Raw genomic sequence first — 72,089 nt, 5'->3', positions numbered from 1 at the left:
TGCTTTTTTATGAAGCAAGATTCTGGCAAGTTTTGTCAAAACAAAAAAAAATAGTCTCTGGTCCGTGAATTTCTACAGGAAAAAGAATTTGTTTTTCTGAGATCTATCACTTGGATTTTAAATCTAATACCTTCTAGTATGACTGTGAATTTTTATAGAAATATATCTATTAGGTTTGATGGTCTGACAGACCCATGAACAACACATAAATTGACTTTATACAATTCTTGATTTTGGATAATATCTTGACTTTGTGAACTTATTTTGCTAAAATCATATGTTTGCTTATGATATGAGATGTTAACCATGTGTATGTTGATATATGATGTTTCATGATTATATTGTATACAAGATGTTGATTATTTATGCATGATGGCATATGAGACTGCATGTTAAAACATGTGAGTTAAGCATGATGATTGGGCCATATAGTGTGCATAGGCATACATGTAGGAATTACACATATATGACTTGAATGACATATGTAAGAAATATGTATGCTTGAGGTTTAGATATTTTATATTATGAAATACACATATTTTGAATTATGAGATATAATTGATTCAATTAATCGAACATACATGCTTCGAGGTTCAATTTATGAATGTATTGATTTTAAATAATATAAAATATAATGTTACATGTAGTTGTATTGCGATGTTAATGCATGTGATGATGTGATTCTATGTGATATTGAAATGACACATGAACTGAGGTTATGAATGCATGCCATAAAAGTTTAAGCTCAATGATAGAATTATTGGGTCACAGAACTCTGTTGATATGCTAACATGTGATTAAATATTGAATTGCCATATGATTGTAACCTATGATGTGATGTATGTTGAATGTATACCTGCTTATGCCTGAATTAGTGGGCATTGACCCTTTGGGCGGTTAATTGTGTTTATAAATGTATAGCAATAGATCTATTAAGGAACTGTTTCAAAGAAAATATTTGTGAGGGTATGCATGACCAAGATCGGGTGATCCAGCTAGGGTGGTAAATCTCTCTGAGGAGGTACATTGTCCAAGATCAGGTAACCCACGAAGACGGTAAATTCTTATGAGAAATTGCATTATCTAAGACCAGGTAATCTAATTAGGGTTGAAACTACGTGTGAGGTTATACATTCTCAAGACTAGGTGATCCGAAGTGAAACTTGTTTACAAGATATGGTGAATTTCTAAGGATGAACTGTGAAAGTAAATTCTAATATAATAAATTAAGGATGTATGTTTGTGATTACCCATGTTCATTATGATATAATGTTTAGTATGAGATACTGCAGAATAGGAATAGATTCCTTAGATCACTATTAAGTCTCTTTCGGTTAAAGACCGCTTCAGTGTATGTTTGGTTTGACTCTTCGAATCAATAGGTTAATCAAAATACATAGCATAATAAACCACCATCTGATTGCTGAGTTAGGATTAGGTCCTAGGTGTGTACCCTTCAAGAAAGGAAAGAGAAACAATGCATTAGATTAGGTTCACAAGTGGTTAAATGATTCATTGAATGTTGACATATATGGATCTATTTGATTGTGGCCTTGATTACTAATGATATGATGCACGTACATTACTTAATGATAAGAATGAATTTTTATATAATCTTGCATAATTAAATTATCATTGTTGTAATTGTTAACTTTGTTGTGTTTATATGCTATGACATGCTATGATTTTGTTTGAATTGAGAAAGATGCATGCTTTATGTATTTGTGTTTTTTTCATGTCTATGTGTATAAGGTGTTTCAATACTGTGGTTGTGGCTAATGCTCCTACTTTTAATATTTTAGGTAGCGAATAAGCTAGAGGGCGATGACAGGAAGTTCCGAGTGGCGCCAAGAGGGTAACACTCCTTTAGGTTGTTTGATGAACTAAATCAGTTTATTTACTTTATTAAATTTTTTTAGTCCTGTAAACTCTGATAATTCGTGAGACTAGTGTTTGATTTATCTAATGTGAACGATGGTTTGATTAAGTTGTTCTAGTCTTACGAATGTGTGTTAAAAAAATGTAACTCACTCAAGGCTTGGAACCGTATTTTAAAAAGAGTTTTCACTATATTTTTAAAATTCATATAAAGAAATTTTAAAAAAATCATAAAAGTTTTTGTTTAAAAAATTAGGGCCTTACAATCACAACATTACTCATTAATTATTGTTATCACCCAAAGCTTGTCCTGGTCACCTCTAGGCCACTATTTAGTACAGATGTGTCAATTATTGCAATTATTTGAGTTAATTTTAAATATATTTACACCTACTAATGTAGACAAGACAGAGACAAGTGGCTTACCTTCATGTCACGTGTTTCCGTCTAATTAACCAAGTCTAGTGAAAGTGCTTGGAATTAAAAAACTATTGTTAATGAGTTTGGTGATATCGGCAACAGTGGTAAATAAAATTGTTGTAGGCAGCTAGTGGAAAAGAAAGGGACATGCATATCAATTACATCAAAACATCACAAGATTTGGTGTGTATGTGAGAGAGATTGTGAGGTTGGCATGCGTACATATTTGTGTGTAAAAGATACAAAACCATGCTATGAAAAAATCTGGAAGAAAGAAACCAATAGCTATACAAATTAACATTTTTTTTTAAATAATCATTTCATTGTCATAAGAATAGTTACATCGCATACATAGGGGATGAGGTGTAATACAAAAACAGAGAATAAAAGCACTCCAAGAAGTCCTCTCATCACCACGTACAACTGAGGGGGATCAATCATGTTCAAATCTGAATCAGACCATTTCAATTTGCATCTTTGTCTTAGCTCTCATGGTATCATGCCAAGGATGAGCATTCATTGAATGTTCCATGTTCCTCTCCAACCAGATACAAATTTACATTGATTTTCAACATGCATAAATAGCGTGAGGGAAAATTCATTATGAAAGTGACACTCATAAAGATTAACAACTACAAGCCTAAACATGGAAACTACCTATAATTCATAGCAAGAAATATCTAATGCAAACAATGGTACATGTCACGTGCAAAATACTCCAATAATGGCCTGTTATGAGGGCATGCACATCTTAACATATGTCCCAAAAACATATTGGTATATGTCACATGCAAAATCCTCCAAAGAGGGCCCAGTAAAAGATGCGCATAATCTAACAGCAAAGTTGAAAGAAAACCAATCAACCTTGGGTAGCTGATTTTCTAGCAAATTGTGATTAGCCAGTATAGTAAATCATAAGCACAGATGATTAATCACAAATAAATATTAAAATATCTTGCAGAATTCAATAGGCCAAATGAAAATTTATATAAAAGTTGAATGAAGAAGAGATGATCTTAATTGATTTTGAATGATAATTATGACAGTGATGCCTAATGGGAAAACTGGTCACAGACGCGTTCCCAACCATTAATGTACGCAACTAGCATCCACCCCTTAAACTATGCTTACAACTAAATGAATGGAATCCTAACAAGTGTTGTACGACCAGTCCTAAGAAGTTAAATTTTTAAATGAATGCAACATGTCATAAACAATTATATTCTAATGCATGCAACAATAATTACCACAACAACAAGGATATGCTAATGACACAAAAACAAATCTTATGGGCTGAATTTCAAAAACCTATTTAGGCACTCAATCGATCTGAAATTAATCTCCCAACACATGAAAATATGATATTAAATTAATCTAAGAGTGCACAAAAAGAATCAAATTCATTCAACGTATTCAAGCTCATTGAGGTGTTTCACCAAACACTTGGTGAGCACCTCAAAGCAGAATTTTGACAAGTTTTTTTTCTAAATATTTTCAACATAAAAAAATCATGAAAATACAATAAATCTTTGTCCTAACAAACCTTCTTTCAATTAATCATCATATTCAATAAAGAACAAGCTTAAGTACATGAAAACCAACAAATACACATGCTATCTAAGTGACAAGTCCATTCAAACAATGCATTCAATGAATAATTAGATTTTCAAGCAACACAGTTCAAATTTAATTCTTGCTACTCAATCACAAAAACGGTATTGATTTAATGGAAAATAAGGTTCAAAACATAATGCAAATTAGTTTTGAAAATAGTAATTGAAACAACAAACCAAATAAAATGGGAAAGAGGGTGCGGCCAATGGGTGATCCATGCTCAAGGTCTAGACATTCGTTTCATAATCACCAGGAAAAGATTAGGAGAAATTGTGCCCCCTTGCCAAATACCTCTAGTGCTAGAAAAATTTTCCCATGAACTCCATTAACTATTACTCAAAAGGAAAGAAAAGAGACACAAATCATGATCCTATGAACCCGTAGTGGATGAAAGCCCAACTGAAGTAAATAACTCTCCAGAAAAAAACAATTCACCATGTCATTAGCTTTAGACAGGTCCAACTTAATACAAATAGCAAGAGTATGTGTTCTCATTATAGAGTCAACAACCTCATGAGCTGATGTGGACCAAGTCCCAGGTGAGCCTGATCTAGCTCCTAAAGATGTGTTTGTGTGTTACCCAAAGTGGGCTGTTTTTCAAAGGAACATATGCATCAGTAACAACACAAACAACAAAATCTATCGTTTCTGAGCAAAATCCTCCATGAGCGTAGCAATATACATGCTGGACGTGGGTTTTACCGTGGCGGTGTCCGATTCCATCTCTGGGGCAGACGTTTCCAGAGAAGGGGTTCCGTGACATGCAAACCCTGTCCCTAAGCAGCTTACAAAGTCGATTTCTGCCATTAGCGCCATAAAATGATATTTTGAGTAAATGATAGGAATGTCTTCCTGTTGGAAAGGGTTATCCCTTATAATTCTGGATCACCCTTTGACAACGTACCATCTGTTGTAACAGGCGCTCCCTTTGACGATGAAGTCTTTGACGTCATCAGCTGTCGCAGGAGCACCCTTTATTGTCGTCGTCTGCCGCCAGAGCACCCCTTTGTCATCATCTATTTTTATCGGAGCACCTTTTTTTATCGTTTGTTGTCGTCGGAGCGGTTTTGGAACACCGTTACCACCATCGACTGCATCTACCTTCTAGGTGTTTCTTAAAGAGGATAGATTCTATATTCGTAAGTTATGCATTTAGAAGGAGACAAAAGAGACTTATGAGAGAAGAGAGTAAGAGTAGTCAAAGAGACGAGTGATGGATTTTCAAATAAGACATGAATGGAGAAGAGGGAAAAAATAATGAGTGACATGAGATGAAAGACATAAAGAAAAGTCATGATTGTCTTTGAATTAATGTTTATAACTTATAAATTGTTGAAAGACATAGTTTTAAAGAAACTTGACATGAGAGAGTCCATTGTTTTTGGAGAATAAAAAATAAGTTGTAAAATCTTGTCATAGGGCCAAATCCACGGTTTTGAGATGACAAAAGGTGGATTCAAATTTTCGTAAAAGAGAGAAAGATGGGACTAATGAAAAAAAAGGACAACTAATACTTAATTGATTTAATTAAAGGAGATAGGCTCAATTTTCGTAAGAGAGATTTTGAGAAAAAGACAAAAGAGAGTTATGAGATGAGTGACATGAAAGAAAGTTATTATGACTTATTTAATGAAAAAACAGTTTTTATGGATAGGCGTGAAAGGAGATAGGTCATAGGGTAATCAAGTGATGTGTACTTTGAAAGATATGACATTTTGAAAGAAATGAGTGACATAAAATATTTGTTTTGTATTTTAATACTTATGGTTTTTATAAGTGTACATGAATATGAGAAGGACTCACTTTGGTTTTGAAAAGAGAAAAAAAGTGATGAGACACAAAAAAAAATAAGAATAAAAGTGTAAACACTTGAGTATGAATAAAAATGCAATCTGTAAATGAGTGAGGAAAGACAAAAGATGACTTGACATAAAGTGTTTTTGACATCCTTATATGTTAAGATAAATTTTGTAAAGGAAAGATTGTAGTAAAATTATAGTTTAATATTTGAAAAGGTGAACTCATGTAGGATGATTTTACTATATCCTAATTAGTCATATGAATTAAATTTATAAATCACTTAATTTACATATTTCTAATTCTCTTCTAATTCTTATAAAGTCTTCATTTTTTAAAGGTTTAGTGAAAATATCTGCTAATTGTTTATTAGTGGCTATGAATTCTAGTTTTATTATGTTGTTTAAGACTTGTTCTCTTAAAAAGTGGTGTCTAATTTGAATGTGTTTAGTTCGTGAGTGTAAAATAGGATTTTTTGACAAATTTATAGCACTTGTATTATCACATAAAATAGTTGTATTTTCAAATTTTAAACCAAAATCTTTTAACGTTTGTTTCATTCAGATGACTTGTGTACATGCTAAGCTGACAACTATATATTCATATTCAGTAGTTGACAAAGATACGCAATTTTGTTTCTTACTGAACCATGAAACTAGTGAGTGCCCTAGCATATGACATGTTCCACTTGTGTTTTTTCTATCAGATTTACTTGCAGCGAAGTCAGCATCACTGTATGAGATTAAGTCAAATATAGATGATTTTGAATAAAATAACTCAAAATCAACTGTTCTTTTTAGATATCTCATTATTCTTTTTACAGCTTTAAGATGTGATTCCTTTGGATTTGATTGATATCTAGCACACAAGCAAACACTGAACATGATATCTGGACGGTAGTTGTGCTCATAGGGGTATTCTTTGAAGCAGTTGAGTTCATGTTGAACTTCTTCAGAAATTCATGAGCATATTTAGACTGATTGATGAAGACTCCATCCTTGGTTTGCTTAATATGCAGTCCAAGAAAGTAAGTGAGTTCTCCCATCATACTCATTTCGAATTCTTTCTGCATGGACTTAAAAAAATCTTCACAAAGGTTGTTGTTAGTAGATCCAAAGATAATATCGTTCACATATATTTGAACGATTAGGGTATGATTATCCACTAATTTTAGAAATAAGGTTGAATCTGCTTTGCCAACAAAAAATCTGGTTTTTACCAAAAAGGTTTTAAGTCTGTTATACCCAAGCACGAGGTGCTTGTTTTAAACCATATAAAGCACGTTTTAGTTTAAAGACATGATCCGGAAATTGTTCATTTTCAAAACCTGGAGGTTGTTTTACATAAACTTCTTCATTTATAAAACCATTTAGAAAAGCACTTTTAACATCCATTTGGTATAGTTTGAAATCCATATAGCTTACATAGGCTAAAAACATTCTTATAGATTCAAGTCTAGCAACAGGAGCAAATGTTTCATCAAAATCAATACCTTCCTCCTGATTGTATCCTTGAGCCACTAGCCTTGCCTTGTTTCTTATAACATTACATGTTTCATCCAGCTTATTTCTGAAGATCCATCTTGTCCCAATGATTTGATAATCTTTTGCTCTTGGTACAAGATCTCACACATCATTTCTTTGGAACTGATTCAGTTCCTCAGTTATGGCTAACATTCAGAACTCGTCAATAATGGCTTCATCAATCTTCTTAGGTTCAAGTTGAGAAATGAATGTCATATTTGCAATACGTTTCAGTTGAGCTCTAGTTTGAACCCCCTTAGACAGGTCTCCCAAAATCTGCTTTTGAGGATGATTTCTGATTTCAGCAAATGTTCTTTGATGATCATCTTCTTTGGATTCAGCTTTGTTATCTAAAAGAAAATTTGTACTTTTAAGATCATCATCATTAGTTTTATTAAGAACAGATTGACCAATAGATTCATTAAAACTGACATGCATAGATTCTTCAATAGTACTAGTAATCTTATTGAAAACTCTGTATGCTTTACTATGAATTGAATATCCTAGAAAAATGCCTTCAACAGATTTAGCATCAAATTTATCAAGGCTATCTTTTGTGTTCAGGATAAAGCATTTGCACCCAAAGACTTTAAAGTAGTCTACTCTTGGAATTCTGTCATAGAATAATTCATAGGGAGTTTTATTCAACAGGGGTCTAATAAGTACTCTGTTTGAAATATAGCATGCAGTGTTAACAGCTTCAGCCCAAAAATATTTAGCAAGATTGTTATGTTGAAGCATAGTTTTGGCAGATTCTTGAAGGGTTCTATTTTTTCTTTCTACTACACCATTTTGAGGTGCAGCTCTAGGAAAGGCAAAGTTATGTGAAATACCATGCAAGTTACAGAAATTTATAAAAAGATCATTATCAAATGCTCCTCCATGGTCACTACGAATTTTGATAATCGTAGAAGATTTTTCATTTTGTAACTTTTTGCATAAAATTTCAAATCCACAAAACGTATCACTTTTATTTTTCAAAAATATTACCCAAGTAAATCGTGAGTAATCATCTACAATGACAAAAGCATATTTATTATGATTAAGACTAGCTACCCTAGAAGGACCAAAAAGATCCAAGTGGAGAAGCTCTAAAGGTCTTTTACTTACACAATATTTTTTGATTTGAAAGATGATTTTGACAATTTTCCTAATTGACACGCATCACAAAAATAGTCCTTTTTAAATGAAATTTTAGGTAACCCACGTACCAAGTTGTTCTTAGCTAATTTAGACATGTATTTAGAGTTGACATGACCCATCCTCATATGCCATAGATTTTGAGAGTCATTATTGGCTATAAGACAGTGTTCAGTAATGTTCTCTAGGTGTAATTCATATATATTATTTTTTCTTATACCTTTCAAAATAATATTTTCGTTGGAGTCTGCTATGAGGCATGCATTGTGTTTAAAGCTAACGTTGTAACCTATGTCACACATTTGACTTATACTTAAGAGGTTATATTTTAAACCTTTAATAAAGAGAACATCTTTGATAAGAGGTTTGTCGATATTACCAATATTGTCAATACCAATTATCAAACCTTTGTTGTTATCTCCAAATGTGACAGTTCCTCCTTCTTTATGATGAAGAATAGCAAAAAGATCTGGATGTTCTGTCATATGTTTTGAACATCCACTGTCTAGTATCCATCTATTCTTCTTTTTTAGAGTCTGCAAAAGATCAAGTAAAACTTCTTTTTGGTACCCGATCGGGTCCCTTTTTGTTAGACTTTGGAACCCATCTCCATTTTGATTTGGGTTTGTCTACAGATTTAGAGGAGTACATGGTATTAAAATTGAAGTTGTAATACTCCTGTTTAGGCTCAGTAGAACCTTTAACAAATGTAGTCCTTTGGTTTATACACGAAGGTTTGCTTAGATGAGAGTAGCCAATACCATTCTTGTAAAAAGAGAGTTTTTGAGAAGATAGGAGTTTGTCCAGGTTCTTTTTCCCTTTGGTAAACTTGAAAATCGTTTTCATAAGGTTTTCAGTTTTGCTTTTTAATTCTGAAATTTCTACTTGAAGATTTTTAGTCTTGGAACTAGTAGAACTGATTTCAGAAGTAAGACGAAGGATTTCTTTTTTCAACTCAGAATTTTTAATACTGAGTTTTTCATTATTTTGGGAAAGCTCTAAATTTTTGGATTTAAAAATTATGTTTTTAAGAATAATTTTCCTAGATTCTTCAAAAAGATCTTGAAATGCATTTTGAAGTTCTTCAAAAGAAAAATCAAATGATTCACTTACAGAGCTTTCTTCTGCCATGAAGCACATGTTAGTCGTTTCAGCTTCATCGTCACTTGACTCTTCACTGGTGGATGGTTCTGAATCATCCCATTGAGCATGTAGAGCCTTCTCTTGAAGAACCTTTTCTTTGGTTCCTCGGTTTTGGATTTTCTTTTTAGAAGAGAACAGTCACATCTCATGTGACCTGGCTTATTACATTGATAGCACATGGTATCTTCCTTAGAATCTTTCTTTTCCTTGTGCTTATTTGATAGTCTGTTCTTTCTCATGAAGCACTAAAATTTTCGAGTGAGCAATGCAATTTCAGATTCCTTTTTTGAGTCCTCATTCTCAGAAATGGCTGGGAAGGCTAGATTTTTCTTTGAAAGTTGTTCTTCTTCCCTTTTTTCCGTCATATGAACTTCATAGGCCATAAGATTGCCTATTAAGTCATCCAAAGTAAGCTTGGATAAATCTTGAGCTTCTTCAATAGCTGCTGTCTTTTTCTCCCAATCAGTTGTGAGAAATCTCAAGATCTTCTTCACTTTATCTGTCTGGGAATAGGTTTTTCCCAGAGATTTAAGATCGTTGGTGATGTTGGTGAATCTTGTAAACATCTCTGTGATGGATTCATCTTTATTCATTTTGAATAGCTCATATTTTCGAACCAGAGATGAAATCTTAGCTTCTTTTACTTTGTTGGTTCCTTCATGGATAACCTCTAGAGAGTGCCAAATATCATGAGCAGATTCACAGACTAATATTCTGTTGAATTCATTTTGATCAATGGTACAATACAAAGCATTCATGGCCTTTGCATTTAGATTTGCCATCTTCTTTTCTTCATCAGACCATAAGCTATAGTCTGAAGATGGAGATGTGTATGGACATTCAACAATTTTTCATACAACAAAGTCTATAGATTTGAGAAATATATTCATCCTGCATTTCCAATATCCATAGTTGGAGCCATTGAAGAAAGGAGGGCGAGATGCGTGTTGTCCTTCGATGTCACGAGTATAAGAAGTTGATGCCATTAGTGCTGGAAGACTTGTTAGGTCGAAACTAGCAAAACCTGCTTTGATACCAAATGAAACTCCACTAGATGGGGGGTGAATAGTGAAATACGATATAGATCGATAATATAAAAATTAAAGCCAATAAGGTACAACACAGAAAACACAGGATTTATACTGGTTCGATCGAGTTACTGACCTATATCCAGTCCCCAAGTAAAATACCTGAGCATTTTCACTATAACAACCGTGTTACGGGATAAATAGTACACCACCCTCTTTCACAGAGGTCTACTTCTCTCAACAGAGAAGGGATACAACAGAAAAGCAGAAAGTTACAATACTTTCCTATAGAACCTTCAGAATGATATGAATGCACGAATAAAGATTCTCAGAATGTTCTTTTCTTTTCACACACAATTGTTTTTTTTGTCAAAGAGTTTTTTCTTGACTTTTTCTCTTTCTTTTTCTCTTTCTTTTTCTAAGCTCTCTTTTTCGAATATTGAATAGAAGTTTTTCTCTTTGTAAGCTAACATCTGTCTTAAAAGACTATTTTGTTTGTATATATATAGTCTTAAGAAAATAGTCGTTGCCTTTTTGAAATGATTGTCCTTTTGGGATATGAGGTGTGAGGTCATTTCAAAAATAACTTTGTGAAAAAGGATATGTGTACTATATTGCTTTTTAAAAAAGTCGCATTTCCATAAGTGTAGCATTTGGGGTACATTATTTGTTGTTGTATTTTAAATGAGATATAATTTGTAATAGGTCTTTTCTCATAATAAATGATATGTAGTACATTGAACGTTGGAGTGTAATTTATCATGTAATTTTGTCTTTACTCAATTTAATGATTTGTAGTATATTAATATTTTTCTTACAAATCGTCACTTCTTTAGTTAAATGCATGTAAGTAAAATAAATGCTTTGTTAAGTACTTTATTTATAAATGGTCATTTCTCAAATGCTTTTTGAGATGGCATTTAATGTTTACAGAAAGAATGATGACTTTAAGTAAGTCGACATTCTTGAGTGTATAAAAAGATCTTTTCCAAACTTAATTGTCTTTGTTTAAAAAAATAATATTTGTTTTCTCAAATTGTCGATTGTGTATTATGAGTTAATTTATTTTGTCTTTTTCTTTCATACTTGAAATCATTAGCTTTTATATAAATGCATGTTAGAAGGTACAATTAATGCTTTTGAAATCATGAGCTATTACATCTTGTCAAAATGCATTTTTCATAAATGCTTGTAAGAAAGTACAATTATTTGTTTCAAAAAGGTATTTTTGAAATATCGTATCCTTTTATGAAGACTTAGCTTTTTGTAAATAGATGGCTTGTATGATATTTAAAGCATGTAATATGAAATATGCAATATACATGCTTTTGAAGGTTCTGTTACATATGACTCTAAAGAAGAAAAAAAAATCTTCATCTTGAAGTAGCCGATCTTCTAGGATAATATTTATGAATGTATGGCCCATCAAGCTTTTTCTTCAGAGAGTATGATTGCATCAACTAGTTGTACTTGATCAGGTTGTCTCCATTTTTCTTAGGGGAAATAACCTTGCATCAAATACTCGTTAAATGCATGACAAATCATATTCAGTCATAATATAACATTTTCATGAAGGCATATCATCATATCATATTAAAGCATGTATGACAGCATATCATATTATGTATCATCAAAACATAGTTTCTCAACAACAATTACGATGTACTAGTATTAATACGTGAGGGCTTAAATGTTTGTTACATTGTTATTTGAAACACATGTTTATATGGTTTTCAAAAATATTGATACGATAAGCATTGATAAATTTTCTAAAAAAATAGTATTTCCTAAAAAATTTGATACATAGTATATATTTTCATCAAGATACCCACACATTAAATATTTAAATATATAAGTAATAAATTGTAGTTATATAATTAATTTTTTAAACCATAATATTTAAAAGTCATAATAAAAATAATGTTGTTACAAATTGAAATTGTATTTGTATGAGAACAAGTTAATATATAGAAACGAGCTTGATATTTATTATATACTTAAAAACAAGTTTCTAAGACAGACAATTTGCATTTCTCCAGTAATGGGGACAAGTTTTTAAAATATTTGATGCTTCTATCTAGGGATGGCAGTGGAACAGGGGAGGCGGGGGACAAGTTCTCCACCCCTGCCCTGTCTCAAAATCCTGCCCTCCATCCCGTCATGGATTTTGATTTTAACCTTCATCCCCGCCTTCATTCTCGTTTCATGTCCTCCATCCTCGATCCAAACGGGGCGAGGTGGGGCAGGGCTCCATTTTCGCTTGATTCATTGCCATCCTAAAGATGGATTGGGGATGGGATAGGGCGGGGTGGGGTAGGGCAAGGAGAGGATTGAGATGGGAACAGGGCAGGGGTAGGGAAAGCGTAAGTCCATACCTGCCTCCATCCCTGCATGATTTTTTATTTTAACCTCCATCCCCATTTCATGTCCTCCATCCCCGGTCCAAACGAGGCGAGGCAAGGCAGGGCCTAGTTTCCCCTCGGTCCACTCCCATCCCTACTTCTATATATAGTTTTCAAAATGAGTTTTGTATCCATATCTGATATTGTAAAATCCACATAAAAAATGGACCTGGGTCGGATCCGGACCCAACCCGGGCCCATTAGGGTTAAAACACGGAGGAGCGAGGCTTTCTTTTAAACCCTCTCCCCCCCCCCCCCCCCCCCTTATAAAAAAAAGGTAAACCCTTTGAGGGTTTCCCAAATCGCACCTCCCCCGCGAGCCCCTTAAGAGCAACGCAGAGGGGAGGGAGGACTCACATCACCCACGCCTTCTTTATCCTCTCTTTCCGATGTCAATCTCTCATTCCTCGCTTCCTGTGTGCGATGACACTGGCCCTCTCCCAGGTAAGCATTGTCCCTCTCTCCTTCTTCCTCTATTCTTCTTCTTCTACTTCTTCTCTTTCCTTTGCATTCGTCGGGAGGTCGGCGGCCCCCTGGCACACTCTCCCTCTCTCTCATTTTGGTTCATCGGGAGGTCGGCAAGAGGTTGACGGACCCCTGCCATGCTTTGCCCTCTCTCTTAGTCTGTTGGGAGGCCGGTGGCACATTGTCGTGGCCTCCCCCTCTTCTTCTTTGGATGTCAGAGAATCGGCAGAAGGCCGGCAACCCCTTGTCGCGCTCTCCCCCTTCTCCCCCTCTCTTCTACATTTGTCGGGAGGCCAAAAGGAGGCCGCCAACCCCTTGCCATGCCTCCCCTCTCTAAATGCATTTGTCGGGAGGCCGTTGGCCTCCTGTCGCTCCCTCCCCACTCTCTTTCTGTGTTAGCTGAAAGGTTGGCGTCCTCTGACGTGCCTTCCCTTGCTCCCTCTGTCGGAGGGCTGGCGGCCCCTGTCGTGCCTTCCCTTTCTCTCCGTTCCCCCTCCCTTTCTGTTGCCGGTAGGCAGGGGCTCACCCCCTGTCACCTCATGGATTTTCGATAGGCAGAGGCTCGCCCCCTATCGCCTCTGGGATCCCGATAGGCAGAGGTGATGCCCCTGCCGCCCTTTTGTTTGTGGCAAGCAAGGCCTCGCCCCCTGCCGCCTCTCTATTTGCGGCAAGCAGGGGCTCGCCCCTTGCCGTCTCTCTGATTTTTACAGATAAGGGCATGCCTCTGCCTCCTATCTTTTACGACCGACAGGCAGGAGTGATGCCTCAGCCTGATTCCCCTTGTTTGGCAGAGCAGTTAGTGCACGCTACTTTGTGTCGGGACATTGCAAGTTCAAAACCCTATGTTACATCTTTTTCGGGTTGGGGTCAGCTTAACCTCAGCCTTCGGGTTAGTCGGGTGGGACCCACTCTTGCTGCCCATATTTCCTTTACATGGGGTCAGCCCCAACTCGGTCAACGCTTCCTGTATTTTAATAATTACTTTAATTTGTTTACAACTCTCACGACGGATCCCACTCGAGCTCCATGGCCCGAGCTCCACATCACCTACACTTGTAGGCGCACGCAGCGTCGCAACCTCCCAAAGTAGGGGAAAGTTGCACGAGGACTTTGGATAAATTGAATAAAGATTTAGGAAATTGAGATAATGACAGATGATACTTATGTGACTCATGATTCACTGTTCATTGCTTATCCTTATATCCTTAAAATTATATGCTTCCTGTAGCCGACATATTTTGCATGCTTATTTAGTTTTGTAGTTAGTTCCTGTCATTAATTTTCTTTACTTGCCTGTTGTTGTCGTCGTACTACATATGCTTAGATTTGCTAGTATTAGTTATAGCGTGTGTTCCATCTGTGCGTTGCTAGATGCAACTAATTGTACTTCGAGTCGGTTACTTGGAAGGAATGATTGAATCTACGGCGATTCCAAGACTTGTTTGAGATTTCTTGTTTCGTAGTGATTGAGCATGCCAAGTTATATTAATGATTTTATGTCATACGAAATACTATGTGGGGTTATCTTTTGGGAAACCCCTGACCTACTATCGTAGCCAGACCCTTTAGAAGGGTATGGTATGTACACTATGATGGGTAGCATGAGAGGTCGATGAGCACCTCAAACTATGCAATGAGCACTCTATTGAAATAAATAAAAATAATGATATTCGCCTCTACAGGCCAAATGCTCAAAGAGCAACGCATGTCAAGTTTGAACTAAAAGAATTGCAACATATTAAATGTTACTCTTTCATCATAGTCATACTTTTGGATAGGTACGAGCGTACCTTTGGACAGGTACATCTGGTTTGTATTATAATAATTGAATGATAAGGTTGTGGCAACCTCAAAATGTGCAAATAACACAATGTTGAGATCACATAAATGGTGATGATTCGCGTTCATAGGCAAGATGCTTGAGTTGGTTGAGAGACTAGAGCGTGCAGAACGGGTCTTCAGTTAACTAACACCTGGCGCACCCATTCGAACAGTTAACTCCCATCAAAAGAGAGACGGAAATGTATAAAAACTCTAATGGACTGGTCATTAATGGCTATTATGGGCAAAAGACATAGTTTCCTCAGTCATCAAAGTTACAAGAAATGGGCTACAAAAGATAGCTTTCAGGCACTTCTGCAGAAGTTGGATTTATTCATTGGAACTAGTGGCCTTTGGGGAATTCTCTTGCGGTCATGGACCGTCTCCTTAGGAGCGGACTCAACTAGCTATTCGGGATATTGAAAATACACGGCATAATAAACCCCTGAACTAGTCTCAGTTGTTTCTGCGATTTGTACATTGTGCGTACCCGCAAGGCCAGCTAATATCGAAACATAAATTAACCCGTTCTCATTGCTAGTTGAATTGTCCATGTCTGTTATGGCATTACACTTGTTAGTTAAAATAGATATGTAGTTCTTTACTTGTTTTAATTAGCTAAATGTGCTAGTTAATTGCACATAATGTTGCTTACATCTTGTATTGTCTCTTTATTTCAGTTTAGATGTTCTTTGCATATGTTGCTCAGATTAAATTTCTCGCAATTATAAATGCTACTGCTGCTTTTAATGAAATAAACTACCTATCTTATGATGTCCTGCTTTATTTATTCTATATTATCTATTTGTTCACCTACTAGTTTGTTATGAAACTGACCCATTTCTTGGGCAGGTGGCAAGTAGGACTTTACAAACAGCCGATGGCGCGATGCAACATGGCTCGAGATCACCCTCTTTCTGCTGGTGTTTTAACTATTCTTGGTGGATAAGGTTGATTTGTAAGCTAACATGCCCAGAATTGTTAACTTGTTTTTCTTTCTAAAAAGAAATTGCTTCCGCTGACGTCTTTAAAACCAAACCTTGAAATTTGAAAGGTTCTCTAAATGTTTTCAAAATTTACAAGTTGAAATTTCAGGGTATTACAACTTGGTATCAGAGCAGTTCAGAAAGAGGTGAATCTTGACCATCAAGCATCTCATCGCATTGTAAGCCTTTTGTGTTTGATTTGCATGCTTAAACAAAAATTAATATTCTAGCTTTGTCCATTTACTAGTCCAAATGGTAGTCATGGTGGGGGCGTGAGTGGGACGCATGGCCGCTCAGTCAGGGGTAGGGGTCTTGTCCTGTAGAGTGACAGACATCTGACCTGGTCAGACTTTTGGGCTAGCAGGCCACCCCCACCCACGTCCACTGATACTTGGGTTTTTGGTAAATGTTTTATAAAATAAATAAATGTTGTTTTATTTTCACAATCATTATAAATCTCGACTTACGCATCCTTTGGTGCGAATAAAGGATAGCATGAAACACAAATGGTGATTCATCTGGCGAATGGTCTAAGCAATGGGGATTCGTTATGAATTTCCTTGGTACTTTGACACAAGCGATTCAGAGCCAAGTTCACCCACAGTGGGACTCGGCTCCCCTTATAGAGATGACCCCAATCGTGACTTATGAAAAGTTTCTGAATCTCGATCCTCCGACCTTCACGGGCAAGGTTGACCCAGACATGGCTAAAAGCTGGGTCAAGGAGGTAGAGCGAGTGTTTCAAGTTCTATCTATCCCTGACGATAAGAGGACCATGTTTGAGTCCTTCCAATTGAAGGACGATGCACGCGAGTGGTGGGACACGGCTTGGGACGTGCAATTCCCCGGTGATGAGGTGATTCCTTGGGAGGCCTTCAAGAGGGTTTTCTTAGGGAACTACTTTTCTGCTCGTGCGAGGGAAAAGAAGAAGGTAGAATTCTTGGAGTTGTGTCAGGGCAGCTTGAGTCTGGGCGTGTACATCGCCAAATTTTAGCGGTTAGAATGCAACTGTCCTAACCTGGTCGAGGATGATGGCGGACGGGCCAGAAAATTCATCTGAGATTTGAAGGAAGGACTCTGTCATCGAGTCCTAGCCAGTATGCCCTCAACCTTTTCCACTGCAGTTGCAGCAACCACCCTATTAAATGATGATTGGGAGCGAGTTAAGGGTGGACAGAATAGAAATTCTGATGGGAATGGTGGAAACCACAAATGGCAATGTACTGACAGCAAAACACAGAGGTCTCTATTCAAGAAGCAAAATTACGATAGAAGAATTGAGCTGCAATAACCACCAAATCAGATATGCCCGAAATGTAATTGTTTATCATGGACAACCGTGCCCTCGAGACACTGGAGGTTGTCTATATTGCGGTAAGAAGGGGCATTATGCTCAAAATTATCATAAGAAGTCAACAAATTGACAACGACGAACTGTAGTTGAAGGTCAACAACGACAACGACCACAAAAAAAAAGGGTTTGCCCATGCCTATGCCACCATGACCGAACAAATAGAGGATAGCGATTAGAAACTTGGATAGTCTTAGGTTAAGACCTTTTGTGATTCAGTGCGAATTTTGTTAAGCAAAAGTTATCAATAAAATCATGCATGAATTTGATCGATCGAATTATTAGCCTAGAACTCTTCTCAGAAACTTATTATGAATTGTTTTGATCATTTCTTAAAAGTGCATATATGTTCGGGATCACTCACACATATGGTGCATCTTCATTAACACTGATTAACGAAGAATAGGATCTTTGTGAATCATCTTTAAATAAAAAATTTGCGGACAAAATTCTTTTAAAAGGGGTAGAATATAAAACCCACATAAAAAAAATCAGACCTGAACCCGACCCAGGCTCATTAGGGTTAAAACACGGAGGGACGAGGGTTTCTTTTAAACCCTCTTCTCTCCCCTGCGTCGCACTCCTTCTTTACGAAAAAAAAGGGAAACCCTTTGAGGGTTTCCCGAATCGCAACCCCCTCCACCCCCCCCCCCACCCCCCCCACCCCCCCCACGAGCTCTTTAAGAGCAACGCAGAGAGGAGGGAGGACTCACATCGCTCGTGTCTCTCTCCTCCTCTCCTCCCAATATCTATCTCTCATTCCTCGCTTCCTCTATGCGATGACATTGACCTACAACGTCGACCCTCTCTCCTTCTTCCATTGTTCTTCTTCTTCTTCTCTTTCTTCTCCCCCTTTCTTCTATGTTTGTTGGGAGACCGGCGGCCCCCTACCACGCCTCCCCTCTCCCTCTGTATTCGTTGGGAGGATAACAGAAGGTCGGAAAACCCCTGTCGCACCCTCCCCCCTCTCTTTCTATGTTCGTTGAAAGGCTGGCGGCCCCCTATCATGCCTTCCTTTGCTCCCTCTGTTTGTCAGTGGGCCGACAGATGGCCGACGGCACCTATCGTGCCCTCCTTTTCTCTTTATTCCCCCTCCCTTTTTGTTGTTGACAGGCAAGGGCTCGCCTTCTGTTGCCTCATGGATTTTCGGCAGGCAGGAGCTCGCCCCTTGCAGTCTCATGGATTTTCTACAGGCAGGGGGCGATGCTCCTGCCGCCCTTCTATTTACGGCACGCAAGGGCTTGCCCCCTGCTGCGTCTCTATTTGCGGCAGGCTGGGGCTCGCCCCTGCCGCCTCTCTGATTTCTACATGAAAGGGCATGCCTCTGCCTCCTCTCTTTTCCGCCTAGCAGGCAGAGGCGATGCCTCTGCCTAATTCCTCTTGTTTGGCAGGGCATTTAGTTTATGCTACCTTGTGTTGGGATGTTGCAAGTTCAAAACCCTATGTTACATCTTTTTGGGGGTTGGGTCAGCTTAACCTCAGCCTTCGGGTTAGTCCGGTGGGACCCACTCATGCTGCCCCTATTTCCTCTACATGGGGTCAGCCTCAACTCGGTCAACGTTGCATGTATTTTAATAATCACTTTTATTTGTTTACAGCTCTTGCGATGGATCTCACTCGTGCTCCACGGCCCGAGCTCTGCATCACCTACATTCGTAGGCACACGCAGCATCGCAACCTTCCGAGGTAGGGGAAAGTTGCACGAATACTTTGGATGAATTAAATAAAGATTTAAAAAAAATAAGATAATGACAGATGATACTTATATGACTCGTGATTTACTCTTCTTTGCTTATCCTTATATCCCTGAAATTATATGCTTCCTGTAGTTGACATATTTTGCATGCTTATTTAGTTTTGTAGTTAGTTCCTGCCGTTAATTTCCTTTACTTGCTTCTTGTTGTCATCGTACTGCATATGCTTAGATTTGCTAGTATTAGTTCTAGCTTGTGTTCCATTTGTGCATTGCTAGATGCAACTAATTGTACCTCGAGTCTATTACTCTGAAGGAATGATTGGATCCACAACGATCCCAAGACTTGTTTGAGATTTCTTGTTTCGCAGTGATTGATCATGCCAAGTTATATTACTAATTTTATGTCATACAAAACACTATGTGGGGTTATCTTTCGAGAAACCCATGACCTACTATCATAGCCGAGCCTTTTAGAAGGGTATGGTATGTATACTACGATGGGTAGCATAAGAGGACGATGAGCACCTTGAACTTTGCAATGAGCACTCCGTTGAAATAAATAAAAATAATGATGTTCGCCTCTACAGGCCAAATGCTTAAAGAGCAACACAAGTCAAGTTTAAACTAAATGAATTACAACATATTAAATGTTATCCTTTCATCGTAGTCATACCTTTGAACGAGCATACCTTTGGATAGGTACGTCTGGTTTGTGTTACGATGATTGGATGATGGGGTTATACCAACCTCGAAATATGCAAATAACACAATGTTGAGATCATATAAATGGTGATGATTCGCTTTCACAGGCAACATACTCGAGTTGGTTGAGAGACCAGAGCATGTAGAATGGGTCTTCAGTTAACTAACACCTGACGCACCCATTCAAACTGCTAACTCGCGTCAAAAAGAGAGAATGAAAAGGTACAAAAACTCTGATGGACAGGCCATTAATGACTATTATAGGCAAAAGACTCAATTTTTTAAGTCATCGGAGTTAGAAAAAATGAGCTACAAAAGATAGCTTTCAGGCACTTCTGAAGAAGTTAGATTTATCCATAGGAAGTAGTTGCCTTTGGAGAATGCACTCTTGATCACCGACCATCCTCTTAAGAGCGGACTCAACTAGCTATTAAGGGTATTGAAAATATATGGCATAATAGACCCCCAAACTAGTCTCAGTTATTTCTACGATTTGTGTCTTCTGCATACTCGCAAGGCGAGCTAATATCAAAACATAAATTAACTCATTTTCTTTGGTAGTTGAATTGTTCATGCATGTTGTGGCATTACACTTGTTAGTTAAACTACTTATGTAGCTCTTTACTTGTATTAATTAGCTAATCGTGCTAGTTAATTGCACATAATGTTGCTTACATCTTGTGTTGTCTCTTTCCTTCAGTTTAGATGTTTTTTGCATATGTTGCTCTGATTTAATTTCTCGTAATTACAAATGCTACTACTACTTTCAATGAAATAAACAACTTATCTTGTGATGTCCTACTTTATTTATTCTACGTTGTCTCTTTGTGCACCTATCAGTTTGTTATGAAACTGACTCATTTCATAGACAAGTGGTAAGTAGGACTTTACAAATAACCGATGGCGCGATGCAACATGGCTCAAGATCACTCTCTTTCTGCTGACGTCCTGACTATTCTTGGTGGATAAGGTTGATTTGTATGCTAACATGCCCAAAATTGTCAACTTGTTTTCATTTCTAAAAAAAATTATTTTCGCTGACGTCTTTAAAGCCAAACCTTGAAATTTGAAAGGTTTTCTCTAACTGTTTTCAAAATTTATAAGTTAAAATTTTGGGCATTACAGATATGGTCATGCCTGATATGCGATATTGTTTAAAATCCGACCAATCTATCACTTTTCCTTATGTGGCTACTTATCACTATCACCCTAACTTGTTGCACGATAGCTCACCTTTGAGTTTTTACAAGCTTTAGACCATGATTGGATCCAAGTCACAATAAAGCTAGTCAGGTTCAAGCATGGTCGTGGATAGTCATGTTCCTAGATGCAGTCAAAGCGTCTTTGGTTTTACATGAATGGATCCGACCTGCATGATCCAGATTGGTTTTGGACAACCCATATCCGATCAAATGCAGAACCCAATCTAGATTTAGACCAGGTTGGCGTGAACCTATACTATGCTAGGTGTAGTGCAAACCTATTCTAAGCATGTCAGTCCACAGTGATCCAGTTAGCAAAACAGAATGCAGCTAGGGATGTAAAAGGGTTGGATTGGGTTCGGATATAGGTTATACCAAATCCGACTATTCAGATATTCATTAATCGGAGTCGGAGTCAGATACCAAAACATTCAAACAGAATCTGCATCCCATATTAGCATAAAACCCTGATCCGTTTGACATTCAGTCGAGTAACTTGATTCGGTTAATCACATGAGTAGGTCCTTTAATTACGTGAAGCCCAAGTATAGCAATCGTCTTATCCCATCCTTTTATAAAACAGAACCAGACACCGAATTCGAACCTACAATACCAAAATCCGACCCGGTTAATATTCGGATGCAGAATATTTTACCAAACCCACTAAAACTAAATCAGGTCCATCGGATATCTGACCCAAACCCGTACCGTTGACATCCCTAAGTGACGGGCCCCAGCTTTTCCCACGTTTCACATACCTTCCCCCTAGGAGATTTTGCAGAACCATTTAGGTCAGTATATGGAAACGGTTCAGACATAATTATGTTCGAGCCCAATTTTTCTTACCCATTTTTTTTTTAATATGAGTATAGCTTCCAAGCCTGATCCCGGTGGGTCTATCAAAATTGAGTCTAATGGGCTTGAGACACATCAGTTTGGATCGGGTATACTTGACCTAGTTACTCATGTGTATCAGTAATTGAAGGAATCCATTAAATATTAGTAAATTACCTTTGTACCCTTGTATTGTTGTACTTTCCCTCGGTGATCGACCTAGCTGAGTTGGATCAGGTTTTGATTTTTTATAATTTGGTTAATTTCAAACCAAGCAAATCTAACCCCAACTCTAAGCCCTCGGACTTTGACCCTGCCAGGACAGCGATGGTAAGTATAACAGGCAGAGCTAGGGATGGCAGTGGACCGAGGGAAAGCGGGGGCCCGCCCCGCCTCATCCCCGTTTGGACCGGGGATGAAGGGTATGAAACCGGGATGGAGGCGGGGGTGGAGGATAAAATCCATCCCCGCCGCGGAGGCGGGGCGGGGGTGGAGGATAAAATTTTGAGGCGGGGCGGGGGTGGAAACCTTGTCCCCCGCCCCGCCCTACTGCCATCCCTAGGCAGAGCTAGGGCGACTAGGTCTCTGATCCTCAGACAGTTTCTTTGAGCAAAACGCAAAAAATAAATAACAAGATATTGTTGGGTCAGCCCAACCGATCCAACCCATTGCCAGACATATTTGTGCTATCTAGAGACCCGTTTTATTCGGTCCCTTTTCTTTGAATAAGAGCAAATGGACAAGGACTATTTGTGCCATTTGTTGACTGGTCTTCTCTCTCTTTCCCTTCTTAGATATGCTTATATGATGTCAGTTTCGGCATTTGTTGACCACTCTCTTTTGGAGAGAGAGAGAGAGAGAGAGAGAGAGAGAGAGAGAGAGAGAGGCCTTAGATGGATACGGCATTTTGGCTGGTGTGTCCTTGATGACATGATCAGACAAGTTAGGACAAGACACGATTATTTGGACACAGATTTGTATGGATATTTTTATTATTTGTAATAATATTTATTTAGTTTGTAATAATATTTAATTAAAAACATTTGGAAATATTAAAATATCAAGAATAGCTTTTACTGATTAAAAGCCTAAAAAATCCATGTCCCCATGTCGTATTTAAAAAAAAAAAATCAAACTTTGAGTGTCGAACCTGCATTGAGTGTCATCGCATCTCTGTGACAGAGATTTAAATAGTGCTGTATAGAATGGACCAATATCTCAAATACTGATTCATTCTAATGGCATAAGTTGGCATTACATGACACTGTTTTATGGAATTATTTAGGTGATTAAAATACTTAATCATGTAAGTAAACATTCTGACAATGAATCCTCATCTGTTAAGAACGTGTGGCTCTAAGCAATCATAACAACTCAGACCAAAAGGTATCCTTTGAATGGCTGGCTATTTGTGACAATAAGCCAGAGAGAGAGAGAGAGAGAGAGAGAGAGTTCAATGGAAAGAATCCATTCATCCAATGGGATGTCATGGGCAGATCAATGGGACACATTTGAAGCACCTTCATCATCAGAACCACCCCCACCAAACTCAGAAGAAGCAACAGCCAAAAAGAACAAGGCTTCCAAATCTTCTGCTTCCACTCGGATAAAGAACGGAGTCCGGTGGGTGAAGGCATTGTGCCACAAGAAAAGCCAAAAGTAGTAAATGAGCTTCCTTTTGTCTTGCCAATCCTTTCCATTGGAATCATCATAAGTGATGAAAAGCTTGTAATTTTTCCCTTCTCATGTATGAATGATGGTTCTTTTCTTGTTTTTTTTATCTGTTTCTCTTTCTTCTTCCTTCACCTGTTTTGCACAGATAATACGCAAAGCATGCTTTTAAGATGAGCATTATTAACCCACTTATTGCTTTTTGTTTTTATTTTTCTTCTTCCTTTATCTTTTATTTTTGTACTTTTTCATAGTCAAGCTTAATCAAGGTGGTTGGACATTGGAATGACGTTCTTGGACCAATTTCCAAAGAGGATCAATTAACATGCAAATGAGAGTGATGGTAAAACGTTTTATGTAAAACTACTCGGTGAAAAACACCTTTTTTTTAGACTAGCTACTTCTAGATCAAATTGATGTAAATTTTCGTTTATTGGAAATTTCTAGCTACAATCATGGTTTATCACCTGATATGAAGCAACCATGGTTCAAAACTCATAAGGGGTGCCTCCTGTTGCAATTAGAGACGGTAAACCAGCCAAACTGACAGAAGAGAAGGTGTTCAAGCTCGACTTGTTGTTGCTGTGGGATTTTCTTATGGCTTTGCATAATTTTTAATGAAATTCATGAATATTTTAACTAAATATATTTGTGTTATGTTTATGAATAATTTTGTATTATTGCATGCCATCGTGGCTTACAAGATTAAATTGTGGTACTAATAGGTTATTTGCATGATGAGCTCATTTGAAAGTAAACATGAATTATGTTATTATGACATATGAAAACCCTAGCCTCAGAATTTTTCAGATGCACTACATTTGATGTCTCACATGTCAAGTTAGGGATAAATTCTTAGTAAGTCGGGGTAATAAGTCGGGGTAATGCAGTGTGTCTTCTTTGATTTTTTTGTATGGTAAGACCTAAAAAAAACTCTTTAGGAGATGAACTTACGGTGCTAGTATGAGGAAAACAAAGCAGGTTATATGTTCCCCCCCCCCCCCCCGAACAGGGCAGTTAGCTACATCTCATGCTCGGGGGTCCCAAAGAGCACCACGTATGTAAGCATGTGTGTCTCGTATCCCCATGTTTGTCAGCATTAATTAGCTTTGGAGTTTGATGCGATTGCAAAGACTTAAGTACCCTCTCCTCCATTGGTGCCAAAAAAAATGACGATTCTTGAAAAGGAGTGGTTGTAAAGACTTAAGTGCCCCGAAGATGATTATTTAAGACCCAGACTCTGCACTGCAGGATTATCTGAGAAAGAAATCTCCCCTGGAGGAGGCCATGAACATCAACCCTCTCACACACTCTCTCCCTTCTATTTCAGCTTCTATGCACATCCAACAGAAGATCTTACATTGCTCCATCAAGCACCGGCTGACCTGCACATTGACTGTTGTGGAGCCAGATTCAGAGTTTTTACCCTTACAGGAGGAGGGTTTGGGGGTTCATCCCAGCGTGGGAGGAGGGTTTGGGGGCTCCTCCCAATGTGGATAGCATCGTTCAACTTGATTTGTTGTGGAGCCTGATTCAGAGTTTTTGCCCTTACAGGAGAAGGGTTTGGGGGCTCCTCCCGATGGTCATCCGACGAAACAAACCTGATCCATAAAAAATGTTTGTTTGAACTTTTCATCATCATATTCTTCTTCTTCCTTCTCTGTAAAACACTGTAAAACCCTCTCTCTCTAGAGAAGAAATCAAGGGAGGCAAAGAGTTCCCCCTGTAAAAGGCCATGAACATCAACCATCTCACTCTCTCTCCCTTCTCTCTCTACTTCTGTGCACATCCAACAAACGATCCAACATTTCTCCATCAAACACCGATTGACCTACACACTAACTGTAGCATCGTTCAACTTGATGAGTTGTGGAGCCTGATTTAGAGTTTTTGCCCTTACAGAAAGGGGGTTTGGGGGCTCCTCTCAGCGTGGGTAGCATCATTCAACTTGAAGAGTTGTGGAGTCTGATTCAAAGTTTTTACCCATTCATATTTTAAGGCATTAGATCTCATGTTTGAACATCCACGCATGTGCAGTTTGCTTTCATCATGTTCAGTTGCTTTCTAGATTATACTTTGAATTCTGGTGCATTTTAGATCTATCGATTTGTATGTAACCATAGCTCATTTTAATCTGAATTTTTTACTGCAACTTTATGCATATGTCTTTATGCTCTCCAAAAAAAGTTAGATCATTCTGAGTTTGTTTGGCCCACTTTAAAAATCAAGATTCAGAACCTGATATTTTGCACCGTCACGATTTTAGCAGAATCAGGACCAACATGCGGGAGTGATTTCTCCCTAACCAGAGATGATCATTCTGATCCAAAAAAAGGGTTATTTTTTAAATTAAATCTAGTTTGTTCATACCAAATTTCAGCGATTTCTATGGTAGTTTCATACCAGCTTTGGGTCGAAAACCATAACCCCGTCACCCTGTGTCATTTTAACGGCTCAGATTTTGATCCATTTTGTTTGGATTTTATTTCCCTAATGGGAGATCATTTTTCAATTCTGTAAAACGGGTTCTTATTGTTTATGTGTCTAGTTTATCTCTGTAAATTTTCAAAAATTTTCATGGTCAATTACTATTTTATTTTGATTAAATACTAGAACCTTGTATCCAGATTTTATAAATGTTCTCATTTTGGCCCCCATATCATGACTGTTGTAGCACTTCTTCAACAAATCGTTATTTGATTGACAATATTCTTCAGCAAATTGTTGTTATGATTTTTTGGGGTCTCTAATGAGTCCCTACTATGATTTGTAGTATTTTTGGGTCTCCAACGAGTCTCACAATGATTTATAGTGTTGTTCGGTCTTTTAACTATGATTTATGGTGCTTTGGGGTCTTCAACGAGCCACACAGCGATTTGTTGTGTTTTTCAGTCTTTTAACTATGATTTATAGTGTTGCTGGATCTCGCTATAGCGATTTGTAGTGTTTCTCGCTAAACACTACAGCGATTTGTGATACAAATCGCTATCCGAATCAGGACCAACTTGTCAGGGCCATATCTCCCTAACCAGAGATCGGATTTCAAATCCGTAAAAAGTGGTGTCTTTGTTATGAAGTCTAGTTTATTCTTGTAAATTTTCAGCAATTTATGTGGTGATTTGATACCACATTTGGATCTAAAACCAGACCTCTATCAATCTGCCTTATTTGAGTGACATAGGTTTTTATTTCATTTTGTAAAAGTCATATCTCCCCAACGGAAGATCATTTTCCAAATCCGTAAAAAGGGTTTTCTTCCTATATGTGTCTAAATTATATCTAGAAAGTTTTATAACTTTTTATGCTCATTTATTATTTCAAACCTGTTAAAAACCGAGACATGTTTCCAACAAGTTATAATTAACTTCCATTCACTCACTTAAAACGGAATAATAACATGTCTCGGTTTTTAACAGGTTTGAAATATCAAATGAGCATAAAAAGTTATAAAACTTTTCAGATATAAACTAGACACATAGAGGAAGAAAAGCCTTTTTACGGATTTGGAAAATGATCTTCCGTTGGGGAGATATGACTCTTACAAAATGAAATAAAAACCTATGTCACTCAAATAATGCAGACTGATAGGGGTCTGGTTTTAGATCCAAATGGGGTATCAAATGACCATAGAAATCGTTGAACATTTACAGTAATAAACTAGATTTCATAACGAAGACACCACTTTTTACGGATTTGAAATCCGATCTCTAGTTAGGGAGATATGGCCCTGACAAGTTGGTCCTGATTCGGATAGCGATTTGTATCACAAATCGCTGTAGTGTTTAGCGAGAAACACTACAAATCGCTATAACGAGATCCAGCAACACTATAAATCGTTGTGGGTCTCGTTAGAGACCCGAAAACACTATAAATCATAGTTAAAAGACCGAAAAACACTACAAATCGCTGTGTGGCTTGTTGGAGATCTCAAAGCACCATAAATCATAGTTAAAAGACTGAACAACACTATAAATCATTGTGAGACTCGTTGGAGACCCAAAAATACTACAAATCATAGTAGGGACTCATTAGAGACCCAAAAAAATCATAACAACAATTTGCTGAAGAATATTGTCAATCAAATAACAATTTGTTGAAGAAGTGCTACAACAGTCATGATATGGAGGCCAAAATGAGAACATTTATAAAATCTGGATACAAGGTTCTGGTATTTAATCAAAATAAAATAGTAATTGACCATTAAAAATTCTGAAAATTTACAAGGATGAACTAGACACATAAACAAAAAGAACCCGTTTTACAAAATTAAAAAATGATCTCCCATTAGGGAAATAAAATTCAAACAAAATGGATCAAAATCTGAGTTGTTAAAATGACACAGGGTGACATGGTTATGGTTTTCGATCCAAAATTGGTATGAAACCACCATAGAAATCGCTGAAATTTGGTATGAACAAACTATATTTAATTTAAAAAAAACCCTTTTTACGGATTGGAAAGATCATCTCTGGTTAGGGAGAAATCACTCCCGCAAGTTGGTCTTGATTCTGCTAAAATCCTGACGGTGCAAAATAACAGGTTGTGAATCTCGATTTTTAAAGTGGGCCAACAAACTCAGAATGATCTGATTTTTAGTGGAGAGCATGAAGACATATGCATAAAGTTGCAGTAAAATATTCAGATTAAAATGAGCTCTGGTTACATACAAATTGATAGATCTAAAATGCACCAGAATTCAAAGTATAATCTAGAAAGCAACTGAACATGATGAAAGCAAACTGCACATGCGTGGATGTTCAAACATGAAATCTAATGCCTTAAAATATGAATGGGTAAAAACTTTGAATCAGACTCCACAACTCTTCAAGTTGAATGATGCTACCCACACTGGGAGGAGCCCCCAAACCCCCCTCCTGTAAGGGCAAAAACTCTAAATCAGGCTCCACAACTCATCAAGTTGAACGATGCTACAGTTAGTGTACAGGTCAGTCGGTGTTTGATGAAGAAATGTTGGATCGTTTGTTGGATGTGCACAGAAGTAGAGAGAGAAGGCAAAGAGAGTGAGATGAGATTTTACCCCTATCTTGTAAGGGTAAAAACTCTGAATCAGGATCTACAACTCATTTAGTTGAATGATGATACTCACGCTGGGAGGAGCCCCCAAACCCTCCTCCTGTAAGGGTAAAAACTCTGAATCAGGCTCCACAACAGTCAATGTGCAGGTCAGTCGGTGCTTGATGGAGCAATGTAGGATCTTCTACTGGATGTGCACAAAAGCAGAAAGAGAAGGGAGAGAGAGAGTGAGAGGGTTGATGTTCATGGCCTCCTCCAGGGGAGATTTCTTTCTCAGATAATTCTGCAATGCAAAGACTAGGTCTTAAATAATCATCTTTGGGGCACTTAAGTCTTTTCAAGAATCCTCCCTTGATTTCTTCTCTAGAGAGAGAGATGGTTTTACAGTGTTTTACGGAGAAAGAAGAAGAAGACTTTGAAGAGTCAACATCATCCTCGACTTTCTGGATGGAGGACATGTTTGTCCTTTTTTTGAACTGTTTGTTTTTTCTTTTTTGAATGAAAGGCATTTTTGTCATTTTCTCAAGCCATCACTTTATGAGAAGAATAGCAAGAAAGGGTACTTAAGTCTTTGCAACAACACCAGAGTCCGATGCAAAGTTATGTCAACATACACGGGAATACGAGCCCCATGTGCTTGTATACGTGGTGCTCATTCAAAGCCCCAAACACAGACGTGGGATTCAGTGAATCATCGGGGGGGAACATACACCACCCTCTCGAGGAAACCATCTAAGGACCCAATAGAAAACAGTGGAACATGCCGGAGACTCCCATTGTCTTTCTATGTCGGTTTGACATTTCGTTGTGCAAAGGGCAGATAACTCTTTAGAGAGACGAGAGTTAGCAACTATACTCGTTGGTGACCTTCGAGTTGGAGTTGGCTAAGCGAACTTTGGTCTTGTACAATTAACGTGTCAATTATTGGTCTATATATCCATGCATTGGGTAAGAAAGTCTTTTCCAATACGAAAAATGATCATACTGTATGACAAAAATGACTCATTTTCTGAAATGCCCTATAAATTTTGAAATATGCCCGACGTCCAAATTCATAAATTTTCAACTATAAAAAAACTTGTTTACCCTTCACACAAGTAAATTTCCTCCAGGTATGCAAACTTCCTTCTAAATATCTAAATATGCAAATTTCCTCCTCACATTTATGAATATCTCCCTGCCTCTACCCCTTATGCAATTTTATTAAAAGGAGGCTCACACATTTTTGGGACATTCGCAACCCATGGTTGCGAAGGTCCCCAAAATGTGCATACTTTTTTTAATTAAATATTGTTATATTTGTGAATGCCCTAACCTTCGCATGTGAATGTCCTCACATATTTGAGAACGTCCTCATGGTTGTGCCCCTTATGCGATTTTAATAAAATATGTTTGTATTCGAGAATGACTCAGCACACTATCAATAAATCACACTATTGATAAATCAAAGAAATAAAAAATGGAAAGAAGAGGAGAAAATCAACCACATAAAGAACAAAGATTTTACATACTTCAACAAGACTTGCTTACATCCACGACCACACTAAGTTCCACTATTAAGATTGAGATGCTCCACTTACAAAAGATGATTGCCCTCTTTAAATATGAGGAGTCTAGGACAACTTATTTTGGATAAAATTATAGAATTACCCTCCAACAATTTTGCTTTGGGACATCACGCTCTCAAACCCTCACCTTTCGAGCAAGGGGCGCAACCCCCTGCCAACTTACCGCGAAGTTGGATCCACAAAAATTAAGGATTTATATTAAGGTAAAAAATCAAGTTTCATACTAGGGGTGGCAAAACCTGACACGACCCGCCAACCCGCCTCTTAGGCGGGTTCGGGTTGGGCTTAAGCCAACCCGTTTAATAAACGGGTCGACCCGCATAACCCGTTTATTAAACAGGTCGGGTTCGGGTTGGAGGTATGCCAACCCGCCAACCCGGCTGACCCGTTTAATAAATGGGTTAGGCGGGTGGGTCAACCCGCCAACCCGTCTGCCAACCCGACCCGTCAACTCGCCAACTCTACCCGCCAACCCGACCCGCCAACCCGACCCGTCAACCCGACCCGCCAACCTGACACACGAACCTGAGAACCCGTTTACCGGACCCAACCCATTTATTAAATGGGTTGGCGGGTCGTGTCGGGTTACCCGTTTATTAAATGGGTCGGGTTCGTGTGTGCCATAGCCGACCCGTTTAATAAATGGGTCAGGTTCGGGTTAAGGTATGTTGACCCGCCAACCTGTCGGGTCGACCCACCAACCCGACACAATTGCCACCCCTATTCCATACTCCTCCAATAATTTTGACATTTTAGGGACCTTTGCATCTCATGGTTTGCGAATATCGTATTGTATTTGTGGATGTCAGACATGTCAAACAAAGGGCCTCATGCCTAGTATTTATAAAAGTGTCGCTAAAGGTAAAAAAACCTTAATGGTGCTTCAAAAGTGAAAGGTAAAAAACACCTTTAACTATGCTTCAAAATGGTCACTAAAGCCTTTAGGAAGAAATTTGCATATTTGGGAAAAAATTTACATATTTGGGAAAAAAATTGCATATTCTCATATTTGGGAGAAAATTTGCATATTTGAGAGAAATTTCGCATATTTAGAAAAAAAAATCTCATATGTGATAGGAAATTCGTGTATTTAGATATTTGGGAGAAAGTTTGCATATCTGAAGGAAATTCGTTTGTGCAAAGGGTAAAAAGGCTCTTTTATAGCTAAAAAACTACAAATTTGGACATTGGGCATATTTCAAAAATTATAGGGCATTTTGAAAAGTGCATCATTTTTTTCATACAGTACGATCATTTTCCATTTTCAATACTTATTACGGTACCTAGCATGAGCACACCATACGATTCAAACATTTAGTATGTCTTTCAATGTGAGTTATATTAATATATAATAATAATTAAGTTTATTGAGTCAAAATCATGATTTACCAAACAAGTTTTTATAAATCAAAATTTTTAAGCATGTTCGTAAAAACCAGAATTATTGGATACTATTTTGGTATCCCTAAAATGCCTATAATTTTTTAAATGGTTTTAATTTATTAATTAATATTATTTAATGAGAGATAGACTTAGTTTTGGAAAGTGTAGTTAGATATAGGGCCAACTGGGATTTCCTATCTTAAACTAAGAATCGAGAAGATTTTTAGGTTCCTAACCTAGGCGCAATGACAATAACTTATTTTTTCTTTTTTTGTTTTTGTTAATATTATTCATCATACTACAATTGTCGATATGTTCGATGAGAATCCTGTCACATATAATGAGACTTTGTAATTACCCAATTCTAATGAATGATTAGTTGTAATGAAAGATGAATATGATTCAATCATGCATAATAAAGTCTAGACTCTTGTTGACTAGCGAGAAAGATATCACACTTTCGGATGCAGGTAGATCTTTAAAAGGAAGTTCAAAGATGATGGGTTTATTGAAAAATATAAAGCTTGTTTAGTAGCCAAAGGCTATAATCAACGAGAAGGAATTAATTATAATAAGATATTCTCTCAAGTTGCCAAATTCACTTTCATTCGAGATTTATTGTCTTATGTGGTCTTCCATCATCTTGACTTGCATCAAATGAATGTTAAAATTGTGTTTTTTAATAGATATTTAAATAAAAAAATTATATGGCACAAGTAGAAGGGTTTAAGGTTTCGAAAAAGAACATCAAGACAGTGATATAATAAATTTCATGATTCACTTATTTCTTACATTTTTTCTATGAACCAATGTGATCATTGTATATATCATAAGGTTAGTTGGAGTAGTGTTGTTTATATATCTTTATGTAGAAGACATTCTTATTGCTAGTAGTGGTTTGAGACTCATCAGTGAGACAAAGCAGTGACTTTCATCTTTGTTTTTTTATGAAAGATTTTGGTGAAGCTAGTTATGTTTTGAGAATAAAAATTGTTGGAGATTGTCTCAAGGGAGTTATCTAGATCATGTTTTGGAGATATTCAATATGTCAAGTTGTAAGCCTAACAATACACCAATGACTAAGACCATTAAGCTCAGTGTTGAGATGAGACCCAAGAATGATGATGAACGGCAATCCATGAAGAAAATTTAATTTCATATGCTAGTGTTGTGGGTTCTCTCATGTATGCCAGCACATGGTAGGTTACAATCGACAAATAACCTATAGAACTTAAAAAGTATCAATGATATTGATTTATCTAAATAAAATATGTCATTAAAATTTAATTTATTTAAATAATACATATTATTAACATAGAAAGAGATGCAAATGTTCCATCTTTGTGCATTGAAACAATACACCATAGATAATAAAAATATCTTAGCCATGTTTTAATGGAGATTTATGTACCCTTGATGGTATGAAAAAAAATAATTATATAATAACATGGCAGTTCTAACCAAAGTGCAATGGGTGAGGGGGATTTTTTCTTGGCCTAGCAAAAAATATTTATACAAATAAAACAATTGTATGGACTTTTTTAAAAAAATTATGGCTAAATAGTGTTTGAAAAAAGTCCCTATGGGAAGATTTTGTAAAAGTAACAGATGCTTTGGAAGTGCCTCATCAACTTTCTTTCCATGTATGGAAAAAGGCAAATGTTACATCTTATATTGGTGTTTTATGATCACCTTGTCAAATGTTGTTTTACTTTATATGCTCTCTGCGCAAATTAATGCCACTTTAATCTCATAGAAGAATACAATGTATGACATGATACATCTCTTGTAAATGTTGCAATGAGTTTTCAGTTTGATGGAGTAATTGATCAAGTTCAATGGCCTGTTCTTTTTACATCAACCACTTCAACTCTTTGGGCAACCCTGTAGGGCAGGCTGAGCCAGCGACACTAGTTCTTCATGCCGGGTGCAGTTTCTTGAGGTTATAAATCCAAAAAAAAAAATCAATGACGCATTCTTTTTGTGAGCAACGATGTATCGCTTTGTCTAATTGGATTATTGGGTATTCGGATCCAGTGGATTGGTAGTAGTAACACTTTGTTTCTTTATGGATCAATGGGAACAGGGGTTGATCCAACTCTTTGAGGACCAAGTCTAGTGTAGTTAAAGTTAAATCAAACATTGTAATAAGCATATCAATTCAAATTGGCTTGAATTGGCCACTTCAAATCGTATTGGCCCAAAATCGATTCCATACAATGCTGATCTAGGCCCCACGTGAAATTGGGTGATTCAACCCCGAATTGGCCCAATACTGACTGAATCATAGCTGAATCAGTTTTTTCTTTTTTTTCTTTGGGAATAATTGGTATTTTGTTTTAAATTTGTTTGTTTACACTGGGTGCATATTTTAGAATTGATTGAAATGTCGTAAGTTTCTTCATTTTCTAAAATTTTCTTTTATGTTAGATAAATTTTGAGTATTTTTATTTTTTATCTATGTTACAAAAACAATTTTAAAAATAGACCAATTCAAACTTATTTGATTAAATCTGATTCAGGCTGCTTTTCTGAATCCATTTGAAAATCAACTTCATTCATAAAATAAAGTCCAAGTGATTCTAGTAAGCTAAACCTTGCAATCATCAGCAAATGCGTCTAAATCTCTCTCTAATTTGGATGAATTTAATCAGATTCTTTTTTATGACCAAGAACCTTTTTAAAGATGCACGTCACTTATTGGGCCCGCCTTTCCACAGAGTAAACTCAGGGTAGTCCATCAAACTAGGGGTGGCAATCGGGTCCGGTTGGCCTGTCAGCATACCTCAACCCGAACCTGACCCGTTTATTAAACGGGTCGGCTGTGGCAAACACGAACCCGACCCGTTTGATAAACGGGTAACCCGACACGACCCGCCAACCCATTTAATAAATGGGTTGGGTCGGGTAAACGGGTTCGCGGGTCAGGTTGGCGGGTTGGTGGGTCGGGTTGACGGGTCGGGTTGGCAGACGAGTTGGCGGGTTGGCGGGTTGGCATACCCCTAACACGAACCCAACCCGTTTAATAAATGGGTTAGGCGGGTCGACCCGTTTATTAAACGGGTTCATTTTTTCCAAACCCGGACCCGCCCAAGAGGCGGGTTGGCGGGTCGGGTTGGCGGGTAGTGTCAGGTTTTGCCACCCCTACATCAAACCCGTGCTGAGCATGACCGATGGAAATTTAGCCAATCATAGCTCTTGCTTGAACTATGACATGAACTAATATCTTTTTTTATTATATTTGGTTTAAACACAATTTTTTTTTTTCATTGTTAGGGTTTTGGAGTGGAGAAAGATTGATAGAAACAAGTTTTTGAGAAAGGCATGGATCTTATATTACATAGGTAGATCCCATTTAGGGGTGGACATTGTGCTGGCCCAGGCCCATTTAGAGTTTAGTCTATTGGGTTTTAAGTGTGGCCCGACCCATTCATTAATGGACCGGGCTTTAGTCTCGTTCTTAATAGGTTTGGCTTTGAAGAGCAGCCCGTGACTCGGCCCATTGACCCACTGGGCCAATGTTCAGAAGGGTTGTTCCAGCTCAACCCAAACCCATTTGTAGGTTATTTTTGAATGATGTCATAAATTAATTTCTATAAAACCAAAAGCAGTGAATTAAGTGAAATGTTAATGCACTCATCTAATTATCTTTTTATTCCATTTATAATCAATGCAATTAATTAGGTAAATAATAATAGATACCAAGTTACTATGCAACAAACTACTAAAAAATTAATTAAGTTGCTCAGGTCCATCGGGTCAGCCCGATAGCCCATGGGCTGACCCGACCCATTTATATAACGGGGTTCAACCTGGTAACTAACGGATCAAGGCCTAAAACCTTGACCCAAACCAGACCCATAGTGCACCAGATCGGCTTGGCCCACCGGGTTGCCCGGCCCATTGCCCACCCCTAATCCCATGTAAATTAGATAAATAAGATCAATGGGAAGTGGGTGCACTTTTGGACCTTTGAGTTTCCATCTAACCATGGATTTAAAAGAGAGTTTAAACTAGTACTGGCTAAATCCGATGGGTTTCAGAATATGGTTTTAGCTTTACCATGTATATTTATAGACATTAAAATGGTGCATGTTCGAATACCTTAGATCTGATCTAATCTGGTGGACAGCAGATGAGATGTCAAATCACTTTAAGAAAGTGATCTCACATCCTCACCGTCCATTGCTTCAATCACACAGTCCTTGTGCAAGTTGTGGGGCGACGTGTTCATTGGCAGTCATTATGGTGCTCATTGTTTTTGCAGATCACCTGTACACCGGATCCGTGATTTTTTCCAATTTTAGGTTATCGGATCTTTGAATCGGAGATTCTCAAGACGCTCCTGGACTCGTGTATCTCTGGCCCAAGGGGTAGACGTCACCTCAGAAATATACTCGTTCAACATCCTTGAAACTGAAATTCTCAAGACGTCCAAACTTAGGGTCGGCATCTCCCGGTTCCGGCACGGCCAAGGTGCGTTTAGAACTCGGCCCGGCCCAGGTATGACAGCCCATTTATTAACAGGTCGGGTTTTGGCCTGGTTCTTAATGGGCCCGAGTTTGATGAAACGCCCATGGATCGGCAAATTGGCGGAGTCCGGCCCAACCCAAATCCATTTATAAATAGTAAAAATTAACAAGTTCCCAACTTGTCATGCACCTAATTAATTATCTTTCTAGTTTTCAAAAAAATAATGTAACTAATTAAGTGAATAGTAATAGTTACTAAGTTACCATGCAATAGTTAGTTTTTTTTAATTTTTATATTATTAAAAAATTAATAAATAACTCAAGTCTATAAAGCCAGCCCGTTTGATTGTGGGCAGATGCAGACCCAGCCCACGTATATAATGAGCCAAGTTTCAGCACAATACCTAATAAGCCCGGACCGACCCGACCCGTTGCCCACCCCTAGTCTCTCCCAACTCATATGTCTGACCAAGCGGGTCACACTAGAGATGGGTAGATATCCATCTGCTGTTGCGCGCAATCTGGCAGGCTGTACGAAAGAAGATGAAGGGTAATAAGGTGCAGTGGCATATTTCATTTGTGCAACGTGATTGCACCTGATGCTGCCTCTTTGACAAATAGAGTCAAAGATGGGCTGAATCTTGGTTGAGTCCATCCTCAGATTTAGACGTAAAGAAGAACCAGTCCTGAATCTTAGGTTCTTCCTCATTGTCCTAATGCAAACTTGTTTAGCTTGGCCCAAGGGTTTCTGCAAGGGTGGATCAGGTGAGATCACATTGCACACATTTAGTGTGCTGCTGTATCTGGTTGCCCTCCATCTTTTTAGATGCATCCTGTCAGTTATGAAGGCAGATCAGGTGCAATCACATTGCATGCTTTAGTGTGCCGTTGCACCTGATTTGCCCTCTATCTTCTGTTGGGTCCCATAACTGATCACCCTCGTCAAATATGGAGTGCACCATCAGATGGAGGATGGCCAGGTGGAGTGGGACACTCAACTGTGCAATGTGATTGCACCTGAGTCGCACTTGTCAGCTATGGAGCGCACCATCAGATGGAGGACTGCCAGGTGCAGTGGTATATTGAAAGTGTGTAATATTATTGCACTTGATCCACTTGTGTTTCTACGCACTTGGGTTCATCTCCTCCAACTATAATGACAAAGATGGGCGATATTTTGAAAATATCACAAAAAAATACGATATATTAGCTTATCATTTTAAACTTTAAAATATCACGATAATTTTGACAAATCCTAAATATTGTGTTTTTATCATGATATTTACGTTTTAACGAGAGATTTAAAATAAAAAAAAGAGACCCTTGCTTTTAAATCCATTTAAAATGCATTGAACAACATTGTTTTTAAGTGAATAAATTCTCGTTAAACTATCTTTTTAATGCGCTGGGAGGGGATTTCTTGGAAATTGATTACTTCACCAGGGCCGGAGAGCGTTTGCAATTCGCTCGAATGAAGTTTGAAGTGTCTTTGAACCTCCGGCCAACCCCGATGGACGATATAGAAGTTGAAAATGGGAGACTATTCATCAAGAAGCAGTGTATGAGAGTGTTCTCATTGTGGTGCAATCTCCCACTCATTGGATCGTTGTTGAATCCGTCCTATGGTGATGGCAGAAAATGGCCCGCAAGACCTGTTTTAAATTCCCTCCCACTTTATCCTTGGGGACAGGTTTGGTACCCAAGTCGAAATGATTCATGAGAAAAAAAAAAGAAAAAAAAAACAAGAATAAAGAAAAAGAGGCTTTTAAAAGTTTAAAACAGAGTTTTAAAAAGAAAACTTCCCCTCTCTGGCCCGCGATCTTGTTGGGTTGGGAGAGGGTGGTGCGTGTTCTCCCTGAAACACAAATTTGTGTGTTTCTGTGTGTACGGAGTAATATCTTGGGACCCACGATAATTCATATGCCAATGTTGCTCACGATGACTTTATAATAAAATAACATATAAAAAAATAGATATGCTTTTAACGAAAATGTCCTTTCGTAAGATAGATATAAGTTGGATGAAAATGTCCTCCCACTCACCGTAAATATATTTGCACGTTTCGCATTTGTTTTTAGCTTGTGTTACAACACATGTCGCCTTCTCGTTCCTGCCTGATGAGTTGTGGAGTCTGATTCATAGTTTTTTCTCTTACAGAAAGGGGGGTTCGGGGGTTCCCCCGGTGCAGGTCCCACTGCACGGTCAGCAAGCAGGGGTCCAGGAGGGGCGCCCCTGGTGAGGGGTCGTGGGGGGGCAATGCCTCGTGAAAGATTTTTTTATTTTTTTTTGGCTTATGTTTGAGACTCGCTTTCATATGGATCAGACCCAACTTGTTTAGGTTTAGGGTTGTCGTCCTTGACTTGTATAAATTCTTTCTTTTCTTTCTTTCTTATAACTATTGAAAAGAGCAATAAGATTTTTCTCTGAACAGCCGTGATTTTTTTTATTCTCGCTCTATTGAAAAGAGCGATTTACAGTATAAATCAAATTAGAGAGCAGTGATTTAAAGTAGAAATCAAATTAGAGAGCAATGACTTACAGTAGAAATCAAATCAGAGTAGCGATTTACAATAAAAATCAGATAAGAGAGTAACGATCTACAGTAAAAATCATATCAGAAAGTAGCGATTTATAGTAGAAATCAGATAAGAGAGTAGCAATTTATAGTAGAAATCAAATAAGAGAGTAGTGATTTACAGTAGAAATTAGATAAGAGAGTAGCGATTTACAGTGAAAATCAAATTAGAGAGTAGTGATTTACAGTAAAAATCACATATGAGAGTAGCGATTTACAGTAAAAATCAGATTAGAGAGTAGCTATTTATAGTAGAAATCTGATTTTTACTGTAAATCGTTACTCTCTGATTTGATTTTTACTGTAAATCATTACTTTCTGATCTGATTTCTATTGTAAATCGCTGCTCTTTGATTTGATTTTTATTGTAAATCGCTACTCTCTTATTTGATTTCTATTGTAAATCGCTACTCTCTTATCTGATTTATATTATAAATCGCTACTCTTTGATTTGACTTTCACTGTAAATCGCTACTCTCTTATCTGATTTCTATTGTAAATCGCTACTCTCTTATCTGATTTCTATTATAAATCGTTACTTTCTGAATTAATTTCTACTGTAAATCGCTACTCTTTTATCTGATTTCTATTATAAATTGTTATTCTCTAAATTGTTTTTTACTGTAAATTGTTACTCTCTTATCTGATTTTTATTGTAAATTGTTACTCTTTGAATTCATTTCTATTATAAATCGCTACTCACTTATCTGATTTCTATTATAAATCGCTACTCTACTCAATTTGACGTTGCCACCATTATTCTGTTGTAAATCGTTATTCTTTGTTTACTCAGTTCGATACTTGCACCCTGGTATCATGATGAACAATAAACAGAATGATTTTGTTGGTAGTTCAACTATTTCTCACAAACAGACGACAACAAATGATGCTCTAGAAATAACAGACGACGACGATGGCAAAGGGTGCTCCAGCGACAGCAGACGATGGCAAAGGGTACTCCAATGATATCAGAAAGCGATAAAGGGTGCTCTGATGGCAGCAGACGATGGCAAAGGGTGCATCGTCAATCGGAGCTCCTGTTACAGCAGATGGTGCATTGTCAAAGGGTGATCTGGAACGTTTAGGGCGACATATTGAGAGGAGTTCCTATTAAAGCAGAGAAGTTTACTCCTTAAGGCGAAAATGATGATGATTTTAACCCTTTCTAGCAGAAGAACATTTTTGTCATTTCCTCAAAACATTATTTTATGACGCTAATGCTGGGAAAGGATACGTAAGTCTTTGTAAACGCAGCAAACTATGATGCTAAGTGATGCCAACATACACGGGAAAATGAGCCCCACGTGATTACATATGTGACACTCATTCAGACCCGAGAACACACACCTGCGTGTTTCGGGGGGGGGGGGGGGACATATAACCTGCTTCATTGGGCTGGAGGAACATGGGTGTTAACAACCCTCCTAGTGATCAACTGTTCGACTTAGAGCGAAAGGTTAAAGAAAATAACGTGGAAGAGTGCATTTTTAGAAAGCAAGGGAAATGAAACGGGGGACCTCTTGGCTATCCCGGCCAAAGCAGACTCTACCAACTTCCCGATCCATGAAGACCTAGGGGATCCATCAGGAAGGTCCTAACAGAGTTAGTAGATTTTGTGCACATTTATGAAAGGGTTAAAGTGATACATACATATTGTAATTTTCATTTTTTGGTTAAAAACTTGGCTCAGCTTGCTAGGGAGGATTGATCAACTACTGGAAAGAGCACCCCACATATTGACATCCATATTAAAAGGAGGTGCTTTTTTATACAATTTACCTTATTGAACAATGTACTGGTATGGGTCTGCATCTGCCTAGGGATGTCCGTCGACCACGAGAAAACTGGCTCTACTCCACTTTGCCCCGTTTGGACTGGTGATGGAGGACATGAAACGAGGATGGAGGCAGGGAGGACGACTTACGCCTTTTCCCGTCTTATCCCCATCTTCGATTCCCGCTCTGCCCTCAATCTTTCTTTAGGGATGTATGTAGACCGAGAGGAAACGGGCCCGCCCCTCCTCGCCCCGTATGGACCGGGGATGGAGGACATGAAACGAGGATGGAGGTTAAAATCAAAACCTGTGCAGGAATGAAGGTTAAAATCAAAACCAGTGCCAGAATGGAGGGCAGGATTTTGAGACTGGGCGGGGGGTGGAGACCTTGTCCCCCGCCTCGATCCACTGCCATTCCTATGCCTGCCAAACCCCAGCTTGCCTTTCAAAAAAAAAAACGGTTTCCTAAAATCTGTCGTGAAAATTAAAAGCTTTAAATGTGTTGAGAATATGAAAGGTCCCTAAAGTCCAACTTGTAAATTAAACTCATATTTTAAAGTTTTAAATAATTTTATTTAGAAGTTTCAATTTTGGACAAGTCCTTAAACCCATATCGTTTTCTAAAAATTTTATTTTATCTCATTTATTAAATATTAATTAATAAATTTTTAGCCGATATTTCCCTGAAAACAAAAAACTCAAGATAAATAAAAAGAATTCAAAATCTCACGAGAAAAAAACTTGGCGATAACTTGTCATTTTAAACTTTTGTCACTACACCTCTTACTAGTATGGGTTTAAATCGATCAAAGTGCGGTCGGACCTCTAATAATTTCTACATGCGGATCCATCAATAAGATTTAAATGTGTGCTCAAATTGGATTCTGATTTACATAATCAGATTATTTTACGATGCTATTTGGATTCAGACCAACTTTTCGAACCGGGTCTATTTGATCTTCATGTTTTCACGTGAAACGTTGTTTTCAGTCTTATTGGACTCAGTGATACGGATTTTAAATTTAAAATCGGATCATGATTGATGTAGACCGAAGCATATCCATTTACACCCACCTTGGGTTTAGCTGTTCTCGGTCAGCGTGAGTCTAGGAACTGAGCCCCGTCTGCGTGGCTAAGCACGAGACGTCGCTTTGCACGGCATTTGGGGCAGCGCAAAAGCCTACTCTTCCTTGTTTTGGCTGCCCCGAACCGGTGGGCGCCTCCTAATGTTCCTGCCGGTTGGTTCGGAGCGCTCGTGGATCTAGTCCTTCCGGGGCAGCTTAATCATCTGGTCAGGTCCAGCTTTGACCTGCACCAGTGGGTCCAAGCGAAAAATGCCTAAAACTGATGAATTTTACAGGGACAGGTGGCCCCCTGTCGGAGAGCCCACCAATAAAGCAGTCAACAGGTCTGATTTGTACCGGATACTCGATCTGACGAATTGAAGTTACGATGAGTATGAAAAATTACGAATCGAATCATATTCGAGTCGACCCGAACTTGACCCAAGCCATATTCGGGTCGGGTTTGGGTCATGATTTTTGTCAAGTGGCCAACCCAACCGGGATTTTTTGTTAGGTACTCGACCGGAGGATATATATCATAATACATTCGTGCTAAACGAAATATGTTAAATGAGTTTTTAGGTTTTTTCTTTTTTTTTAGTATTTTTTACCCGCATGTTCCATTTGCTGGGAGTTCCCATAAAGATTTTGTACTGTTGGTTTTTTTAGCCTTATAAAAACTCACCCATGTGTCCAAATAAGATACATTAAGAGCTTGTTCTTATAAAATCAAGTACATAAATCATATTTGTATGGTTAAAATTTAAAAAATAAATTAAAAAAAAAGCCAGAAAAAACCCATTTAACATGTTTAATTTAATACAAATGTATTACCACATAAGCATATATATATATAAATATATATATATATAACAAAAATAAAACTTTACAATTACGTAGGTATGATCTTGGATTCTATTTTCGTGACCCAACAAAACTCAAATTCAGTTAGATGAGCACGTCCTATTTTACCCTGACCTGACTTGTTGACAGTCCTAAACACAAAGACTGATTATCTAAGATTGAATTCGGTTCTTAACTATAAGGGGTAATATTGGATCCAGTAAAAACATATCCAAAGCATGGTTAATGGAATTGAATTGGATCTTAATCTGAATCTTTATTAGATTCGACCTAAAATGTTGTTATGAATCCAAAAATGATCTGATTAAATAAAACTAAGTCTGATACAATGTACATTATTTGAAAGTAGGAATTAAATCCGAGATGAGCGAAATTAATCATTTACACATGTAGGTGTTATTTGTTTCATTCCCACCAATAAGAAAAGGCTCCTTTCATTATGAGAAAGTCATCCTATGTGTGGAAAATGAATATGTAAATCCATTCAGGGGGTAATGCGTATGGGCTTACGTAGCAAACGTATGATCTAACATTAAAAAAAAAACCATGATGACTGTGAGCTCCACAGGAAAATAAAGTTGGGAGGTGAAAGGTTTCATAAGTAAACTCTAATTTTCATATGTAAATTAGGTGAAACAAACAAAGCGACTTTCTTATTTACCCCAAGGAGAATAACACCCATGAGAATCAAACCCCAACTGCCTGCCTAACAGCTTAGGCCTGTTCCAACTAAGCTTCCCCACTGGTCTAGTTATTAAAACATTTTTCACACGTTAGCAAACAGTTTGAAGATAAGCTTGTGGGATGATGATTTTCATTGAGCCTAAAGAAGATCAACACTACCACTCCCGAAGATCAACAAAATGTTGAACCCATCAACTGAACAATATAGAAAACAAAACAAAAACATAGAAAATAAAAAGCTAAAGAAAAAGAAACTACGAACAAAACAACAAAGCCAAGCTCAACCAGGATCCGCTGGATTAGAAGAAACGATCAATGAGTGAACGTTGTTCAGAGGGAATGAGAGGTCTCTAAGATGCATACGTAGAACCGCATATACATCAACCAAGATTTTATGGACAAGATTATTAAGGACGACTGGAATTTGACGGAAAGTAGCATCATTGCGTGTCATCCAAACAAACCACCAGGTAGTAAGCAACCACATCTTCCAGATCAATCTTCACCGCTTGCATCGTCTAATTTCAATAGGGCCCAGGAGCAGATGAAGCGCAAAAGACTCCCCTTTAACAATTACATCCGAAAATCTCCATATCCTATTAAATATGGCCACAAAGATTAAGCAGGACCATAATAAATGAAAACTAGTTTCTTCAGCAGCTTGGCAAAGCACACACCAGTTAGGAAACTGAAAGCTCAACTTCTTTAAATAACTGTGAATCTGAATCTTATCATGCAAAATTAATCAAGCCAAGACCCAAGATCTTGGAGAAGGGCCCTTAGCCCATAACACACACTCAGGGAACCAATCTGCTCTTGGGGGGAAGCAACGATCTATACACTTTGTGGGTGAGGAACACACCATTTGATGCAATCGCCCATTACAACCACTGATCGTAATTTCTCGCATCTCCAATTTGATCTCTTAAGAACGATAAGGCTCTCAGTCACATGCTTCGCAAGTGCAAAATCGCCAACTCACTGGTTCCATAATAAAAAAGAGATAAATCAGGAGCGCCATATTTAACATGAAGCAAACGAGCACATGGAGAACCTGGTTGATGGGCCATTCAACATTGCTTGGTCACAAGAGAAATACTCTTATGTCTTGGAGCAAAAACACCTAAGCCAGTCATACGCGTAGGTAACACCACCGTTCGCCAACCAACCAAATGGCGCTTACTCTGGAGTTGACACCTAGACAAAAAAAAACCTGTCATTAAACGACAAATCTGCTTCTCCACACCCACAGGCATCACTAACATTGACATGAAAAATTCAAGAATAGAAGAAAGAACATGGAGAGATAAAACGCCTGCCACAAAAAAAAACTTGTTTTTTACTTTTTGAATAGTTGGAGCCCAAGCAGCGGAAGAGAAGCACTTCACTTGTAACGGCATGCTCAAATACGTCATCGGCAACTCAGAGATTGCACAATTAAAAATCCGTTGACCCGTTGCAAGCATAGAAGACTCAACATTGAACATAGTAAGAGAGCATTTGCTATCATTTAGGGAAAGCCAAGAAAGAAAGAGAAAGAACTGAAGAATAAGTTTGAATATAAGAATCTGCTGCATGTTTGCTCGTCCAAAAATAATCATATCATCAGCATAAATAAAAATATGGTTTGAGAAATTTGAAATATCTAAATGATCTATCAGGCGTTTCTCCGCAGCACGCTTAAGCAACACCACGAGACCCTCACCAATAACATTAAACAACAAAAGCTAGAGAGAGTAGCATTGTCATAATCCATGCCCTAACTTGATCTGACCACCTCTAATGCTGTTAATCTTAATCATGATCGCTAAGATGTAAAAAATGATTTTCATTGAGACCTATTTACCGGGGTTTTGATAAGTTGGTGTAACCTAGTCATGTCTAAGATCGATTCTCCTTGGGATCGTACTGTAATCTTCTCGGTAAATGTCTTTTTTTCAGGTTAGGACACTCACTGAAGTTTGCTATTTAGGAAGCGGGATTCGGTTACTCGTCATAAAAAACTGCTCTTATAACTGAATTAAAACAATTAATAGAATATATTTTATACATAATCGGATCGGAATCACTCATTGGATTCTAATTTAATGAAAATTTTGGATTCTAATTAACCGGACGAGGCTGGACCGGGCCCCGTTTTCTCTCGGTCCAGCCATTCTCAGTGGTGTGTTGGCTGCTAGATCAGAGTTATCCGATCAGGTTTTCGTGTTGGGTGGCATTTATTCCGGTCATAAATTTAAAAAAAACGATCCGTTAACGTCACTATCTGAAACTCCCTTTTCTTACACCCAAGAAAACACTGGGCGCATGTCGGTGGCTTTGTGCTGTATCGACACGTTATACTTCGGGAGCTCATGCAACTACGTGGCGAATCGCGGCTGTAGTTAATCCCCAGCTGGCCTTCTAGTATCTTCTCTTGCCCTATCCCAAAACCGCCCATGGGACGTAGAAACCACACAGGCCAAACTCTGGTTTCGTCTCTACCCCCAAAAAACCGCTATTCTTGCTGGTCACGCCACCTTTTAGCTCCTTAAATACCCTCGACTGGTCTCCTTCTTTTCCTTAGTTCTCCTCTCACTGCTCTCTTTGCTTCTTCCTCTCTTTCTCCGTTTCGTCTTCTGCTTCGTTTTCAGATCGATTCCTCATGGGTAACGCTTTTTTGGCTTTTTTATTAAGAGTTCTCATTCAGTTTTCTTTTGCCTCGTATTCTTCTTTGCTGATTCTGGGATGCATTTGATCTCTGCAGCATCTGGCAGGAAGGTTAAGATTGGCATCAATGGTATATATGTCTCTTTACCCCCTCTTTCATTCTTCTTTGTTACTTAATTCAATCATTCTCTTCTTTTTTTCGTGGGAAAATGAAGATGAATGCAAAATGCAGGGTTCGGAAGGATCGGGCGGCTTGTTGCTCGTGTGGCTCTCCAGCGCAATGACGTCGAGCTCGTTGCTATCAACGATCCCTTCATCACCACCGAGTACATGGTTGGTGCCTATTTTCTGTGCATTATCTCGTGTATGATCCATGTATTATGCAAAGCTGAGGGTTTTTGATCGGTGGGGTTTTGTAGGTCTACATGTTCAAGTACGACAGCGTCCACGGGAATTGGAAGCACCACGATGTGAAGGTGAAGGACTCCAAAACTCTGCTCTTTGGCGGCCATCCGGTTACCGTCTTCGGTACCAAGTAAGCAGCCCTCCTCACCTCCGATTTGTGCTTTTTCTGTTGTAGTATTTTTCGATGGATCGCGGTTGTATTCTTATTTTCTTTTGCGTTAATTAATCTGGGGTTTGAAGGAATCCGGAAGAGATCCCGTGGGGCAATACCGGAGCCGAGTTCGTCGTGGAGTCGACCGGAGTTTTCACCGATAAGGAGAAGGCGGCTGCCCATTTGAAGGTTGGCCATTCGTTTGCCTCTTGCTTCGTTCTGTTGCAACTCTGATAGATAGAAGTTTCTGCCTTTCTTCCTTTTCATTGTTCGTCTTGACAGATAGCAGTTCATTCTTTAAGCTTTTAATTTTGATCAAGTTGATAGAGTTGTAAGATTTGGTGGTGATTTTGGAACAGGGTGGTGCCAAGAAGGTTGTCATCTCCGCACCAAGCAAAGACGCGCCCATGTTCGTTGTGGGGGTGAACGAGCACGAATACAAGCCCCATCTCGACATAGTTTCCAATGCTAGTTGCACAACCAATTGCCTTGCTCCCTTGGCCAAGGTATGCACGTTGCCACTCAATTTTTTTGTATTCCCGTCCTGTCTAGAATCATGATATCTGGTGGGGTACTGATTGAAGAATTCAAAACCGGGTTTTCAGGTCATTAATGACAGGTTTGGCATCGTTGAGGGTCTTATGACCACTGTCCACTCCATCACAGGTACAAATGACGTCTCTTTTATACATTAGTTTTTAGTCTTTTTTGGCTCGAATCTAACAGTGGTTCCCAGTAAAATTGTCCCTCTTTATGGCTTTTTTCTTTTTTACCGTTCAGCAACCCAAAAGACTGTTGATGGGCCATCAAACAAGGATTGGCGGGGCGGAAGAGCAGCGGGGTTTAACATTATCCCAAGCAGCACTGGTGCCGCCAAGGTAACCTTCTCTAGTTGCCATGGTTATCATCGTATGGCTTGTGAATTGCCAAATCTGGTTTACCTTTTTTATGATGGGGTCGATGGTTATGGTGATCAACAGGCTGTGGGTAAAGTGCTGCCGGCTCTGAACGGGAAGCTGACTGGAATGGCCTTCCGAGTACCCACTGTGAACGTCTCGGTGGTGGATCTCACCGTCAGGCTGGAGAAGGGGGCCACGTATGAAGCGATCAAGGCTGCTATTAAGTAAGTATTCGAGTAATGCCCTCCTCGTGGGAAGGAGATAGTAGGAATGATAGATGTCTTGAGTGCGTATTTTAATTAATGTGGTGGTATACTAACGCAGGGAGGAGTCGGAGGGGAGGTTGAAGGGAATACTCGGGTACACGGAAGATGATGTGGTTTCATCAGACTTCATTGGTGATCACAGGTGCTCATGATTTCCCTTCTCGCGTCTTTCACAGTATTTATGCAGTTGGTTATTGATTGTTGTTCTCTCTCTCTCAACACAGGTCGAGCATTTTCGATGCCAAGGCAGGGATTGCTTTGAACGACCACTTTGTGAAGCTGGTTGCTTGGTACGACAACGAGTGGGGCTACAGGTATTGTACTCTTCCTTGGGCTGGCTGCTTAGACCGTCGTCAGTTGATGAGACGATTCTTTGGATATGCCATCAATCTGAAATGCAATCGTTGCTTGTGTTTTTTGTGTATTTTGTAGCTGCCGCGTGATCGACTTGATCCTTCACATGGCTGCAGCTGGTAAGAAGCACTGAAGAGGGGAATGGGGACTACAATCCGAATGTGGAGGGGACTATCTTTCATAGTGTTTGCCTAAATTTTGTCGTCGTTTTTTTGTTTTTGTTTTTCATCCTCTATCCACCGCTTCGCCTGTTTTGTTGTGGGTACCACTTAGAGTGGGGTTCTAGACTGATGACTTCTATATGAGGTAGTGCTGTTTCGGATTCCAATAATAATGTGTGGGGATCCTTTTTGCCCTGTTTATCTCTCTCTCTCTCTCTCTCTCTCTCTCCGAATTGGGGCTGGTAAACGATCAGAAGGAACTGAACAGGGCATGTTCGGGCTCGGTTCTATTACCAGTGGATTGAGCTCATGACTCGGCTCGTTCGTGTTCATCTTAAGTCAGATGAGTTGAACACCAGATGGCTTGTTTGATATTAGAAGATGTTGATAAAATATCAGGGTGTGTTTGATTCTCTTTTAAAACCTATGAATTTTTGCATAAAATATATTTATTCATTAAAATAACAGCATATAATGTTTTAATCAGAATCGTTGATCATAAATCGATCAACGGTTCAAAAGTAGCTTGCAAAAGGGGCTTTAAAGAAAGTAGTAGGGTTTCTCTTTCTCGTTCACTAGTTCCTCGTTGGAGTTGCTGCGGCGCTGCGGGCCTGTGGCTGTCTTCCTCCAGTCCTCTGCCGCTCAACCCCCTCCTCCTCGCCTCTCTCTGTCGCTGGCCAAAGACTTCATTGGCACTATCAAAGAAAACTCCGCTGCATCGTCGATGGCAAATATGAGGGGGCCTGATTTGACACTCCTTCAGTATTGCGGTGACACATGATATTTGCGGTGACACATGATATTTTAAAACATTTACTTTGGAATTATCTTAGCATTTGAAGATATCGTTATAAAACTTGATATAAACTTTTATTTAGGAAAAAACTAGATTAGAAAGGAAGCTAATTAACAGTTGGCGTATCATCCTTGACAAAAGTTTGTGAACCCCATTGAGGACACTCAGATGTTTGATCCTTATAACCGTAACAAAATATCGTCGATATCTTGATTTTATCATTTTTTACTGTAAATACACAAAACAAATAATAAATGGAAAAACGAGATAATCTAAATATAGCAACAAATAAATTTCTCACGATTTAAATGTGTTTCGCGACAAAATCATTCTTTCCAAGATCTCTCCCTTGCGTTTGGATTTAGGTGAATTCTCAGGAAAGAGAATTCACATTCTTCGTGTGTTGGCTACGTCAGATTCTCGTGTTTGTGTCCTGCTTCAGGTTTAAGAAAAGAAATTCTAATCCACCTAAATTTTCTATTTACAGCTTCCACCCGCAATATGGAGGAACCATCCAATTCCTTGGCACATGACAGGCAGCACTCGGCAGCCAATTACCCATCATCCTCTCCTTCATCTGGGTTACCTCTGATCTCTCATTGTGGAATTCTGATTTTTTTTATATTTACTCTGAGAAACCGCTCTTGAGAACAGAGACTTAGTTGCATTGGTTCTATCTGCCGCAGTGTTACGTGAGGCTTACACCTCAGTACCTGAAGCATATGCCTCAAAGGCTAAGCGCAACCTGAAATTAGGTTTGTTTCAATCATCTGGTCTGAGAGTCTAGTTGAGATAGTGTCCTCTTAGTTCACCTAAGTTCAGGAACCATAGAACCCCGTTCAAGCCAGTTCAACCCTTGTTTTCTCTTCACTCAACCTCACGCTTCTGCCCAGGAGGGCAAAATCATTTATAATCTTGATCATTTTCTTTCAGAGGGGTAGTTTGGTCAATTTCTAAGCCAGGATAATTTTCAGTTTGGACTCGGATCAATTCTTTTTCAGAGATTATATCTATACCCGAGATCCAACTCATGTTTCAATTTGGACATTTGCTATCTGATCTGATCCAATGATGGATCTGATGACCAGTATGCATTTTCTATTCTGGATCTGAATTTTTTATCCAATTCACTCTGTTATTGGTATCCAGGATCCATCTTATTTTCAGACTTGGATCTCTATATTAGATATCCAGGGTCTGCTTATCAATCATTTACTATTCAGGATTCATTCTTCAATTCCTATTTAATATTCAGGATTCATTTCCACCATATTATCTTGATTCGAGATCCGCTTCTGCAAGCTCATCATTAATCCAGGAATCTAGCTTACCCTTTTACTATCCAGGATTCATTTTAAATGTCTTATCTTTGATCCAAGATTCGTCCACCATTTTTAAGATCATGCTCATTGTCTGAGATCCAAATCCATTTGTCATTTGAAACTTTGGATCCAGATCCGAATATAAAACTTTCTTCCAATTTCAAACCTAAGTTCAAAATTGATCTTTATATTTTAATCTAAACCCAGTGTTTTACATTTGATATTTTGAAATGCCTTTTTCAGAAAAATAATGTGTGCCATATCAGAATCCAGATTGGATTTTTGAATTGAATTTTTAAATGGATGTTAAATCCAATCCCCATCAGATGGGACCCACCTAGGTGGCATCACATCTAGATTATTCTTTTTATTTTGTTTTCTTATTCTTTTATTTCAGTTGATTTAGGAGTTTTTCTTTACTTCTTTTTATCTTTTAATTTTATCCTTTTCTATTTTAACCTTTTATTTATTTTAAAATCAAATGTGGACCCACTCAAATGGTGCCATCTAGAGACTTCCATGTCGACAATCAAGTATGATTGTGACAGGTCCTTAGTTAAGATGTTGGATATGTCTGCTTCTACTAGCGCTTGCATTGAATCCATCAGAAAGCATGTATCTTTCCCAACAGGTCCCATGACAGGATTAAAAATATGCATTCTTAGCTTTTTGTTGCCAAAGGATACATCCATAACCCAGGAATGGGCGACCAAGAATAATTGGGGTTTGGTGCTATCCTCCCTCCATATCCAAGATAATAAAGTCAACGGAAAAATAAAACTCATCAACCTTGACTAGGACATCTTCCAAGATTCCTCTCGGGATCTTGACAGATCTGTCAGCTAGCTTTAAGGTAATGGGAGTTGGTTTCATCTCCCCCAATCCGAATGAATCATAAAAATATTTTTGAAGAATATTCATGCTTGCTCCTAGATCGAGTAAGGCTCATTCTATGGCGATATCTCCAATGACACACGAAATGATTGGGGTCCCCAAATCCTTGAGTTTTGGTGGAGTTTGGTGTTGCAACACCGAACTCACCTGCTCAGGTAACACGACTTTATTAGGAATTGCGGCTTTTGATTTCCTCTTTTGAGTACACAATTCCTTAAGAAACTTGGCATATGCTGGGATTGCTGGATAGCATCGAGCAATGAGAGATTTATATGAACTTGCTTGAATAAATCAATAATCTCCTGTATCTTTACTCCCTTCTTGCTCAGAGGCCTAGGGTTTGTTAATGCTTGTTGAAAAGGAGTCCTATGAATATACGCTTAGGGGTCAAGGTCTCTCTTTTCCTGGACTTGCTCTGTAGGAATCGTCTGAGCCTTAGGTAATGTGGTCTTTGTCATCTGCTTAGAATGCTCCTGCTATACTCGATCATACTCTCTCCTGCTCCTAAGGGCTAAGATTTTATTGGATTGCTCTTGGTGAGCACTTGTCATATGCAAACCTGAAGTCATAGGGCCCTTACATCTTGGGTTTTCTATTGGCTGACTAGGGAGATTGCCCTCCATTCTCCTGCTCAAAGTTTCTCCCAACTGACACATCTGCGTCTCTAGTTTGGCTATAGACTGGTGTGTGAGTGTAAAATTTGGTTGCACTTGTTCATGGCATTTTGATTGCTAACCTTCATATCAGCAAATGCCTGGAGAAACTTCTCCTCAAATGGAGGTTGTTGTGAAAGCTCTAAAGGAGTTTGCTATGGGGCTCTAGCAAACGCCAAAGAAAAACTAGACCTAGAATAGTCCTAGTTGTATGCATTAGGTCTAATCTGATGGGGAGGAGGGACAAGAATAGAAGCTTGAGGGTTCTTCCAAGAGAAGTTCGGGTGGTTTCTCCAGCCTGATTGTATGTGCTAGAAAATGGATTGTTCCCGGGTCTAGATAAACCTTGGGCTACCTGAGCTTGCTCTTGAACAAACTTGGAGTAATAAGCTGCCAAATGGAACTCAGTGACTGAATGTGCTAGGCTAGCGCACAAAGCAAACACCATATAAGGAGGTGGTGTACCAGCAAGAAGTTGATCCAGCTTATGAGCAAGCAATTCCACTTTGTTGTGCAACTCAGTGGCTGTATCAACCACGAGGGCACCACCTTTCTTTAAAAGTATCGGTGTGGCTCTCTCAGCATGCGAGGTGGAGGCATGATGCAATAAATTTTCAAAGAGTTTCAAACAACCACTAAGCTTCATCTTCGCTTTTCAGCATAAAGGTGCCCCACATAATGAATCGATCATCTGACGATTTCGCTCAGACAGTCCATCATAAAAGCATTGCACTAGTTGCCATCTAGGCACCTGGTGGTGAGGACACTTTCTAAGGAGATCCTTTATTCTCTTCCATGTTTTATGAAAATGCTCGCCATCCAACTCTGAAAAGCTAGTAATGATGTGCCTAAGTTGGTTTGTTCTTCCTATGTGAAAATACTTCTTTAGGAACTTCTGTAATTGATCCCATGACCTAATTACTACTGAATCTAATGATTTAAGCCACTGCTTGGCTTTGTCTTTCAAAGAAAAAAGAAATAGAGGGAGTCTTAAGGCATCTTCCCCAAAATTATGGTTTTTTATGGTTAAACAAATTTCTAAAAACTCATCCAGGTGCCTATAGGGATCTTCGTTGGCAAGACCATAGAAAGAAGGTAGCATTTGAATCACACTGACCTTGATCTCATATTGGTTTGCTCTTACATCAGGTCTCATGATGCAAGAGGCGAGAGCATATTTCGTGAAGACGAAATACTCCCTCAGAGGACATGTTGGAATCTCTTCGCCTATCGCTCTAGCTTGTGGAGATCGGTTCTAAAACAAGCGTTCTGGATCGGGTAGAACAGTTTGGAGTTGAGAGTTCTGAGAGTGTCATCATTGCATATACCGCAGATAGGCCCGGTATAGCAAATATCCTAGAGACTTTCTACCTAAAATAGCATGCAATCACGATCAAGCCACACCACAGAACATGCAATAAAATAAAAAAGAAAAAGAAAATAAACACACAATCACGCAAAGGCAGTTATAGAGACAGAAAGCAAACTATATGCTCAATCACCTAAAATGGTACCCTAGTAGGTGGGGTGGGCACGAAAAATAAACTATCTCTATGGTTTACACTCAACATGGTGCTAACAATCCTAGTTAATTAACCAAAGCAAACTAAACAATCCTAAATATTAGCACAAAAATAAACTAGGCAGTCCTAAAAAAGCAAAAATAAACTAGCAATCCTAAATATTCGTAAAGCAAAGGCAATAAAGTGAGTACTAAGTTTCTAATCATCGTTCTTCGACAACGGTGCCAAAATTAACTTGTTGAGGTAGACAAGGCGAAAGTCGAGTCTATTTCCCAATTGCCATAACTGACTACAGTGAGACAGGTAAGGTCATTTCTAGGGCATGTAGATTTTTACAGGAGGTTCATTAAAGTCTTTAGCAAAATCTCGAGACCACTCTGCAACCTGCTGAGCAAAGACCGAGGCTTTGAATTTGATGAGAGTTGCCTCAAGGCCTTCCAGATCTTGAAGGTGGCATTAATCACTGCACCAGTTATTCGACCCCCTAATTGGACATTACCTTTTGAGATTATGTGTGATGCTTCTAACTATGCCATTGAGGTCATTTTGGGTCAGAGAGTAGATAGGAAGTCTCATGTGATGTACTACACTAGCAAAGCTCTTACCAAGGCTCAAATGAACTATACCACGACGGAGAAAGAGCTACTAGCGATCGTATTTACATTAGAGAAGTTTCACTTCTATCTACTGAGATCCAGGGTGGTTGTCTTCTCGAATCATGCTGCATTGAAGTACCTTTTATCCAAGAAAGACACCAAACCTCATCTTATTCATTGGGTTTTGTTACTCCAAGAATTCGATCTTGAGATTCGAGATAAGTGCGAGAGTAAAAACGTGGTAGCAGACCATTTGTCTCACCTGACGATAGAGACCATGTCAAATTAGGAGTCGATAGGTGAGGCATTTCCAGATGAGCATTTTTTGGCAGTCCAGAGCACACACATTCCCTGGTTTGCACACATAGTTAATTTTCTGGTGATTGGAAGCATTCTTGTGTATTGGACCAAAAGTGAACGAGCACACTTTAAAGCGCAGACCAAACATTACTTCTGGGAGGACCCAAAGTTATTCAAAGCATGTGCAGACCAGGTAATTTGACGTTGTGTCCCAAAGGAAGAGGTTGAATCCATTTTAAGCTTTTGCCACTCATATGCTTGTGGAGGCCATTTTAGTAGCCATAAGATGGCTGCTAAAGTTTTATAGTCTGGATTTTTTGGTTGACCTTGCATAAGGATACTGCTCAATTTTGTCGCAAATGCATTCGGTGTCAGCAGATGGGAAATATGTTTTAAACACCCCAAATTTTCCAAGTTTATTTTTGGATACCTCCTTTCACAGATGCCAACCCCTGTTGTATAGTGTAGGAGTCTAACCCCTAGGACCATTCCAATTTAGGTGTCATTTCACCCCATTTTGCCAAAAAATATACCATTTTGCCCTTAGGTCACCTTAGATCCTTATCAGTTAGACCCAACCAAACTCATTTTAAGCTTAGAAGAGTTAGAATATCAATCATTTCTAACTCTACTGAACTCATAATGAGTAGACCATATTCATTTAATCTAAATTTAGTTTATTTCATGTGAAATGAGCTCATTTCTAGCTCAAATTCTACCCAATTGTCCCAGAGTTAGTCAAAATCAGTAGGTCTTATTCTCCTGTGTTTAACTTGAACTCATCAAAAGTTCAAGTGGTACAGTTTCAGTTCAAATTTGTTTTCCCACATTATTGGAGTTTATTTTAGCCCAATTCAGCTTATTTCAACTAGAATTAAACTAACCTTAGCTAGGATTTAACTCGTTTGGGCTCTGGATTTAGTTTGTCTTAGTTCAGTTGATTATCATTTTAGCTCAAACCCAATACACTCTTGTTACTCACTTCACTCTATAGTGAATTTCTCATCATTTCACTTAGAATTGTGTTTGTTTCAATCATCTGGTCTGAGAGTCTAGTTGAGATAGTGTCCTCTTAGTTCACCTAAGTTCAGGAACCATAGAACCTTGTTCAAGCCAGTTCAACCCTTGTTTTTTAAGTGTCACTCTTCACTCAACCTCACGCCTCTGCCCAGGAGGGCAAAATCATTTATAATCTTGATCATTTTCTTTCAGAGGGGTAGTTTGGTCAATTTCTAAGCCAGGATAATTTTCAGTTTGGACTCGGATCAATTCTTTTTCAGAGATTATATCTATACTCGAGATCCAACTCATGTTTCAATTTGGACATTTGCTATCTGATCTGATCCAATGATGGATCTGATGACCAGTATGCATTTTCTATTCTGGATCTGAATTTTTTATCCAATTCACTCTGTTATTGTTATCCAGGATCCATCTTGTTTTCAGACTTGGATCTCTATATTAGATATCCAGGGTCTGCTTATCAATCATTTACTATTCAGGATCCATTCTTCAATTCCTATTTAATATTCAGGATTCATTTCCACCATATTATCTTGATTCGAGATCCGCTTCTGCAAGCTCATCATTAATCCAGGAATCTAGCTTACCCTTTTACTATCCAGGATTCATTTTAAATGTCTTATCTTTGATATAGGATTCGTCCACCATTTTTAAGTATAGATCATGCTCATTGTCTGAGATCCAAATCCATTTGTCATTTGAAACTTTGGATCCAGATCCGAATATAAAACTTTCTTCCAATTTCAAACCTAAGTTCAAAATTGATCTTTATATTTTAATCTAAACCCAGTGTTTTACATTTGATATTTTGAAATGCCTTTTTCAGAAAAATAATGAGTGCCATATCAGAATCCAGATTGGATTTTTGAATTGAATTTTTAAATGGATGTTAAATCCAATCCCCATCAGATGGGACCCACCTAGGTGGCATCACATCTAGATTATTCTTTTTATTTTGTTTTCTTATTCTTTTATTTCAGTTGATTTAGGAGTTTTTCTTTACTTCTTTTTATCTTTTAATTTTATCCTTTTCTATTTTAACCTTTTAGTTATTTTAAAATCAAATGTGGACCCACTCAAATGGTGCCACATCTAGAGACTTCTAATGCCTAATTCTTTTTTTTGTTAAGTGTTTTAATTAGATTGAAAAAGAAAAAGTCAAAAAAAGAATCAAATGTGGACCCCACTAAGGAGGTCAATTTTTCTAATTCCCCCCTTTTCTAGTTAATTAATTAAACAAATGTGGGACTCACTAGGGAGTCATTATCCTCTTCCAATTTTTTTCTATAAAAAGGACCCAAGGGACATCCAACCAAAGCATGCAAAAGCAAGGTCTCTCCTCTTGGCCTCTCTCCTTGATTTTTCTTCTTTTTTTTTCTCCTTCCTCCCTAAGTGTCGCCCCTCCCTTCTTCTTCTTTCTTTTTCATTTTTTTTCTTTTTCAGTTGCAGCAAAGGAAGAACCATATTCAGGTAACTTCTCTTCCTCTCTTTTTATTTTCTTTTCTTTTATTGTTATTACTGCTGCATTTTTTTAACAGTCATGAGAAGGCTGGAACTCAGTTTCTCATAAACCGAGTCCCTTCTTCCAATCGGCTACAACAAAGATGCACCATGCTTCATCACTTTTTTATTATTATTTATGTGCATTATAAATCTGGATTTACATCCATATAGAATCAAGAGTATTTAGTCTTCTCCTTTTCTTTTTATGCATGTTTAGATTAGGTTTGATTTTGTTTAATAGCCTGTGCTCTAAATCTTGATTCTAGCCTTCATGTTAGCATCATTATTTTATATGTTTATTTTTATCATTTTAAGCTAAACTTTTTATGAGATATACATTAATATGCCTACGTAAATCTGGCCAAGTTTCATTATTTTTTGGCATTTTTTGACCTATTTTCAAAAACAAAAACCAAAACTTGTTCTTTGCACCGTCTGGCCGCTATTCGCAGCCTGGGTCAACTTGTCGGGGTCATATCTCCCTAACCGGAGATGATTTTTTTGATCCGTAAAAAGTGACTTCTTCGTTTGCATGTCTAGTTTATTTATAGTGATTTTGGTAATTTTTTATGTCTGTATGCTATTTTATTTTAGCTAGAAACCAGAACCTATTTTGCTACACCATCAGGCCGTTGTTCATAATTAGGGTCAACTTGTCGGAGTCATATCTCCCTAACCAAAGATGATTTTTTGGATCCGTAAAAAAGAATTTTTTTGTTGTTGTGTCTAGTTTATTTTTGGAAAATTTTATGATTTTTCATGCTTGTTTACTATTTTATTTTTGCCTAAAACCGTGATAGGTACATAATATCCCATTCCGCAGCCTGCTTCCACTTGTTAATTTAATTTCTTTTTTTTGAATATTTTTAATTTTTTTTTTTAATTGCATGTTGTCTTTAGGGTTGTTAAGAGTGTTCAGGTAAATTTTCAAAATGTTATAAGGTCATTTGATATTTTATTTTATTATTTTTCAAGAACCAATTTTTATAGAATCTTGTTCTGCAGAAGTAAGGGCAGATTCGACCTTTTCTTGTTTATATTATCATTTTCATAAATAGTTTTTATTGTTTTAAAATCTGATTAATTTCTTGATTATGTCAAGGCACTCTCTACCCGATTTGGTGTCAATTTGAGTTTATTTAGTTGATCATGCATATATTTTAGGGTTTAATTCATATTAAACTATGCATGATTTCATAAAAAAATGCATTAAAAACCCGAGTTCGTTGTTAGTTTTGAGAAAACATGCAAAAAGAATAAAAAATGAAAAATGCTTGAAAAATGAGTTTATTTTGCAATTTTGTTCAAAGTTTATCATTTGTAATTAATTTAGAAAGTTCGGTTAGAAAAATAATGAAAAAAAAATATGTTTAGAATATGTTTAGTTTTAATAAAAGATAGTGAAATCGAGTTTTTTAGCAAATAATTAGTGTTTAAAAGTGGAGTGTTTAGAATTTTCTGAAAATGTTTGGAGTTGTGGTAATTTTACCACAACAAATTCCAAACCACTTTAAAAACCCACATAGAGGAGAAAATGCTTGAAATATGTTCTCCCTCGATGATTCACTGAATCCCACGTTTGTGTTCGGGGGGCGAATTAGCACCACGTATTTACGCACATGGGGCTCGTATTCCTGTGTATGTTGACATTACTTTGCATCGGACTCTGGTGTTGTTGCAAAGACTTAATCACCCTTACTTGCTTTTCTTGCCCTGAAATGACGGTTCGAGGAAATGACAAAAATATCCTCCATTCAAAAGTTGTGAAACTATGGTTTGAGAAAAGGACAAAAAAGTCCTCCATCCAGAAAGTTTGATGTTAACTATTTAAGTTGTGGACGTTCTCTATTCATTAAACTCTTGCGCCATATGCTGTAACAGTAGCTCCCATTGTCAACACAAGCTTTGCCTTCGTCTCCAGTCAAGGTTTCCGCCTTGTTTTGTATCCTGTTTTACAACACATTGTCGCCTTCTCGTGCCTGTGTTGTGTTACAAAACATTCCTGTGTCTTCTCTTCATTTTCGTTGTCGTTAGGCATTATGGAAGAAATCAATGATGCACAAACATTCTAACCAGTGCCATTAAAGCGTCGTGAGTAGCTTTCCATCTCATCATGCAATCGATGAAGGACGCATGTCGTCTTGTGTGCCATTAAGGCATTGTTTTGTTAGTGCAGGTATATCTTGTTCTTACGATGGTTGGAAACTTATCGATATTTGTAAGACGCTGGGACCTGTTGACAAGAATGCTTGTTCGCAAATGCTAGGAAGGGCCTCCAACCCATAAGGTATACTACATTTACTCATTATATGCTTTGTATCTCAAACCGTTGTATTAGTAACATACAACCAATTTGTGAGATATTGTTTTGTTAGTTAATATCGATTTGTTTGCTATTATGCCCAATTTCTTCCGTATCGATTTGTAATTTATTGTGCGATATATTTATCGACCTTTTAGATATTATGGTTTTGTATTGTCGATTTGTAAGTTATTATGCTTAACTGTCGTATTGATTTTCAATATATTATTCGATATGTATATCGATTTGTAATATATTATATGTTTTGTAATATGTATTCATAAGATATTTGTACACAGACTTTAAAAACGTGTGTGTGCAAAAATACATCGTTACACGCATTCAAATCGCTGCTCTGTCAGTGATTTTTATTGAACTCGTTTCACAGCCTCTTGGATCTACTCACAGGCTTATCGTCAACACACCAGAAACACATCATTACACACATTCAAATCGCTGCTCTGTTAGCGATTTGTATTGAACTCGTTTCACAACCTCCTGGATTTACTTACAGGCTTATCGTCAACACACATGTACGACATTTCGTGTCTTTTATTGGCATGGTAAGTGACAACTCGATGCTCAGTATAAGCAGATATCAAATCGCAGTTGCTTTTATACTGTCATTCTTTAAATCGATTCTTTGATTTGCTAACCCTTATTAGTATCTGTTGTTATATGCATCCTGATTAAATCGTAGTAACCGTATGTGCTTGCTAACGCAACACAATTTATTGCTTACAAAACATTCATGTGTCTTCTCTTCATTTTCGTTGTCGTTAGGCATTATGGAAGAAATCAATGATGCACAAACATTCTAACCAGTGCCATTAAAGCGTCGTGAGTAGCTTTCCATCTCATCATGCAATCGATGAAGGACGCATGTCGTCTTGTGTGCCATTAAGGCATTGTTTTGTTAGTGCAGGTATATCTTGTTCTTACGATGGTTGGAAACTTATTGATGTTGACAAGAATGCTTGTTTGCAAATGCTAGGAAGGGCCTCCAACCCATCAGGTATACTACATTCACTCATTATATGATTTGTATCTCAAACCGTTGTATTAGTAACATACTACCGATTTGTGAGATATTGTTTTGTTAGTTAATATCGATTTGTTTGCTATTTTGCTGGCAACACAAACTGATATATTGCTTATAACATTGTTGAGCTTATCATCAGGTTGTAATGAAGACGATGTAGCTCAATCAATTGAAAGTTATGGAGAATTAAACATCTATAGTAATGACGCAACTAAAGAATTGAACATTTGCACTAATGATGCACATGATAAGAAGGGTGCAGACATTAGACCCACTCTTGACTTTAATGTTCCAGTAGAAGAAATGCAATTTAATAATGAAGTAGATTATCATGACAGTACACATAATAAAAGTGTAGGCACTGCAAATGAACATGAAAGTACACTTGACTATGTTTCGGTAGAAGGAATGCAGTTTAATAATGAGGAAGATGCATATAAATTTTACAATAATTATGCCCTAAAAGTTGGCATCAGTGTGAGAAGGTTTTCTTGATCAAAAAATGCACAGGGTGTCATGGTGAGAACGACATATGTTTGTTCCAAGCAAGGTTGGAAAAAATCAATGGAAAATCCAACGAGGAGCATGCCAGAATCAAGATGTGGATGTCAAGCTAGAATGGTTTTGAGAAGACATCCGAATGAGAAATTTCTAGTTCGTACTTTAATCAGTGATCATAATCATGATTTATCTGCATCATTTATGACTCCTATGTTAAGGTCACATCGTAAAGTAACTGTAAAGCATGTTGCAATGGCTGAAATAGCCGATAGCGCCGACATTGCACCAAGCTAGACATACAATTTGTTTGCCCACATAGACGGTGGTCGCGATAATGTGTCATTCACACCTTTGGATCTAAGAAACCACTTGAGAAGGAAGAGGAATGATAACATGAAGAATGGAGAAATGTGTTCTTTGGTTGATTACTTACAGAAGAAATCAAGCAATGACCCTAGTTTATTTAGTACAATTCAACTGGATGAAGATGGATATGCTGTGAACATGTTTTGGGCAGATTCAAAGTCAAGAGTAGATTATGAATGCTTCAATGATATGCTTGTATTTGATACTACAGTAAAGATTAATACTGAATAGTGGCCATTTGTGCAGTTTATCAGAGTGAACCATCACTCATAGAGTTGTATATTAGGCAGCGCGTTTTTGTATGACCAGACCAAGGAAAGCTTTGAGTGGTTGTTCAGAGTATTTACACAGGCAATGAATGAGAAGCAACCTGGAGCTATACTTATAGATGGTGATCACGCAATTGCGGTTGCAGTGCTTCATCTGTGACCAGATGCACATCATCGGCTATGTTTGTGGCATATCTTTCAAAATGCAGCAAAGAACATAGGACACATATTTAATCAGAAGACAGGGTTTGATAAAAAGTTTACTAGGTGTGTGCTTGAGAGCGTAGACGAGATCACCTTTATGTCTGATTGGGAGGAAATGATTCAGACATACGACCTTGAAGATTGTCTGTGGTTACAAAATTTATATGCAGAAAAATAGAAGTGGGCATTGGCATATGAAAGACAATACTTTTGTGTTGGTATGATAAGCACACAAAGAGCTGAATCTATGCATGCCACTTTGAAGAAAACCCTGTATTCATGCTTAACAATGTTTCACTTTATGGAACAATATGAATTATTTATAGACGGTCTAAGACAGAATGAGCTTGAACAAGACGTGAAATGCTTCAGCACACAACCTCCAACTTTTGGCATGAAAATATTGATGTGATCTGCAGATCTATATACACTAACTGTATTTGAATGGATCAAGAAAGAGGTGTTTTATGTCATGAATTGCAATATTGAAGGACCCGTGCAAACCGAGAATTTGTGCAAATATTGTATTTTATGGGAGGGCGAAAAGCATCACAAAAGGCAAGAAGCACATGTCACGTACAATATGGACAATGGACGAGTTGAATGTTCGTGCAAAATGTATGAATTCAAAGGTATTTTATGCTGTCATGCATTAAAGGCACTTAATCAAGAGAAGATACAAGAAATACCAGAGTCTTATGTAATGCGAAGATGGAGAAGACAAGCAAAGATTGAAATGCTTGATATGGACAATGTGAGTAAACCTGGTGTCGACGAAAAGTTTCACATAACCTTCCGTTACCAACAACTGTGTAGGTCATTTATGCATGTTGCTGATTTGGCATCGAGAACCGAAGAAGGCTATGTATGTATAAGAAAAGCTTCAAGGGAGTTACTTGAAAATGTGCAGTTAATCAACCTTCAGTCCGTTGCAGCGAATGAATACCAGTCGAAGATAATGGGATCGAACAACGTAGGTGAAAATCATGCCTCGCTCGACACTCCTGAGAAGTTGTGGCATAGCCTAAACATCATCTTCAACAAGTCGGTAGTGAACATTGTTAATTATGATGGACATATTCATGAAGCGAAGGGTATCAAAAGAAAACCTGCCTCTGATCGCAGTCGTCGGAGGACAAAGGGTGCACTAGAACTGGTTGGCAAGAAAAGGTCTAAGAAACAGCCAACCTCTAATCAAAAGCAACAAAACCCTTCTCATGAACAGGTATGTAAGACATTATATTGCTTCCCATTACGTGAAGCTTGTCAATATCTAACTCATGTAATGTCCAACATGCAACAATATCTTAAAGACGTAATATCCAACGTGCTAACCTTTATTCCTCCCGACCAGATTTCCGGCAACGATAGCTTCAGTTTTACAAGTATTTTGGTATGTAATCAATGTTGGGATGAGGTTTGCATTTCTTGTGAAACTTAACGCAATGTTTTATATTTTGTGTTTCAGGACAGGCACTGATGAATTCGCAAGAGAAAACTAGTACACAGGAATCTTGTTTGGGCTATTAATTAAGTGGTCATGCCACTTTGCATGACCCGATTTCCACATTGTCGGATTTATTAAGAGTTTAGGGTTTTCAGCAGAGGTTGTTTACTGAGAAATTGTTGGGTTTCCCTTCTTATTCGGACCGCAGCAGAACTCCTAGGATGTCCACTGATCTTGCCGAGGAAGTCTTTCGTAATCGCTCGATTTTGATTTGTCGGTGACGATTTGTGGTCCGTGGTTGGTGGTGCGTGAATCGATTTCATATTCATTGTATAGCGATTTGTGCAGTCTTCCGACTGCGATTTGTATGAGTAATCTATAACAGTCATTCGTATACGGTTAATACATATTTACAAAGATTCGTATTACAAATCATGTGCATCGATTTTATGAGAAATTTATAACAAAGTAACGATTTCAACACATAAATTGATGTACGTACAGCATAATACAGTACAAATGGAGATGAAAATTGAACATGAAGCCTATAACATAAACCCTATACCCTAAACTGAGTGAATAATGGAGAACACATTTGCGATTTATGCGGTTAACACAGTCATGTAATCAACGTTCGGAAATGATAAAAGTAAAGATCTATACGAAATGATTGACGTTCACAAATCGTTATAATTCTCTACCTCCTGTACTGAAAATTGCAAAATAAATTTGGGTTGTATGTTGTCGAAAAAACATGGTAATGTTCCCCGCTGAATGATAATAGTCAACAGCGATAAGGTAACTAAACCGTTCATAAATCACAATTTTCCTCGTCGTCATTGAATGTAAATCGCAATACACATATGTGATTCCTACGGACAACAAAGGATGTATTGAAAATTTTTTGATTGATCGTACATTATTCATTGATCACGGTAGTTGAGCACAAGTACTGGACGGTGTGATTATCTTCTACTTCGTGAACCAGCAACAGTCAAATCGACGGTTCCTTTATAAACCTGAAGTTCCTTCCTCGAACATGTAACCAGCTACATAGCAAATTATGGTCGATGAGGCAGACAAAGACAGCTACACTACCAACAATGGCGAATCATGCGTATATTGTCTACACATCGCCTCCATTTTCATCAAAATCTGTCTCTTTCATGTCATTTTTGCGATTTGTGTTGTGTACTCTATAATGTAATTTAAATATCGTTCATTACAAAGTCCTTATTCATTTGAGTAGAACATTCACCGAAGAAGTTGGGCGAAAACTTAGTCAATCACTCCTAGAGGACATCAAATGAATGCACAATGAATTTGCACAATACAACATAATCAGTAATTTTGTTCGTATGAAACTAGTAGGAGTTGTCTATATACGTAAGTCATGTGTACGTACGTTAACAACATCATATTTGCTGCAAGCAGACAATATCTGATTTCGTCAGTTATATTAAAAGCAACGCACCAAGCAAAACTATAAGCATCATCAACCCGTATTTCATGGTATATCGGTTGTATTTTATGTTGTTTTTTGTTATTGATTTAGTCCAGTTGATTTGTATTTTAACATTGTTGTTAACAATGTTTCGGTTTGCGGACTATCTTACGCTGTTTGTCATACTCTAGTGGATTTAAAGACAGCCTACCTTACTGGGTTAACGGTAATCATTGCAGAGACCTTTTGTCAAGTGAAAAGGAAAGTAAATAAACCTAGAGTGCAAGGTTACAACATAACAGTGCTAATAGCATTTTTACGATCCATTTGCAGATATTCATTTCTACACTCTGGCAATCTGAAAAGCATTAGGTCTTATACGTGATGGATTTACATGAAAAACAACTATGGTGTTACAATTCGTTGGAAGTTGACAGTGGTTTACAACTTGACATTTTTCATCTCATAAGATTGCATCTATATGAGTATCGTGTTGTGTACTGGGGTCATGAATTTACTTTCGGCAGCATTATTCTCAGATCGGTTTCGTCAAAGGCATTTTGGGAGTCGACATTAGCGAGTGGATCTATTGGACGGCATACCATGCTCCTTTACAAAATAATGGCGTTGATTGCGGCGTATTTGTAATGAAGTACATTGAAGCGATATACAATGGTGCAGATGCCTGTTTCGACATTATATGCCATTTTGTGGCCTCTGTTATTGGGGATTAAATGCATGTCTATTGGTTTCACATTACAATTTGTTATTGCAGGTTGATATACCTGGATTCTGTGAAGAACTTTGCAAAAAATTGACGTCCTTTCTAATTGCGGAGGAGAAACTAACAGAGCCGCCACGAGGATCTAAAAGGCAACGAACAACGGTGCCCACCACGCCAGAGTAATTTCATGTTCGTCTATTTCAAGTAGATTTTAGAGACGGTACGACCAACTTGTGTGTAATCTATCATATTTCGACCGAATATTAGAAGTCGTTGTTGATTGCATGCATCACAATCTTTTTTCGCGGTTTGCATTTAAAGTGTCTCAGCAAAAGAGTGATTCCTGATCAGAAACAAATCTTACCGCTATTGACCTTTATCATGGGCGCATATCTTACAGCAAACATGATTTATGCATGCTCTAAAAAAACATGTATATGTTCGCCCAAAAATAATAATACTCAACAGCGATAAGGAACGATTGTTGCTCTGAAATCGCAATATTCATTATGTAATAATCGCAATATTCATTGGTCATCTTCATTGCTACTACCATGAAATCTTGTGTAATAATTTGAAATTTTTTGGACTGTGAAACGACGTTTCCTTTAATTATGATATTGCAGACATATGAAAAAGGCTAGACGGATACCTCATTTGCGTCGAAGCCGCCTATACACTCGATTCAAGAACAAGTCGTTTATGCAGGAATTATCGGTTTGTCGGTTCCTTATTCACGAAGCCAAGTGGAACACATCCTTAACCTGTGTGATGTGTCATTCATATATTAATGAAACGTCCTATCACCCTTCGTCGGTTTTCAAATAAATATGATAGTTTTAATAAACACAGAGCAAATCTAAAATAAAATACACTCCGCATTAATGAAATCGAACAATGTCATGCCAGAGAGCTATTCTCGAAACTAATCAATGCGATTGGAGATGGTAGTTCAAATCACGGTAGCACGTAGCGTGTGGGTTTGATTTTAGAAATATTTTTTGGTCTTATATAAATCCACAACTCCGTCCATCCGCGTCACAAAAAATCGCCTTAGGTGTAGATTATGGACTTACACCTTGACATTGGGTCGACCCGAGTCACTCTCATCTAGCTATGCACTGTATTTGTTCACAATGGGGCATATATATTACGATTTTCATTCTCGTAAGTTCAGCAATACAATGATTTCTGAGGAACAAACCTTTCTTATCGATAAATACTTCGTCATTTGTTCAGGGCGAACATTATGTGCCTTTGTGTACCACAAATCACGAAAATCTATTTCCGCGTTTTCCGTTCACGGAGTGTGAGTTATACAAATATTTCAGAACAGCAACAAAATATCTTTCGCTGTGCAGTATTTTTAATTACTGAAGAGCAGCATTATTGCACCATCGACAGCTCCACATCAGCCAACTCCACCTCCGTCGACCGCTCCTCACCATGCTGCGACTGCACCGCTGGCAGCTCCACGTCAGCCCGCGCCACCGCCGCCGACTGCTCATCACCAGCCCACGACTGCACCGTCGGCGGGTCCTCGACAGACCGCGCCACCACCGACGGCCGGTCCTCGCCAGCCCGCGCCACCACGGTCGAGCGACGCTTCTCCCCATGAGACTGTGCCGCCGTCGGCCGCCGATCCTCAAGCGGCCGCAGAAGTGAGAACGGTGATGGCGGAGCTCGTTAGGTTGTACAGGCAAAGCAATCATTAGGTTTCACATTACATATTTTGTCTGCCGACTTTTTAAACTCAATCAAATTTCGGCATATTTCCTCGCGCACTTCCGATATATCTTCCTGCAACAAAATATGTAATGTGAGACCAATATATAACAGGAATCCCCAATAACAGCAGATACAAAGCTCATACAGCGTCGAAACAAGGTTATTCTCCTTTGTATATTGCTTCAATATGCTTCATTACGAATATGCCACAATCGACATCATTACTTTGTACAGGAGCATCATCAGCACAGAGTAATATCCACTCGGCAATGTCGACACCCACAAGTTCATTTAGGAATCCCACCTGTGATAAAGGGATAATATAGTACAGTCCGATCCACCTCAAATAGCTACGATTCACCTATGGACAGAAGGTTATCAAATGCATAGTGTCACGTTCTACACCACTGTGGCAGTCCAATGAGTTGTAGCACCATAGTTGTTTTTCCCATAAATTCATCTCGTATAAGACCCAATGTTTTGGATTTTGCCAGAGTGTAGGAAGTAAAATCTGTGAATTGCTACAATAATTTATAAATCCATGGACATATCATGATGGAGATGTTACGACTAGACCTTGGAGAAGATATTTGTTCACTTACCTTTCAAAATTCGAAAAGTCTACGCACTCATCATCGTTATTTCAACAAGGTAGTGCATCTACAAATCCACTGGTGTATGGCTTTCGTCGGACGTACATCTGTTGCAGGAAATAGTAAGCTTTAACCACCAAGAAACGTGGGTAAGTCATAAAAGCAAATAAAACAAATAGCAGACCAAACATACCATGAAATAAGGGGTGATGATGCGTACTATATTGCTCGTTGCGTTGCTTTGCATATAATTGACAAAATCACACAATGTCTGCTTGCAAAAATTTATGAACTTCAAAACATACAAACCGATGACCTAGAAAATGATAGTGGTTACATACGTACAAAATTACTGATAGTGTTCCCGTCTGCAAATTCATCTTGCATCTGCTCGATGTCATTTACAAACTCTTTAGGGCGTTGTCACCCACCCTTGTCTGTGGATGTTGCACTGAGTGCACCATGAGCGTAGTATTCAGAATTTGACATTGAAATTATTTTCTACAGTAAACAACACAAATCGAAATATGACATGAAAAGGCAAATGTTGACTAAACCGGTCAGGAGGTTCAAAAAATATACGCCTTAAGCACTAGTGTTGGTCCTGTGGATGTCTTCTTCTTCGGCGTCATGCCTGGTCGTATTGCTCACATTGTCCTCTCCTTTTGCGCCATGCCTGGTCGTATTGCTCTCATTGTCCTCTTCTTCGGAGTCATGCCTGGTCGTATTGCTTCCATCGTCCTCTTCTTCGGTGTCATGCCTGGACGAAGATATCGATGCCACCTTTGCAACGCAGCTATGGAATTGACGTCGTGAGTCAAATATAAAGGAAACGTCCTTTAACATGCCGCCCTTTTTCGAAAACCGCCCACAAATTAAATGATCGTGTTTTAAATAAATAAAAATACGTCGTTTCACATGTTGCCTTTTTTCGATAATCGCCCGTAAATTAAAAGATTGCATTTTAAATAATTAAAAACTCGTCGTTTCACATGCCGCCCTTTTTCGAAAACCACCCGCAAATTAAATGATTGCGTTTTAAATAATTAAAAAACTGTCATTTCGACTGCATATTATAACAATAGTTGAGTGGGAGATTGACCCGACCCGACCAAACCCGTTTTCCAGGTATGTATAATCTTTGACGATTATTATATTGATTATCATATATAAATACATTGATATATTCATGTCACATACTTTCCTTATCAGTTTTTTAACAACAAACGTTCATTATCGCTTTATACTAGTATCATTTAACACCGCAAATTGATGTTGACTTACACCGTTTATAAAGGCCGATTATTACAAGCCATTGGCGTTTGCGTTGTTGACCTCATGAATTGCAATCCTATTTCGCGCTTTGCATTGAAGGTGTCCCTGCAAATGAGCGATTTCTGACCGAGAACCATATCGTACCGATTTTTGCTGGCCGGCATCCAATTGTGCGATTTCAATTTACTGGTGATTATCAATAGCGATTTTTGAGCATCAAACTTTTCTAATTGTTGTTGACTGTTATCAAGTTACAATGTCAAAACTCGTTCAATTATTGTTCACGGCATACATCGCAAATCCTTTTTGCGATTTTCTATCAAGGCGGAGACAAATACAGCGATTGCTGAGCAAAAATGCTCTATCATAACGATGGCGACCTTAATCATTTCCTAACTGCGATTGCCACGATTTGTGAACAACAAACATCTATTTTCGATTAAAGTTTATTTATTTACGAGATCCACAGATGAAACGTGTCTGTTAGATGTAATAAAAAAGAATTAAACAATAAAAGAATGTCACGTTACAACAATTACTTATACAATTACAACATATACCTATCATGATAAAAAAGAATACCTAGGGTTTATTCCGTGGCACTTGACGACTCAGATGAAATATCATAGACTTGTCTCTCTCTTTTTATTGGTGGACTATCTATCCTAGGTGGCCTCTTGGTTGCGTCCATCTTACTAAAAAAATTGGTCATCATCTCTATCACTGAGTTCAATTGTATCCCCATATTGCTTACTTCCGTCCTTAATTTCTTATTCTCCCTCTCCATCAGTTTGAACCTTGCGACAGAGACAATGTTTTCTTTTATAGCAAGTGTACGCTCTTCATCGCGCTTTGTTACTGAGGGAATCGTTGTTGTAACCGGAGAGAGATGACGTTTTGGTTGTAGAGGCTGAGCTACAACATGAGAGGAGGCAGTTGGGAGGCATGGGTTCCCAATTTTCTCAATCTTCAGATTTCGCCGCATTGGTTCCCAATACCTTTTGAAATAGAAGAGATCAAATTGTTGTCCTTCATAATCATACGATACGGCACGGACACCACCTGAGTTTCAAATTAATAATTTGTCTCTGTAGCGATCGCACCAATTCACGTTCCTGCCCCCACCGCTATTCATCTTCCTTCTCACTTCCAAAGCCTTATTGGGATAGACTGCCCCAAGTCAGATTGTAGGAGAACTCGACTACCATGTTGCAACTCGACTTCATAATTGCAAAACAGCCACAAATCACAGTCAGACAATCTAGCAGCCTCTGCAACAACGTCTTGGTCATCGTCCTCCCCATCTTCATACGGTCTCCATAAAACCTGTACATTGGTAATTCTTTTTAATAACGAGTGACAAATATATTATAATTTACTTAAGCATGATATGGCGACAACGATATGTACTACGGAAGACAATTCTGCAATGATGATTACTTAAGAATGCTAAACATTACAACAATTTATAATACTCAATGATAAATGTTGATACGATTGTAAACAATTTTAGAACGTTTACCTCATTTAGTTGTAGCCCATCTAAAATGGACTTAGCATTATGAACAATGACGTTTATTCTAGCCCAGCGATCGATCTTTGGAAAACCACAAATTGCAAGGCCACAACGTGGACGTAATGGGATAATATGTTCTCAAGCTCAAGCCTAACAAAAACAATATATTAGTAACATTGAAACCTTCAATGAGCGTAGTCTACAATTACTAAGTATGTAATAAAGAAATACCTGAACAAATGTTCAAAATCCCCCAACTGTTTTCGTACCATTACTCGCACGGTAGAGTTGACTGTACAAGTGTGCGAGCATAGCAACACCCTAGGCATAGTTGTCGACTTCGTCTAAGTCTGTCAGGTACTGCAGCCACATGAAACTTATTCTCGAACCAGAACAATCGGAAAATAATATAAGACCAAAAAAATAAAGAAGGAAGTCGCGCAACTCTTGGTGAGCTGTTTCAGATGCACAAGTAGCAGAGCGGTCTTCCCATTTATTACGAAAAAATCAGACTTTCATTGATGTGGAATTGATTCCACCAGAAATACATTGACTTCATTCGTCCATCGACATTCCTAAAAGGGACATGCATTTTTCCCTTGTGTTATAGTTTGAATGTTGTAATAGGACAGCACTGTCAGCGCACTTAAGGCCAGTGATCCTCGTCACATCTTCAAGAGTCATGGTGATCTCAAAAGAATCAAACTGGAATGTGTTCGTCTTATCATTTCACTTATTTACCAGGTGGGTTATGGTATTCCAGCAAGTTTCAAAATATTGTTGGTCCAAAAGGTCACCGAAGTGCATATTTCGTAATCGATCCTTTTGATATGCACTCAGCTAACCATACCACGACAACACTATAGGCCATTGACACCGACCTCCGAGCTTTTCACCTGGTACTCTACTTCTCCTGTGACCTCCCTGTAACACAAAATAATGTATTATTCCTACCAATTGTAAATTAGTACCATTTGTACTTATAAATAATATTCTACTAATCGCTATAAATAATATTGGTTGCACACAAACTATCACAATAATCATTATACATATTAATACTTAACACAGTAATCACTATACCAAAATCGCTAAACATATTATTAAATCTTCACAGACAGGATAGATTTATTTACCTTGGTCGCTCTTTTCTTCTGTTCTCCCTCCGACCTAGGCCTTTCTGGTGGGTCCACTGCCTTTCCCTTTCCTTCTCTACCGGCTCCACCTTCGCCTTCCTTTCTCTCTCCTTCTTTTTCTCGTGCTCCTTCTCCTTCATTTCTCTCTCCTTCCTTTTCTCGTCCTCCTCCTTCTGCCGCCTTTCTATCTCTTCCTTATCTTGTTTCCTTCTTTCCTCCACTTCCTCCTTCTGCTTCTTCCTTTCTCTTTCCTTTTGTTCCCCCTCCTCCTTCTCCTTCCTTTCTCTCTGCTTCTTTTTCTCGTGCTCTTTCTCCTTCCTTTCTCTCTCCTTCCTTTTCTCGTCCTCCTCCTTCTGCCGCCTTTCTTTCTCTTCCTCATCTTGTTTCCTTCTTTCCTCTACTTCCTCCTCCTGCTTCTTTATTTCTCTTTCCTTTTGTTCCTCCTCCTCCTTCTTCTTATGTTTCCTTTCCTTCTTTTCCTCATCCTTCTTCTCCTTCCTTTGCATTTTCTTCCATTCCTTAAACTCTTTCTCCCTCCTTTGCCTTTCCTTTTCTTCCTCATCCTCAATCTTTTTTCGTTCCTTCTCTTCCTCCTCCTTATTCATTTGCCTTCGCCTCTCCTCCGCCTCCTTTAGTAGCTTTACCCTGATTCGCATTGCTTTAAGCTCCGCGTACATATTGTATGTTTTCGTCTTAGCATCCTTCATTAGATTGTTAAATTTCCTTTCCCTCTCCTCCTTATTCTTTTTTTGCCTTTCCCTCTGCTCTGCCTTCTTCCTTTTGCTTTTCTTTTCATTCTTTTCCTTATTTCTTTGCTTTTCCTTCTCTTGGTCATCCTTTTTCTACATCTTTAGTTCTTCAGCATTCTTCCTTTGATCTGCAACCTCGATATCTAAGGGATAATCCTCCGCATAATACAATTCCAAGGCTTTTGCCCTGTCTTCATTGTTCTCAAT

The 72,089-nt window shown here is 38.2% G+C and overlaps 1 protein-coding gene and 1 non-coding gene across 2 annotated transcripts; both read left to right on the top strand.

Annotated features, from left to right (window-relative positions):
• The first annotated feature begins 45,629 nt into the window (after positions 1-45,629).
• On the top strand, positions 45,630-48,178 carry LOC149829728 (glyceraldehyde-3-phosphate dehydrogenase, cytosolic-like). The gene is made up of 12 exons (XM_090015607.1): positions 45,630-45,739; positions 45,838-45,870; positions 45,973-46,073; positions 46,160-46,275; positions 46,386-46,485; positions 46,656-46,802; positions 46,902-46,962; positions 47,077-47,174; positions 47,277-47,419; positions 47,520-47,603; positions 47,686-47,775; positions 47,894-48,178. Exons 1-12 carry the CDS (start codon positions 45,736-45,738, stop codon positions 47,946-47,948), a joined length of 1,032 nt encoding a protein of 343 aa, XP_089871733.1. The 5' UTR covers positions 45,630-45,735; the 3' UTR covers positions 47,949-48,178.
• Positions 48,179-52,390: 4,212 nt separating this feature from the next.
• Positions 52,391-52,496, top strand: LOC149829727 (small nucleolar RNA R71). The gene has a single exon (XR_016433933.1). It is a non-coding gene; the product is annotated as a small nucleolar RNA R71 (small nucleolar RNA).
• Positions 52,497-72,089: the final 19,593 nt, after the last annotated feature.

Source organism: Nuphar pumila, chromosome 8 (assembly GCF_984573655.1).
Source record: "Nuphar pumila chromosome 8, dmNupPumi1.hap1.1, whole genome shotgun sequence".
In the NCBI taxonomy this organism is placed as follows: domain Eukaryota; kingdom Viridiplantae; phylum Streptophyta; class Magnoliopsida; order Nymphaeales; family Nymphaeaceae; genus Nuphar; species Nuphar pumila.
Note: the sequence above shows the minus strand (reverse complement) of the source record. Positions and strands in the feature narration are given on the sequence as shown.

What these genes read in the sequence shown, in the direction of transcription:
- LOC149829728 (XM_090015607.1), top strand. An exon ending in GTTACCGTCTTCGGTACCAA is followed by an intron (nt 46,276 to 46,385) that starts GTAAGCAGCCCT and finishes TGGGGTTTGAAG; the next exon opens with GAATCCGGAAGAGATCCCGT. An exon ending in AGGCGGCTGCCCATTTGAAG is followed by an intron (nt 46,486 to 46,655) that starts GTTGGCCATTCG and finishes ATTTTGGAACAG; the next exon opens with GGTGGTGCCAAGAAGGTTGT.